The sequence below is a fragment of the Carcharhinus amblyrhynchos genome, chromosome 5 (assembly GCF_965287045.1).
Source record: "Carcharhinus amblyrhynchos chromosome 5, sCarAmb.v2.hapA, whole genome shotgun sequence".
NCBI lineage: Eukaryota > Metazoa > Chordata > Chondrichthyes > Carcharhiniformes > Carcharhinidae > Carcharhinus > Carcharhinus amblyrhynchos.
This window is the reverse complement of record NC_137328.1, coordinates 127,580,644-127,652,732: the sequence shown is the minus strand read 5'-3', so window position 1 is coordinate 127,652,732 and position 72,089 is coordinate 127,580,644. Positions and strand designations below refer to the sequence as shown.

At 46.2% G+C, this 72,089-nt stretch overlaps 1 protein-coding gene across 1 annotated transcript; it reads left to right on the top strand.

Moving 5' to 3' along the window:
• The first annotated feature begins 15,782 nt into the window (after window positions 1–15,782).
• Window positions 15,783–67,059, top strand: LOC145343525 (UDP-glucuronosyltransferase 3A2-like). The gene is made up of 8 exons (XM_080189776.1): window positions 15,783–15,881; window positions 16,513–16,625; window positions 24,342–24,443; window positions 28,200–28,320; window positions 41,528–42,062; window positions 45,602–45,833; window positions 52,700–52,919; window positions 66,109–67,059. The coding sequence occupies exons 2-8, from the start codon at window positions 16,532–16,534 to the stop codon at window positions 66,383–66,385; spliced, it is 1,581 nt and encodes a 526-aa protein (XP_080045902.1). The 5' UTR covers window positions 15,783–15,881; window positions 16,513–16,531; the 3' UTR covers window positions 66,386–67,059.
• The last annotated feature ends 5,030 nt before the right edge of the window (window positions 67,060–72,089 follow it).

The window sequence follows — 72,089 nt, the reverse complement described above, 5'->3', positions numbered from 1 at the left end:
CCCAGTGTCTCTCTCTCTCTCTATCCCAGTCTCTCTCTCTCTCTCTCTATCCCAGTCTCTCTCTCTCTCTCTCTATCCCAGTCTCTCTCTCTCTCTCTATCCCAGTCTCTCTCTCTCTCTCTCTATCCCAGTCTCTCTCTCTCTCTCTCTATCCCAGTGTCTCTCTCTCTCTCTCTATCCCAGTGTCTCTCTCTCTCTCTCTATCCCAGTCTCTCTCTCTCTCTCTCTCTATCCCAGTCTCTCTCTCTCTATTTCCACACTCACCTTCTCCTCTCTCTCTCCAGCTGCTCTGCGCCTATTTGTCAGAGGGAGACGTCCCTCACCCTGTCCTGGCCGCTGATTGGTTGATCTGGTGCCGTGGCCCCGCCCTGTGTTGTGTGACGCTGTTGTCCTGGCAACGGCCCTGCAGCTGCTGCCGCTTCCTCATTAACTCATTAACTCCCGGGTAACCAACAGCCCCGCCCCCCGGCCCGCGCCAGGGCCACAGCGAGCAACACTTCACCCTCACTCACTCACTCACACTCTCAAACCCTCACCCTCACTCCCTCACTCCTTCACTCCCTCGCACCCTCACTCCCTCACACACTCCATCACTCCACTTCCTCACACCCTCACTCCCCACTCCCTCACCCCCACTCCCTCACCCCCACTCCCTCACCCTCATCCCCACTCCCTCACCCCCTCTCTCACCCTCACCCCCTCACTCCCTCACACCCTCACTCCCTCACACCCTCATTCCTCACACCCTCACTCCCTCACACCCTCATTCCTCACACCCTCACTCCCCACTCCCTCACTCCCCCGCTCCCTCACTCCCCCACTCCCTCACTTCCCCACTCCCTCACCCCCACTCCCTCACCCTCACCCCCACTCCCTCACACCCTCAACCCCCTCACTCCGTCACACTCTGTCCCCGTCACACTCTCACTCCCTCACTCTCATGCCCTCACTCTCATCCCTCGCACCCTCACTGTCATCCCTCACACCCTTGCTCCCTCACTCCCTCAGAGCCTCAGACCCTCACCCTCGCTCCCTCAGACCATTGCTCCCTCGGACCCTCACTCCTTCACCCCTTCACCCTCTCACTCCCTCACCCTCTCACTCCCTCACCCTCTCACTCCCTCACCCTCTCACTCCCTCACCCCCTCACCCTCACTCCCTCTCCCTCACACCCTTTCTCCCTCCCACCCTCAACCCCCTCACTCCCTCCCACCCACACTCTCACTCCGTCACACTCTCACTCCGTCACACTCTCACTCCGTCACACTCTCACTCCATCACACTCTCACTCCGTCACACTTTCACTCTGTCACACTCTCACTCCGTCACACCCTCACTCCCTCACTCTCATCCCTCACACCCTCGGTCCCTCACTCCCTCAGAGCCTCATTCCCTCAGACCCTCACCCTCGCTCCCTCAGACCCTTGCTCCCTCGGACCCTCACTCCTTCACCTCTTCACCCATTCACTCCCTCACACTCTCACTCCCTCACTCCCTCAGACCCTCACTCCCTCAGACCCTCACTCCTTCAGACCTTTCCCTCCCACCCCACTCCCTTCCCTCAGCCCCTTCTCTCTATTGCCCTCACTACCTGAGCTCCTCCCTCCCTCCCCTTCACTCCTTCAGCCTCTCCCCTCCCTTCCCATCACCCATTCCTCTTCCGCCTCACTCCCAATGCCCAATCCCCTTCCCCTCCTTTCCCGTCCACCTTTTCTCTTTCCCCACCCCCTCTCCCCACATCCCTCTCTGAGCCTTCTCTCCACCTCCTCCCCTTTCTCCTCTCACCACACACCTCATTCCTCCTCAATCTCTGCCTCAACTCTCTGCCAATCCACCTTCTCCACCCACTTCAACTGCACCCCCTCCCTCCCCCTCCCCATCTTCCCACCTCCCTCCCCCTCCCCTCTCCTCCCTTCCCCCCTCCTCCCTTCCCCCCCTCCTCCCTTCCCCCTCTCCTCCCTTCCCCCCCTCCTCCCTTCCCCTCCTCCTCCCTTCCCCCCTCCTCCCTTCCCCTCTCCTCCCTTCCCCCCCTCCTCCCTTCCCCCTCTCCTCCCTTCCCCCTCTCCTCCCTTCCCCCCTCCTCCCTTCCCCCTCTCCTCCCTTCCCCCCCTCCTCCCTTCCCCCCCTCCTCCCTTCCCCCTCTCCTCCCTTCCCCCCTCTCCTCCCTTCCCCCCCTCCTCCCTTCCCCTCTCCTCCCTTCCCCCCTCCTCCCTTCCCCCTCTCCTCCCTTCCCCCCCTCCTCCCTTCCCCCTCTCCTCCCTTCCCCCTCTCCTCCCTTCCCCCCTCCTCCCTTCCCCCTCTCCTCCCTTCCCCCTCTCCTCCCTTCCCCCCTCCTCCCTTCCCCCTCTCCTCCCTTCCCCCCTCCTCCCTTCCCCCTCTCCTCCCTTCCCCCTCTCCTCCCTTCCCCCCCTCCTCCCTTCCCCCTCTCCTCCCTTCCCCCTCTCCTCCCTTCCCCCTCTCCTCCCTTCCCCCTCTCCTCCCTTCCCCCTCTCCTCCCTTCCCCCTCTCCTTCCTTTGCAGCTTCACTCATGTCTCACTTTTCAGACAGATTTTCACATCCTGATCTGAACAGCCAACATTTACAATTCCCCTTGACCTTGTGCCATTTCACAGCTGTGCTCACACCCATTCTCAGCAGATAGTCTACTTGCTTCTTCTTTGTACAGTCCTGTTCTCACATTCAGAGGTGATGGTCCCCAGGGATCCCCACCTTTGATGACCATCAAACAATGTGTACTCAGATGGTCCACATGGCAGGATGTCCAAGAGGCTACATTGCTCAGGATTGATTTGCCGTGACAGCCTGAACCTCCTTGGGCACTGATGCTCACACATGTCAAAGACATTGATATGCTGACTGGAGAACAAGTGCTGGCTGAGGAGGGGAGGTGGTGAGCACTTGGGTGGTTTGAGTCCTTTAGGTTGGAACTCTGTGTTCTTCCCCTCTGCCTTGTGAAGCAACATGTGTCCAAAGAGAGGGCAGCGAGGTTATTGCTGTTCCTAGTGCTGGTTCTGTAGCTGCTTCTCTTGTCCCATTCTGGGATATAACGTCTCATGGTTGAGACGTAAAAGATAAAAAATGTATATTCATCAGTTGAACTATTTTATAAAGTCATTTTTATTCTTTTTCTATTTAAAATGGAGAATTGCTGAGCTAACGACATGTTTCCAGCCAATCTTGCAGCAGTTTCAAGGTAACAATAGCCAATGGGATGGGCAGTTTGGTCCAGTTAACTTCGCACAAAGGAAAACCTTTCCTGGTCGTAATCTCCTGTAATGGTGCCCCTGGCTAAAGTATTAGAAATTCTGGCACAATGGTCTCAACAAGGGACAGCCTGTTTGCCAACTCAAGAACAGTGTCTCCAAAAACAAAAGGACTCCAATTAAGATTCCATTGATCCTGTGTCCAACATTGAGAAGTTATGTCACATGGCATCCCTCAAGCTGCTCTGTGATCTTGTTTGTTGGAACGGAATTCCTATAGTTGCTGTCTGATTTCTCAACATGAGCACAATTCCAGGGAACAGCCTGTACTGTCTACCATCAAGCCGGTGGCAGTAAAAAGAACTTGGACTCTCATCAAACCTGCCAACTGTTGAAACCTTGGAACTCATGCCTCCTGACTGATTCTTCCTGTGTGCCAACTCCTGTCGTGCAAGCCTCACTCTGGAGGCATTCTGCAATCAGCCAACTTCCCCTGGGAAGAAACGTTCCAGTTGACTTCTAAATCTGGACTCTGGACATGTGTAAAACACATACTTGAATTTATATTGTGGTTGTACACTGTGTTCTCTTCTTCCTAATCCCCCATTTATTCTGAGTGTAAAAAAGGGTCCATTTCGCAAAACCCCTCTTGCAAGTACATGTGAATGTGTAAAAATAAACCAACCCTTTTATTTCCAATTAATCTTGAATTTGCTGTGCAAATTATTAATAGGTTTTGCAGTCAGCTTTTATGTTTTCTGCAAACCTACTCTCATACTCTATTTTCCATTTTCAAATTAAACCATTTGTTCTCCTCTGCTGGAGTTTTAATTTCCCCAAGTCCTCAGGTTTGCTGCTTTCAGTGGCCAATTTATAAGCCTCCTCTCTGTCTTTAACGCTATCCCTGATATTTCTTGTTAGTCACAGATGAGCCACTTTCCCTATTTTACTCTAATGCCAGACAGGGATGTGCAGTTGTTGAAGTTCATCCATGTGTTCTTTAAATGTCTGCCATTGACTATCCGCTGTCAATCCCTAAAGTGTCCTTTGCCAGTTTATCCTAGTGAATGCATATCTCATACCATCAAAGGTTAGCTTTCCTCAAGTTCAAGGCCCTAGTCTCAGACTTAACTGTCCCACTCTCCATCCTAATGAAGCATATTCTGGTCATTCTTCCCCAAAAGATCTCGCACCGCAAGGTTGCTAATGAATCCTCTCTCATTACACAATACCCAGTTTAGGATGGCCTGCTCTCTAGTTGAGTACTTGACATAATGGTCGAGAAAACCATCCCTTACACGTTCCAAGAAATCCTCCTCCATCGCATTGTTACCCGTTTGTTGAGTCCAATCAATATGCAGATTGATGTCACCAATAGTAACTGCTGTACCCTTGCTGCACACATCTCAAATTTCCTGTTTGATAGTATCCCCAAACTCACTAAAATTGTTTAGTGGCCTGTACACAACTCCCACTCGCGTTTTTGTCCTTCGTTGTTCCACAGCTCCACTCATACAGACTCCACATTGTACAGGCGTATGTCCTTCCTAACTATTGCATTAATCTTCTCTTTAACCAGCAGTGCTACCCCACCTCCTTTCCTTGCCATCTATCGTTCCTGAATATTGAATACCCCTGGATGTTGAGTTCCCATCCCTGGTCACCCTGGAGTCAGGTCTTCGTGATCCCAATTACATCATATCCATTAATTACTATCTGTGCAATTAATTCATCCACCTTGTTACAAATGCTCCTCACATTGTTTTTACCAATTATTGCCCTCTTGGAATTATGAGGCACAGTGGCCCTTTTTGATTTTTGTCTTTGGTTTCTCTGCCTTCCACTTTTCCCTTTACTGTCTTTTGTTTCTGTCTCCACTTTACTTCCTTCTGAGTTCCTGCATCAGTTCCCATCCCCCTGCCACATTAGTTTAAACCCTCCCCAACAGCATCAGCAAACACTCCTCACAGAACTATCAGGAGCATAGACACACAGAGAGATCCCGGAGTACAGGTCCACAGATCCTTAAAAGTGGCAGCACAAGTGGAAAAGGCGGTGAAGAAAGCATATGGCATATTTGCCTTCATCAGCCAGGGCATCGAGTCCAAAAGTTGTCAATTTATGTTACGGTTATATAAAACATTGGCTTGGCCACATTTGGTAGACCATGTCCAGTTCTGGTTGCCACATTACCAGAAGGACGTGGAGGCTTTGGAGAGAGTGCAGAAAAGGTTTACCAGGATGTTGCCTGCTATGGAGGGCATTAGCTATGAAAAGAGATTGACTAAACTTGGATTGTTCTCCCTGGAAAGACAGAGGCTGAGGAGCGACCTGATGGAAGTTTATAAAATTATGAGGGGTATGGATAGGGTGAACAGCTGGAAGCTTTCTCCCAGGTCAGAAATGATAATAACAAGTGGGCACAAGTTCAAGATAAGAGGTGAAATGTTCAGTGGAGATGTGCGGGTTGTTTTTACACAGAGGGTGGTGGGGGCTTGGAATGCACTGCCAAGTGAGGTGGTTGAGGCAGATGTGTTAGTGACATTTAAGAATTATCTGGATGGACACGTGAATAGGTGGAGAAAAGAGGGATACAGGTTTATATAGGACAACGTTATCGGCGTAGGCTTGGAGGGCCAAAGGGCCTGTTCCTACACTACTTTTCTTTGTTCTTTTGTAGGACGTTGGTTCTAGTCCTGCCATGCTCCCACCTCCCCCTCAACCGGTTCCAATGTCCCAGGAATTTGAATCCCTCCCTCTTGCACCATCTCTTACTTGAGAGATGGTGGAATATCCTAACATTCCCACCCTGACTAGCTCATGGCACTGGGAGCAATCCTGAGATTAGTATCTTTGAGGCCCTACTTTTTATTTTAACTCCTGACTTCCTAATTCATCTTTTACCTATCTCGTTGATGCCTATACGCACCACAACAGTGGCTGTTTACCCTCTCCTTCCATAATGTCCTACTGTCGCTCCTAGATATCTTTGACCCTTGCATCGGGGAGGCAACATACCATTCTGGAGTCGCCTCTTCATCTGCAGAAATGCCTATCTATTCACCTTACAATTTAAAGACGGAGCTCAAAGATGGAGAGCAGGTGAAGTTAGCTAGCGAGAAGCTAGATATCTGAAATAACCTGAAAGTTTGTGTTACCTTAGTACAGCCTGTGAAACAGTAGTGTTCTGTTGGCGTGACTGAGTACCTCAGAGATTGTGTGGACGCTTGAATGCATATAACAATCCTGAACAGAGGAATACCAAGGGATTGAAATCCTGGAAGTGGATCCTTGGTTAAGGCAGCTGACTGAAAACGTCGTTTGAGGGGAGATCCTTAGGCATTTCTGCAAAAGTAGAGTTCGGAAACAATTGGAATTCAAGTGAGACAAGTTTGTTTACAGTGTGATAGCATCTGGTGGAGTTAATGAGAATCCACAGATGTTGTATTTGATGGCGCCTGTCACTTGGTTCCAGAATGAGGTGGGTCTAACTACAGTTGGTCTGTTGGTTTATGTGGATTGTGTACTTACTGAGAACATTAGAGTATAACATATTGTAACTTGTATTATCTTTAAAAATATGTGCACAGTTGTAAAGATAAAGGTGAGGAAAGAGCATTACATTATAGTCAATCTTTCCATGTTCACTTAATATCTATTCTTTGTTATAATTTAGTTGGCTGTCCTGTAACTCTGTGCATCCACATTTCTGAACAAAAAGTAAAAGTTACAATCTATCGAGGCAGGATTCCATCCAGGATCCTTACTGTCCAGGATCAGAACAGCAACCGATCAACATTTCCTTCTCATTTGGTATAAATTGTTTCCTTTATTGTTGGTTTATCTTGTGTAGCTTGTCCTGATGAATACAGGGTTAAAAAAAACTTATAGAACATAGAACATTACAGTGCAGTACAGGCCCTTTGGCCCTCGATGGTTTCACAGGTCGGTGCAACAATCTAAAGCTCATCTAACCTACACAATTCCAATATCATCCATATGTTTATGCAACAATCTAACTTCAATAGCATACATCTTTTTCAGCAATATTGAAGTGCCGAAAGAATAATTAACTGTTTAAAAACATTATTCCCATATAAAGGCCTCAGATAGGCCACAGGGTAGGGCATTTTAGTTCAGTCGGGCAGTATGGTCAGTGCAGGCTTGGAGTGTCCAAAGGCCTGCTCCTGTGCTGTAATTTTCTTTGTTCTTTGATCTTTGTTCAATGCAGTGGAAAATCCAGCAATGGATTAAAGCATAACGGCAAGGAGGATCCATTATCCTCCTGCTCAAAACATCCAAACTAACCCGACAGCCACATTAACCATAACCTTAAACATACTCCTAACATAAGAACATAAGAACATAAGAAATAGGAGCAGGAGTAGGCCATCTGGCCCTTCGAGCCTGCCCCGCCATTCAATAAGATCATGGCTGATCTGTCGTGGCTCAGTTTCACATTCCCGCCCTCTCCCCATAACCCTTAATCCCCTCTCTTATCAAAAACCCATCAACCCGCTTCTTAAAAATATTTAGCGAGGCAGCCTCCACCACTTCAACGGGCAGAGAATTCCAGAGATTCACCACCCTTTGAGTGAAGAAGTTCCTCCTCAACTCCGTTCTAAACCGCCTCCCCTTTATCTTGAGGCTGTGCCCCCTAGTCCTACTGTCTTTTTTGAGCGGGAAGAGTCTCTCCACCTCTATCCTATCCATCCCATTCATCATCTTATACATCTCAATGAGATCTCCCCTCATTCTTCTAAACTCTAACGAGTACAAGCCCAGTTTATTCAGCCTCTCCTCATAGCTCAACCCCCTCAACTCCGGTATCAGCCTAGTAAACCTCCTCTGCACTCCCTCCAAGTCCAAAATATCTTTGCGCAGGTGCTGCGCCCAAAACTGCCCACAGTACTCCAGCTGCGGCCTCACCAATGCCCTATACAGCTGCAGCAAGACCTCCCTACTTTTATATTCAATCCCCCTCGCTATGAAGGCCAGCATCCCATTCGCCTTCCTGACCACCTGCTAAACCTGCAAGCTGGGTTTTTGCGACTCATGCACAAGGACCCCGAGGTCCCTCTGCACTGTCGCCTGCTGCAGTTTTTTGCCACATAAGTAATAGTCCTTCCTACCATTCTTCCTACCAAAGTGGACCACCTCGCACTTGCCAACATTAAATTCCATTTGCCATTTCCTGGCCCATTCGCCCAGCCTATCTAGATCCTTCTGCAGACTCTCCACACCCTCCCCTGTATGAACATAATTCCTTAAATTAGCTCAATATTACCCCAATTCTAATCCCAATCTCTTATTCTAAATTTGACCTCAATGCTAATTCCAAGTTTTACCTAATTATAATCCTTAATTGAACTGTAACCCTACACCAATCCTTGTATTCTATAGAAATAGAAACAATAGAAATCATATAGCATAGGAGGAGGCCATTTGGCCCATCTGGTCCATGCCAGCCTGAGGATATCCAGGTGCCCTTTCTAACCCCACCTTCCTGCACCCAGCCTGTAGCCCTGCAGCTTACAGCACTTAAGCTGCAGATCCAGCTACTTTTTAAAAGAGTTTAGGATTTCTGCCTCCACCACCAATTCAGGCAGTCAATTCCATATGCCCACTACTCTTTCTGTAAGAAGGTTCTTTCGCATGTCCCTTCTTATCCTGGATCTCTGTCCCCTGGTTTTTCAACTCTCTGCTAAGGGAAGCAGGTTCCTCCTGTCAACTCTCCCCCTACCCCATAATAATACAATCATAGCCCTAAACGTAACCTGTACCCTAACCCTAACCCATAGCCCTGTACTAACCCAGTTCAAACTCTAAATCCAACCCTAAACCTAATCCCTCTACTAATTGTGGATGTACCTACACCACGGGGACAGTAACAGTTCAAGAAGGCAGCTCATCACCACCTTCTCAAGGGCAATTTTAAATAGTTGTTTGTTAATACAAACAACAGGTATGTAGACTCCTGTGAGAATTTGATTAGGTAGATTGACAGGGACAGAGTAATATGATTAATGGGAAGAGATAAGCTTGCAGAAAAGTCCAGTTTCATCTTAGTCTTAAAATCTAAGCAGTTTTTACCCGGACACGCTAGAACAAACAGGTTTTTCTGTCTATCTGTTGTCTGTCTCTCTCTCACTCTTGAAAGGTTTTCTGAATGCTCTGGGACTGTTAACCTAAGTCAAAAACAAGTATGCCTGTGTTTTGCTAACTAATTATGAAGAGGGGTTTAATTCGACAAGGGGAATTTTGTTTGATTGGAACTTATAGTTTATAGGCTAGCAGTTAAGAATTGTATCTCATCATGTTCTCTGCCCGTTGAAGTGGTGGAGGCTGCCTCGCTAAATATTTTTAAGAAGCGGGTTGATGGGTTTTTGATAAGAGAGGGGATTAAGGGTTATGGGGAGAGGGCGGGAAAGTGGAACTGAGCCACGACAGATCAGCCATGATCTTATTGAATGGCGGGGCAGGCTCGAAGGGCCAGATGGCCTACTCCTGCTCCTATTTCTTATGTTCTTATGTTCTTATGTTTAAGTTGTTCAATCGTTAAATATTAAGCTAATTCATTTGTTATAGTTAAAATGTGTTATTAAATAAATTTATTTTGATAAAAGCTCCTTGGTTGTCAATAGAATCGCGTCTGGAGTGAAGTATCTTATCCTCACATTTATGACAAAGTAGAAAATTATTGGGGTCTAGTCTGGTTTCATAATATACCTTGCTGTTTCTGATCTGGGACCCCAATGGAGGTGACAGATGCACTCTTCACAAGGGCTCACAACTATATCCATTTCGATCAGAACCATGGTAATGCCATTGAATGTTAAGGGGAGATGGGCAGATCCTCTCTTGTTGGAGATGGTCATTGCCTGGCACTTGTGTAGCATAAATGTTATTTTCTACTTATCAGCCCAAGCCTGAATATTGTTGAGATCTTGTTGCATTTGAACATGGACTACTTCAGTATCTGAGGAGTTGCAAATGGTGCTGAACATTATACAATCATCAGCAAACAGCTCCATTTCTTATTTTATGATGGATGGAAGGTCATTGATGAAGAAGCTGAAGATGGTTAGGCCTAGGACACACAACTGAGTGCCTTAGGAAAAGAGATGTCTGATGTCCAATCTCCACAACCATCTTCCCTTGTGCCAGATATGACTCCAGCAAGTGGAGAGTTTTCTCCCTGATTCCCATTGACACCAGTTTTGCTAAGCTTTCTTGATTCCATACTTGGTCAAAGACGGCCTTGATGTTGATCTCATCTCATCCCTGGAGTTCAGCTGTTTTGCCTGTGTTTGAATCAAGGCAATAATGAAGTCAACTGAATGACCCTGCATACTTTGTGGTTGATGTAGTAGGATAGCAAGAACCCACTGTATCTCAGAGTTGTGTAATCTCTTTCCATTGAAATAGCGCAAAATGGAAAGGCTCATATTTTCCCATTTATACTTCATTTGTCTAAGTTTTGTCAGTCTCATGACTTATCTATACCCCTTATATTCTCTTCACAAATTACTCTCATATCAATCTTTGTGTCTTCTGTAAATTTAACAGCGTACCATCTTCGGAAAAAAAGTAAAAACCTTTTTAAAAGTCCCTGCACAACTTATAGTCACCATCCAAATCATTCACCATCCTGACCTGGAAATAGAAACATAGTAAATAGGTGAAGGAGTAGACCACTCAGCCCTTCAAACTTGCACCGCCATTCAATATGATCAAGGCTGATCATGCACTTTCAGTATCCCACTCCCACTTTCTCTCTATACTCCTTGATCCCTTCAGCCACAAGGGCCATGTCCAGCTCCCTCTTGAACATATCTAATGAACTGGCCCCAACAGCTTTCTGTGGGAGAGAATTCCACAGGTTCAATCCTCTGAGTGAAGAGGTTCTTCTCATCTTAGTCCTGAATGGCTTACCCCTTATTCTTAGACTTAACTGTCGCTGGGTCAAAATCCTGGAACTCCCTCCCTAACAGCACTTACAAACAAACAAACAAACATTCTGACAGAAGGAGACCATTCAACCCATCAAGTCTACACAGATTCTCTGACAGTAAACTTTATTAAAAGTTTAATTATTTATTAGTATTTATTAGGCTTACGTTCACACTGAAATGAAGTTACTGTGAAAATCCTCTCGTCGCCACACTACACTCCAGTGCCTATTCAGGCACACTGAGGGAGAATTTAGCATGACCAATTCATCTAACCTGCACACCCTTGAACTGTGGAGAAACCGGAGGCCGCAGCTGGAGTACTGTGTGCAGTTTTGGGCGCCGCACCTGCGCAAGGATATTTTGGCCCTGGAGGGAGTGCAGAGGAGGTTTACTAGGCTGATACCGGAGTTGAGGGGATTGAGCTATGAGGAGAGGCTGAATAAACTAGGCTTGTACTCGTTAGAGTTTAGAAGAATGAGGGGAGATCTCATTGAGACGTATAAGATGATGAATGGGATGGATAGGATAGAGGTGGAGAGACTCTTCCCGCTCAAAAAAGACAGTAGGACTAGAGGGCACAGCCTCAAGATAAAGGGGGGACGGTTTAGAACGGAGTTGAGGAGGAACTTCTTCACTCAAAGGGTGGTGAATCTCTGGAATTCTCTGCCCGTTGAAGTGGTGGAGGCTGCCTCGCTAAATATTTTTAAGAAGCGGGTTGATGGGTTCTTGATAAGAGAGGGGATTAAGGGTTATGGGGAGAGGGCGGGAAAGTGGAACTGAGCTACAACAGATCAGCCATGATCTTATTGAATGGCGGGGCAGGCTCGAAGGGCTAGATGGCCTACTCCTGCTCCTATTTATTTCTTATGTTCTTAAACCCATGAGACAGAGCATCTTACCCAGGCTCACCCTCACCCTATCCACATAACGTCACGTATTTGATTTGATTTGATTTATTATTGTCACATGTATTAACATACAGTGAAAAGTATTGTTTCTTGTGCACTATACAGACAAAACATACCGTTCATAGAGAAAGAAACAAGAGAATGCATAATATAGTGTTACAGTGATAGCTAGGGTGTAGAGAAAGATCAATTTAATGCAAGGTAGGTCCATTGAAAAGTCTGACAGCAGCAGGGAAGAAGATGTTCTTCAGCTGATTGGTATATGAGCTCAGACTTTTGTAACTTTTTCCCGAAGAAGGTGGAAGAGAGAATGCCCGGGGTGCGTGAGGTCCTTAATAATGCTAGTTGCTTTGCCGAGGTAGCAGGAAGTATAGACAGAGTCAATATATGGGAGGCTGGTTTGTGTGATGGATTGGGCTACATTCATGACCTTTTGTAGTTCCTTGTGGTCTTGGGCAGAGCAGGAGTCTTACCAAGCTGTGATACAACCAGAAAGGATGCTTTCTATGGTGCATCTGTAAAAATTGCTGAGAGTCATAGCTGACGTGCCAAATTGCCTTAGTCTTTTGAGAAAATAGAAGCGTTGGTGGGGCTTTCTTAACTATAGTGTCGGCATTGGCGGGGGGGGTGTGGGACCAGGACAGGTTGTTGGTGATCTAGACACCTAAAATCTTGAAGCTCTTGACACTTTCTACTTCATCCCCATTAATATAGACAGGGGCATGTTTTTCTTTACGCTTCCTGAAGTTGATGACAAACTCTTTTGTTTTGTTGACATTGAGGGAGAGATTATTGTTGCCGCACCAGTTCACTAATAAGAACTTAAGAACATAAGAAATAGGAGCAGGAGTAGGCCATCTAGCCCTTCGAGCCTGCCCCGCCATTCAATAAGATCATGGCTGATCTGTCGCTGCTCAGTTCCACTTTCCCGCTTTCTCCCCATAACCCTTAATCCCCTCTCTTATCAAAAACCTATCAACCCGCTTCTTGAAAATATTTAGCGAGGCAGCCTCCACCACTTCAACGGGCAGAGAATTCCAGAGATTCACCACCCTTTGAGTGAAGAACTCCGTTCTAAACCGCCCCCCCCTTTATCTTGAGGCTGTGCCCCCTAGTCCTACTGTCCTTTCTGAGCGGGAAGAGTCTCTCCACCTCTATCCTATCCATCCCATTCATCATCTTATACGTCTCAATGAGATCTCCCCTCATTCTTCTAAACTCTAACGAGTACAAGCCCAGTTTATTCAGCCTCTCCTCATAGCTCAACCCCCTCAACTCCGGTATCAGCCTAGTAAACCTCCTCTGCACTTCCTCCAAGGCCAAAATATCTTTGCGCAGGTGCGGCGCCCAAAAATGCACACAGTACTCCAGTTGTGGCCTCACCAATGCCCTATACAGCTGCAGCAAGACCTCCCTACTTTTATATTCAATTCCCCTCGCTATGAAGGCCAGCATCCCATTCGCCTTCCTGACCACCTGTTGCACCTGCAAGCTGGGTTTTTGCGACTCATGCACAAGGACACCGAGGTCCCTCTGCATCGTCGCCTGCTGCAGTTTTTCTCCACGTAAGTAATAGTCCTTCCTACCATTCTTCCTACCAAAGTGGACCACCTCACACTTGCCAACATTAAATTCCATTTGCCATTTCCTGGCCCATTCGCCCAGCCTATCTAGATCCTTCTGCAGACTCTCCACACCCTCCGCACAATTTGCCGTTCCCCCAATCTTGGTGTCATCAGCAAATTTCGACACTCTACACTCGGTTCCCTCCTCCAGATCATCTATATAAATGGTAAAAAGCTGAGGCCCCAGCACCGACCCCTGGGGCACTCCACTAGTCACCATCCGCCAATCCGAATAGCACCCGTTGACCCCCACTCTCTGCCTCCTATTTGACAACCAATCCTCTATCCACGCTAACACCCTACCCCCAACTCCATGTCCCTCGACCTTCTGCAATAACCTCTTGTGAGGCACTTTGTCAAACGCCTTCTGAAAATCTAGAAAGACCACATCCACTGGCTCTCCTCTATCCACCGCCCTAGACACATCCTCATAGAACTCCAGTAAATTTGTCAGACACGACTTCCCTTTCATGAAACCGTGCTGCGTCTGCTCTATCAAGCAATTCCCTTCAAGATGCCTCGCAATTTCATCCTTAATGACAGATTCTAACATTTTACCTACCACAGACGTTAAACTAACCGGCCTATAATTCCCCGCCTTTTGCCTCGCACCCTTCTTAAACAACGGCGTAACATTAGCCGTTTTCCAATCATCCGGCACTTCCCCGGAATCCAGCGACGTTTGGAAAATAACCACCAAGGCATCCACTATCACCTCCGCCATTTCTTTCAGAACCCTCGGATGCATTCCATCCGGTCCTGGGGACTTGTCCACAATCAGCCCCTCCAGTCTGTCGAGCACCGCTTTTCTAGTAACAGTAATGTCATTAAGACCCTCCATTCCTACCACCTTTCCATCTCTAACACCCGGCAAATTATTCACGTCCTCCTCCGTGAAGACAGAAACAAAAAAGTTATTCAAGACCTCCGCCATATCCCCATCCCCTACCACTAGGTCCCCTTTCTCATCCTCTAAAGGACCAACGTTCACCCTAGCCAGCCTCTTCCTTTTTATATATTTATAAAAACTCTTGCTATCCTTTTTTATATTAAGCGCTAGCCCAGCTTCATAGTTTCTCCTACCCTTCCTTATCAACTTCTTTGTCAATCTTTGTTGACATTTAAACCTCTCCCAATCCTCTTCTCGCCCACTACTCTTAGCTACTCTAAATTCCTCCGCTTTTAGTTTCTAGATTCACTATCACTAGATTCTCTATCTCATTCCTGTACTCTGTCTCGTCATTGTTTGATCCGATCCACTATGGTGGTGTCGTCAGCAAACTTGAAAATCAAATTGGAAGTGAACTTGACTGCACAGTAATGGGTGTACAATGAGTATAGTAGGGGGCTGAGAACACAGTCTTGTGGGGTACTAGTGTTGAGGATTATCATGAAGGAGGTGTTGCAGCCTATCTTAATCTTATTCTGCTAATCCTCCTAATTTTCACATCATTGGACATTGAGGGGCAATTTAGCACAGCCAGTCCACCTAACCAGCGCAGCTTTGGACTAAGGGAGGAACCTGGAACACCTGAAGGAAACCCACCCAGACACAGGGAGAATGTGCAAATTTCACACAGTCAGTCACCTGAGGCTGGAGTTAAACCCAGGACCGTGGCGCTGTGATGCAGTGGTGCTAACCACTGTGCCACTCTGAAAACCCTAGCAACCAGCACAAATTTGATGGAACTCCTAAGCTCTGTGTCAGGGAACTGAGCCACGGTCTCCCCTATAACCACTACACTAAGGAGGAACCCTGTGTGGGTGCTTGCACCACATGGACTGTACCCGTCAAGGCAGCTCACCACCACCTTCTCAGGGGCAATTAGGTATGGGCAGTTAACGCTGGCCCGGCCAGTGATATCCACACCCCAGGAAAGCATTTGATAAAGTGTTGGCCAAAATCTTGAGTCTGCCAATTTGGTAGCAGCATTTGTTGTGGTGATTTGTGCGTTGCAGAGTGTTATAAGTTGAATGTGTCCATTTACAGGATCTGGCTGTCAATGTGAGGTTTGTTTGTGTGTGAAAGTGAAAGAATCCAGGATAATCCCGCCTCCTGTAAGGGGGGAGCCCCAACTCTGTGAACGCAAAGCCCAGTTTCCTTGGGTGTGGGTGAGAAACTGGTTGATTCGCTATGACTTGTGACCGTTAGGACAGTGCACACTCCGCTCTCTGTCCCTCTAGTTCAGGTTTGTGTGTTTCAGTCTCACGTCGTTTCTCCTGTTTGGCGGATCGCTGTACCGGGCCTGCTTTACCGATCACAAAGGCAGCGATTTATTTCGGCTGAGGGTGCGAAAGTTGCAGCAATATCCCGGGAGAAATCCCAGCAAACTGAGCCCAGGAGTGACTGCGGAGTGAGAGCTGGTGTCAGAGTTACGATGCAGATTGAGTAAATGTCCCAGTTACGGGGGGGAGAAGGAGGAGGGGGGGGGGGGGTTGGGGATAGGCTTGATGAAGCAGCAGGGGTCCAGGGAACAAGAATACCGCCTGCAGAGTGGATTAAATATAACAATAAATGGATTAGTGTATTAGCAGCCAGCAGCTCTGCAGGCACTCATTAACACTGTTTGTTTAAACAACGTATTAATTAGATTCTGAAAGGGGAAATAAGAGTTATTCGGAATTGTGATTGTTAAGGGGGGAGTGGGTACTGTTGTTGCTGGCATCCTTTTGGCTCCAATTTTGTCTTGGTTTCTGCTTCCTGACTTAAAGTTTCTAGACTGAAGTCAACGACTTCTTTCTCAATCTTTTACATCTTGATTTGGCAGCAAAATACTTCTGAGCCTTGTGAAATTGATGCGTTCTGTCGATTTCCCGCAGCTGCCCTAACCTCTGGATCATGCGGGGAAAAGGCAGACTCCTCCAGCTGGCTTTCGTATTTGCATTTCTGAAATCGACAGAATCGGCCAAGATCCTGGTCGTTGTCCTGATCGGTAAGTGCTGGGATACAGCATTGCCCAGAGTGGTGGCAACTTTAACACGCCATTCCCAATCCAATAGGACTGATTTATGCTATGATAGTTCCAGTTCTTCTGCTTAATTAGGAAGTCGTAGCTTCTATTTGCTGAGGGTGGAGTCTGCCTCGCTAAATATATTTAAGACGCGGGTAGATAGGTTTTTGGTAGGCAAGGGGATTAAAGGTTATGAGGAGAAAGCGGGAAAGTGGAACTGATCCACTTCAGATCAGCCATGATCTTATTGAATGGGGGGGGGGGCAGGCTCGAAGGGCTAGATGGCCTACTCCTGTTCCCATTTTTTATGTTCTTATTATGTTCTTATGAAAGACAGTAAGAAGTCTGACAACACCAGGTTTAAGTCCAACCAATTTATTTGATAGTAAACTCACAAGCTTTCCCGGTTTGCCCCTTTGTCAGGAATGGAGAGTTCTGGCCTCAGACAGAGCATATGAAGCACAGACAGTTTACAGGTTACTGATTAGAATGCGAATCCTTACACCTAACCTGCTATTCAAGTCTTAAAGATGCCAACAATGTGAGTGGAAGGAGCACTGATCACAGGTTAAAGAGATGTGTACTGTCTCCAGACAGTACAGTCAGTGAGGTTTTGCAAACCCAGGCAAGTGACGGGGGTTACAGATAGTGCGACATGAACCCAAGATCCCTGTTGAGACCGTCCTCATGTGTGCGGAACTTGGCTATCAGTCTCTGCTCAGCGACTCTGCGCTGTCGTGTGTCGTGAAGGCCGCCTTGGAGAATGCTTACCCGAAGGTCAGAGGCTGAATGCCTGTGACCACTGAAGTGTTCGCCAACAGGAAGGGAACAGTCTTGCCTGGTGATTGTTGAGCGATGTTCATTCATCCGTTGTCATAGTGTCTGCATGGTCTCCCCAGTGTACCATGCCTCGGGATATCCTTTCCTGCAGCGTATTAGGTAGACAACATTGGCCGAGTTGCAAGAGTATGTACCGTGTACCTGGTGGATGGTATTCTCACATGTGATGATGTCTCCGTGTCGATGATCCGGCATGTCTTACAGAGGTTGCTGTGACAGGGTTGTGTGGTATTGTGGTCACTGTTCTCCTGAAGGCTGGGTAGTTTGCTGCAGACAATGGTCTGTTTGAGGTTGTGCGGTTGTTTGAAGGCAAGAAGTGGGGGTGTGGGGATGGCCCTGGTGAGATGTTCATCTTCATCAATGATATGTTGAAGACTCCGGAGAAGCTGTTGTAGCTTCTCCGCTCCAGGGAAGTACTGGATGATGAAGGGTACTCTGTCCACCGTGTCCCGTGTTTGTCTTCTGAGGAGGTCGGTGTGGTTTTTCGCTGTGGCGCATCGGAACTGTCGATTGATGATTCGAGCGCCATATCCTGTTCTTATGAGGGCATCTTTCAGCGTCTGGAGGTGCCTGTTGCGATCCTCCTCATCTGAGCAAATCCTGTGTATACAGAGTGCTTGTCCATAGGGGATGGCTTCTTTAATGGGTTTAGGGTGGAAGCTGGAGAAGTGGAGCATTGTGAGATTGTCTGTGGGCTTGTGGTACAGTGAGGTGCTGAGGTGACCGTCCTTGATGGAGATGCACATGTCCAAGAATGCAACCGATTCCGGAGAATAGTCCATGGTGAGTCTGATGGTGGGGTGGAACTTGTTGATGTCATCATATAGTTGTTTCAGTGATTGTTCACCATGAGGCCAAAGGAAGAAAATGTCATCGATGTATCTAGTGTATAGCATCGGTTGAAGATTCTGTGCAGCGAAGAAGTCTTGTTCGAACCTGTGCATGAAGAAGTTGGCATATTGAGGTGCAAATTTGGTCCCCATGGCTGTTCCGTGTGTCTGGATGAAAAATTGGTTGTTGAAGGTGAAGACATTGTAGTCCAGAATGAAGCGGATGAGTTGTAAAATTGCATCTGGAAACTGGCAGTTGTCGGCGTTGTGTGCTGAGGCAGTCGCAGCAATGCCATCGTTGTGGGGGATGTTAGTGTAGAGCGCCAAGATATCCATTGTGACGAGGAGTGTCCCTGGTTCAACTGCTCCATGTGTGCTGAGTTTCCATAGGATGCCCTCATAAGAACAGAATGTGGCGCCCTGACAGGCTCAACAGGGATCTTGGGTTCATGTCACACTATCTGTAACCCCCATGACTTGCCTGGGTTTGCAAAACCTCACTTACTGTACTGTCTGGAGACAATACACATCTCTTTAAACTGTGCCTACTGCTCTTTCTACTCACATTGTCTGCATCTTTAGGACATGACCAGCAGGTTAGTTGTAAAGACTCACATTCTAGTCAGTAATCTGTAAACTGTCTGTGCTGTTATATGCTCTGTCTGAGGCCAGAACTCTCCATTCCTGACGAAGGGACAAACCCCGAAAGCTTGTGAGTTTACTATCAAATAAATTGGTTGGACTTTAACCTGGTGTTGTGAGCCTTCATACTGTGTTTATCCCAGTCCAACGCCGGCATCTCCACATCATGACTGTTATTGGAAAGACCCATTTTTCGTTCATTGTGCTAATGTCTGCTCTTTGATAAAGCTTGCTGCATTTCAGACAGGTTTGATAAAGTGTCATTTGAAGGTCAGTGTTCAAGATAAGGGATGGTTGGGGTTTGGGTAAATGTGTTATCATGGATTAAAGGTTGATTAGTACATGGAAAATCGAGAGTTGGAATAAATGTGTAGAGTGGATGGAATCGGGTGTTGGTGTTCAGTGGGTAGAGGGCACAGCAAGTTTTCAAAGCCATGTCCGCCTTTTGGCTGAGATGAAACATCGGATCAAGCCCAAGAAGGGGAGCAATGCCTCATCCTGTCCTCATGGGTCTTGTTTATCTCTCTTGTGGGGATCAATGAATTGGATTTAATTTGAATTTGATTTCTGAAGCAAGCAAGGAATGGATTACCCAATCCACTCTGAGCAGTGCTTTGAAAGTTTAAGGGTAGAGTTAAAAAATAATTTAAAATAGGGTGTTCTTATGCAAGAAAAGCATCGTGTTGTTGGAGTTGGTATTACAGAAGAGTATTGGAATGATGTGATTGCACTGAAGAGGGTGCAGAGAAAATTATTGGGATGCTGCCTGGGCTGGAGCATTTCAGCAATGAGGAGAGACTGGTTAGGCTGGGGTTGTTTTGCTTAGTCATGATGTGGAGATGCCGGGGTTGGACTGGGGTAAACACAGTAGGAAGTCTTACAGCACCAGGTTAAAGTCCAACAGGTTTATTTGGTAGTAAACGCCACTAGCTTCGGGGTTTGCTCCTTCGTCAGGTAAGTGAGTGTTGTTTTCCTTACAGCAGAGAATGCTGAGGGGGGACCTGTTTGAGGTGTACAAGATTATGAGGGACCTAGATAAGAAGAAACTTTTCTCCTTGGCTAAGGGGTCAACACAGTGAGAAGTCTCACAACACCAGGTTAAAGTCCAACAGGTTTATTTTGCAGCACAAGCCACTACTTTTGGAGCGCTGCCCCTTCATCAAGTGAGTGGGAGTTGTGTTCACAAGCAAGGCATATAAAGACACAAACTCAATTTACAAAATAATAGTTGGAATGCGAGTCTTTACAGGTAATCAAGTCTTACAGGTACAGACAATGTGAGTGGAGATAACATTAAGCACAGGTTAAAGAGATGTGTATTGGCTCCAGACAGGACAGTTAGTGAGATTTTGCAAGCCCAGGCAAGTCACGGGGGTTACAGAGAGTGTGACATGAACCCAAGATCCCTGTTGAGACCGTCCTCGTGTGTGGAACTTGGCTATCAGTCTCTGCTCAGCGACTTTGCACTGTCGTGAGTTGTGATGGCTGCCTTGGAGAATGCTTATCTGAAGAGCAGAGGCCGAATACTCGTGAATGCTGAAGTGTTCGCCAACAGGAAGAGAACCGATTGCTGAGCGATGTTCGTTCATCTGTTGTTGTAGCATCTGCATGGTCTCCCCAATGTACCATGCCTCAGGACATCCTTTCCTGCAGTGTATCAGGTAGACAACGTTGGCCGAGTTGCAAGTGGTAGATGGTGATCTCACATGAGATGATGGCATCCGTATTGATGATCTGGCATGACTTGCAGAGGTTGCTGTGGCAGGGTTGTGTGGTGCCGTGCTCACCTCCCCTGTGGCCAGAGAAGAATTGAAAATTTGGGTCAGAGCCCCTGCAATCCCCTCCCTTGTCTCCCACAGCCTGGGACACAATTCACCTGGAATCACCTCTGCCACTGAAGCTGGCTGAAAGTAATGTTTTGCCCTGGTTTTTCAGTCTTGGTGCACAGTTAGGGAGTGGCCCAATGAATAATTGATTTTTGCTGAAGGTGCATATCTGGATTTACAGCCTGAGATTTTTAATGTATTTGTTAACATTGGGAAATGTGGCAAATGGACTTTTTTCAGAATGAGGAGTGGCGCGACATGAGAGGAAAGGCGATGACAGTGGTGACTGGCCTGACCAAGGTAGGGAGAGCTGTGAAAGGAGGGAGTTGGGGAAAGAAGAGGGGGGAGGCGGACGTGCTCACAATAACTAGGGGGCTATGTGGAAAGAGGGCTGTGAAGTGGTAGGGAAGGCCAAGGACTCACAATGGCAGGCAGAGAGACAAGGAGATGGATGAAGAAGACGAAGAATGAAAGGCAGAGGGAAAACCAAGGGGAGAGGAGCTGGACTCCGACAAGATTGTTTGAATCTCTTAAAAAAACAAAGAGCTCTAATGGATCACACACTGGAGTGTCCTGAGTGGAGGCCTCCAGGGTGTCTATTTGACACGCATCCTTCCTGTGGGTGCCAGAAGCCCCACCCTGACACCTGCAGGAAATGGGGTACCTGGAGGGAGGTCAAGGTGCCTCACTTCTGTGTCACCTACATCCTGATGGTGCCCCTAGAATGAGTGACCATAGAGTGATTGCCAAGCACAAATCCAGCAAGGTCACCATGGTGGTTATTAACAAGGTAACCATGATGACCTTGCAGTGCTCACATAGAATCATACAGTACAGGAGGCCGTTCGGCCCAACAAGTCTGGACTGTCCATGTCCCACCCAGGCCCTAGTCCCGTAACTTCATACTCTTACCCTGCTAAACTCCTGTCACTAGGGTTAATTGAGCATGGCCAATCAACCCAACTCATGTATCTTTGAACTGTGGGAGGAAACCAAAGCACCCGGAGGAAACCCACACAGACATGGGGAGAATGTGCAGATTCCACACAGACAGTGACCCAAGCCATGAATCAAATCTGGGACCCGGGCGCTGTGAGGTAGCAATGCTAACCCCTATGTCACCATGCCGCCAGTAATGTTGCATGTCAGAGCCACAACATTACAGAAGGTGGAAAGACTCTTCTATTGTGTGTTCTACTCTTGTTGAAGGTCTGCTGATGTTCCACTGCCTGGTTTTACATCTCCACCAGTGAGTTGGCAGCTGCTTCCAAACTCACTGAGACTGGGACTGAGCAGGTGCTGGTCTTCAGCAGGTCTCTGAGTACCAGAACCCTGGGCTGCCCCTTCCTCCCACTGTTTCAGGGATGTGTCAGTGAGTTGTCTCCAGAAATTAACCCTGAATCTAATCTAGAGCTACACCACACTGAGGCGTGTGTCTCTGTGCTACAGAGGGTGTGGGTGAATGCTATGATTATTCTTTCTGAGTCCTATCACCCTTAGACATACTCCAGGAGCTTGGGGAGCTGCCAGGCTGTGGTCTGCTGGTACCTGAAAATAATTTTGAGCAGTCGGCACTCTGTGAATTACAGGACTGGGTGAAGTGTTGGAGCTGAGTTCCATACCAGGCTGTTGCAAGGGGCCAAGCTCTGTGCTGCTACTGACCTCCTGGGCAATGGCCTCTCAGGCTGGTGAGGTGAAGTCAGTGTACTTCTTTGAGTCTTCCTTGGGACAGAGGGCACATCAGTGAGCCAGGACTCCCCAGTAAGGGCCCCAATGCTGCCTCTTCTCAAGAATTCTAGCCTTTTCCCTTTGGTTTCTGAATATTGTGTACAATCTGTTGAAGACAGGTGGGTTAGAGAGGCTGTTACAAATGTGCTGGAATAGTGTCCAGAATCATCTGCCAGGAAATTTGGAGGGAAATATTCCTGTGCATTATTAACAAGGTTCCAAGTGCTGAATCTGGCGCAGGATCCCAGCATTCTGGTCAGTGGGAAAGGCACCCCAAGAGCCATATCAAAATGGGAGATTTCAGTCAGGCAGGCAACAACCTCCAGGAAGAGCGAGGTAATTTAAATATCATTGAGTTAACAAAGCATGATGGAGATTTGCATTTTGCTGAGTGTCTTCTTCACTTGTCAGGGATGTGTAAGACCGATTCTTCATGGACAAGAGTGGAAATTGGAGTGGAGGCTATAAGCAGGATGTTATTGAATGTCAGGACAGCTCAATGGGTCAGCTGACCTCCTACTCCTATTTCTCAGGTCTTTAAGCAGCTTGCTGGGAATGTGGAAATGCTGCAAAGCTACACATCACAGCCAATCAGCAGCAGACAGCACATCGCCCAGTTGGTTGGCAAGAAAGAAGCTCAAACCTCTTTCAGCCTCTGAAGTGTTCCAACACTCCTTGCAGCAACTTAATAAGAGACAGCTGATGGCAAATCCTGATTTCAGCCAGAAATATCTGTGCAAGTTCACTTTCTGGGATTCCAGCAGTGATTATGCCACAGCAGGAATTCCAGCAGTGATTATGCCACAGCAGGAATTCCAGCAGTGATTATGCCACAGCAGGAATTCATACCCTGAGTTAGCACCAACTGCTTCCTGTGGCGATGAGTTCCACAATTCCACCACCCCATTGATGAACAAGTATTTTCTAACCTGACCGCAATGGCTTGGCTCTGATTCTAATCTCATGTCTCTTTGTCATAAACACTCACCAGAAAAAAAACATACAAAAATGCACAACCCCTTAATCTCCTCTATTCCCAGGAATTCAATTCTTATTTATGTAATAATAATCTCATAATCAAACTTTTTGAGCTATTCTGACAAATCTATATTATATCCCTTCCAAGATCAAGATCAGGCATAATGATACTGTCACTGGGCTGGTAATTCAGAGGCCCCAGGCTGATGTTTTGGGGACATGGGTTCAAATCCTACCACACTAGCTGGTGAAATTCAACTTCAGTGAAAATCTGGAATTAAAAGCAATGACAGCTATTATCGATTGTTGTAAAAACCCATCTGAATCACAAAATATCCTTTTGGGGAAGGAAATCTGCCGTCATTATCTGGTCTGGTCTACACATGACTCTGGACCCATTGCATTGTGGTTGAGTATTAACTCCCCTCTGAAATGGTCAGGCAAGACACTCAGTTCAAGGGCAATAAGGATGGGTAATAAATGCTGGGCCAACCAGCAATGCTCATGTCCTGTCAAAAAATGAAGACATTTTTTCTGGTGCTGAGAACTCTATGTTCTGTTGGTTAATTAGAGATGGACAGTGAATACTGGCCTAACCAGCAAAACCCACATTCCTTTGTGCAGCTTTTGTAAAACCTCCTTCCCTTTACGTTCCAATCCTGGAGGAGGTGTCCAGATAAAGGAGCGAGAAGGGGAGGAGTGTGAAAGTATGAGGTGGAGAAAGCAAATGTGCGATTTGGAGGTTTGCAGTCATCAGATTTTTGCACAGATGGAGAAGCAGTGCCTGTAGAGATCTGAGCACGCAGCTAACAGACTTTCAGAATGATTGAATTATTCCTTCACTCTGTCCACAGGAGGAAGCCATTATCTGCTCTTTGATGAAATTTCTCACGTACTTTATGAGGGTGGACATGATGTGAACATGTTGGTGCAGACTGGTAACCCCAGAATCAAGGGTAGGTCTACTCTCTCACTCATCTTTCTCTATATGTTACAAAGCTTCTGGTACTTTGCCAATCATCCGTTAGTATTGGTCTAGACCCGGATTCGAATCCCATTTGGCAAACAGTGAAATTTGATTCCAATAAAATCTGAAATTAAAAGTCTAATGATGACCAGGAAACCATTATCGATTGTCGGAAAACCCCAGCTGGTTCACTAATGTCCTTTAGGGAAAGAAATCTGCCGTCCTTACCTGGTCTGGCCTACATGTGACTCCAGAGCCATAGCAATGTGAAATGTCCTTTTGAAAAGCTTTGGAAACTCTGTTCAAGGTCAGTTAGAGATGGGCAATGAATGGTGACCCAGCCAGCGACGCCATGTCCCATCCTGTTTGAAGCAAGCCTCTGCTCTTTCCTTTGGTCTCATCCTCTGCCCCTTTTTTGATAGTTTGGGACCTCTCAAGGCTTGGCTATCCCACTTTCTATCTTCATTCATCAATTGCTTACTGTTCACGCACTCTGTTCTTTGCCAATGATTCGACTTATAGCGATTCAGATTGGATATACTGGGCTGATTTTTGTATGTGACACAAGTGTGGTGCAGGTGGAATCCTGTCTATTTCCTGTTTGACCATGTTTGGGGTTCTTGTCCAGAGATCGGCATGGTAGCACAGTGGTTAGCGCTGCTGCCTCACAGTGCCAAGGACCCGGGTTCAATTTCCGGCTTGGGTCATTTTCTGTGTGGAGTCTGCACGTTCTCCCCACGCCTGTGTGAGTTTCCTCCAATGCTCCAGTTTCCTTCCACAGTCCAAAAGATGTGCTGGTTACGGTGCATTAGCCTAAATTCTCCCTCAGTGTACCCAAACAGGTGCCAGAGTGTGGCAACTAGGGGATTTTCACAATAACTTCATTGCAGTGTTAATGTAAGCCTACTTGTGGCACTAATACATAAACTTTAAAAAACTAGTTGGAAGCTTTGTTAGGATTAATGTACTATATTTTGTTGAATGTCAAAATGCCAGCATGTTCAGGAAGGTTTTTGGGAAATGTATCTTAGGATGGACCAGTGGTGGGGCAGTCCATTATAGGGTTAAATGTCAAAGTTTTGACTTCTTTTTGTAGCAAGGTGCAGAGGGCTTTCTCGTTCTGCTAAAAGATGATGGACTTCTGGTGGTCTCACCAATTATTCCGACGACGGTTCCTGCCATGGTTAGGACTGGAAAATCCCAGCCATTGAATATTTTCATCAAACAAGGAAGCTTTTCAGTCTGTGCCAGCTGTAGATAGTTATCTGATGTAATCGCATTGCCCAGCTCTCGATTGCAGCTTTATAGGTTTCAGCAAGTCAAATGTTTATCTACCATTTATTTTTACATGCAGTGTGTGTTTTTATCTTTACAATCCTTTCAGACAGTGAACTGTAGACCATCTCTACAATCTGGGTGCAAAATTTCCCCTCTCCTTGGTTACTGAGTTCTTTTAAGTAAGGAAATTCCGAGTCACTCTACCTAGCTATTCAATTTGTTTCAATTAAATCGTCTCTTGGCCTCCTACGTTTCAAGGAAAACAACCTCAGTCTGTCCAATCTTTCTCATTGCAAAACTTCTCCATACATCACTTCTCAACCTCTCTCGAGTGATCGCATCCTTCCTGTGAGTCAGTGACCGGAGCCATACGCAGTATTCTAGCTGTAATCAAGCTAGTATTATATTCGGTTTGAACATAATCCTACTTCTCTTTATTCACCAAGGGATAGAACGTATCACATGAATCTTCTTAACTACCTTACTTGTTTATGTTGCTGCCCCCAGGGATTTGTGCACATGCTCAAAGGTGCCTCTCACAAAGCAATTCTCAATATCTGACTATTTCTTGTTTGTTCCTTTGTCTTGTTTATCCCTCCCCAAGTACATTACCTCACACTTCTCCTCACTGAATTCAATTTGCTACTTTTCCACACACTTGTCTGGTCTACTGATATCTTCCTGCAGTTTACAGCTTTCTTCTTCACGATCGGCTGCACAGTCAGTTTTTCCATCATCTGCAAACTTCTTATTCATGCCTCCTACATTTGAGTTAAAATAATTGATATATTACAAACAGCATGTGTGGAATTTGACTGGAAATGGCCTTCCAGTCACACAAAATTGGTCCACCTCAAAAGTGACCAAAGAGGTGGATGGGGGTAAGGCAGTTGATGTGGTATATATGGACTTTAGTAAGGCGTTTGATAAGGTTCACCATGGAAGGCTTCTGCAGAAAATGCAGATGTATGGGATTGAGGGTGATCTAGGAAATTGGATTAGGAATTGGCTGGCGGATAGGAGACAGAGGGTGGTGGTTGATGGTAAGTATTCGACATGGAGTTCAGTTACGAGTGGTGTGCCTCAGGGATCTGTTTTGGGGCCACTGCTGTTTGTAATTTTTATTAATGATCTGGATGAGGGTATAGAAGGATGGATCAGTAAATTTGCTGATGACACCAAAGTCGGAGGTGTGGTAGATAGTGAGGAAGGGTGTCATAGTTTGCAGGGAGACTTAGACAGGTTGCAGAGCTGGGGCGAGAGGTGGCGGATGGAGTTTAATGCGGAAAAGTGTGAGGTAATTCACTTTGGCAGGAATAATGGATGTGCAGAGTATAGGGCTAACAGTAGGACTCTGAATAGTGTGGATGAACAGAGGAATCTAGGTGTATGTGTACATAGATCCCTGAAAGTTGGGAATCAAGTAGATAAGGTTGTTTGGAAGGCATACAGTGTCTTGGCGTTTATTGGTAGGGGGATTGAATTTAGGAGCCGCAGCGTCACGTTGCAACTGTACAAAACTCTGGTGCGTCCGCACTTGGAGTATTGCGTACAGTTCTGGTCCCCACATTATAGGAAGGATGTGGAGGCTTTGGAGAGGGTGCAGAGGAGGTTTACCAGGATGTTGCCTGGTATGGAGGGGAGGTCCTATGAGGAGAGACTGAGGGATTTGAGGTTGTTTTCGTTAGAAAGAAGGCGGCTAAGAGGGGACCTTATTGAAACATATAAGATGATTAGAGGTTTAGATAGGGTGGACAGTGATAGCCCTTTTCCTTGGATGGAGAAAGCTAGCACAAGGGGGCATAGCTTTAAATTAAGGGGTGGTAGTTATAGGATGGATGTCAGAGGTAGGTTCTTTACCCAGAGGGTGGTGAGGGATTGGAATGCCCTGCCTGCTGCAGTTGTGGATGCGCCTAGTTTGGGGGCGTTTAAGAGATCCGTGGATAGGTTTATGGATGGAAAGGGTTTGGTTTAGGTTAGAGGGTCATTGTTTTTTAACTGGTTGGCGCAACATCGTGGGCCGAAGGGCCTGTTCTGCACTGTAATGTTCTATGTTCTAAAATCTCATTTACCATAACCTTTCACTTCCTGCCTCTCGGCCAAATTAAATTCACCAGGTCACTTCCCTGAGATCCCAAGGCCCTTTCCGGGTGAGTTTACTTTCTCTTTGCTGCTCTCTACTCACTACTCTTTTTTCCAGGGGTGATTCTCTGCCAGATGTGTGTTATGGGGAAAGGGTTAGATGTGGCGGGGTGCCCTGTGCTCTCCTGCGGTATCCATTCCATCACACCTGTGCACAGAGGTGAAATGACCTGGGGCTGATAGACATTGTGCTGGGAAATGCTCCACTCACCCAAGTTAGGTGATGGACCAAGATCGGCAGGGGAGTCCTGACACTCAGGATCACCTGTACCTGTTGTCAGATTTCAGCTTTTAAGGGCGCTCTGCATTTTTCTGACCGTAACAGGTATAAACTACACTGGGAGAAACAACAGTTACCGAATTACATCGTGGTCTGCAGGTGATGAATACCTGTCCAACTACAACAAATGGTTCCTGGAGCAGCAGAAATTATTCTTTCAGGGGAAGTATGACTGTTAATTATAATATGTACAGGGGCTGTTGTTCCCATTATATCTCCAGTCTCCTCATAGAACTGTCCCATTCCTGTTACCATTCTAGTATTTTTCTGCACCCTCTTTACTGCCATAAGATCCCTCCTGAAATATGACCCACAAAACTGGGTACCAGGCTCTGGCTGTGTTCTGTATAACCGTCTCTCCGTTGTACTCTAATCATCTTTTCCTGCATTATGAATAGATGTATTCAGAAGTACAACCATTCTTGTTCATAAAAATAAAATGCTGCATGTGTGGAGAGAGAAAGAGTTTGAACATTTCAGGGTGACACAGTGCTGCCTCACTAGGGACCCGGGTGCAATTCCCACCTTTGCTCACTGTCTGTGTGGAGTTTGCACATTCTCCCCGTGTCTGTGTGGGTTTCCTCCGGGTGCTCTGGTTTCCTCCCACAGTCCAAAGATGTGCAGGCTAGATGGATTGGCCGTGCTAAATGTGCAGGGTTATGGGGATAGGGAGGAAGTGAGGGTGGGATGATCCTTTGGAGAGTCAGTACAGATTTGATGGGCCAGAGGGTCTCTTCGTGTTCTGTAGGGATTCTATGGTTCAGATCGTGATCTTGCATCAGAAATGATTGATAGTTGATATGAAATGAGAGAGAAGTGGACGGGTCTAAATAATGTCTGGCAGAACTAAAAGGAAACTATTTAAAGAAGGTAAGGCGACTAAAGAGGTACGTAAGAACATAAGAACATAAGAAATAGGAGCAGGAGTAGGCCATCCAGCCCTTCGAGCCTGCCCCGCCATTCAATAAGATCATGGCTGATCTGAAGTGGCTCAGTTCCACTTTCCCGCTTTGTCCCCATAACCCTTAATCCCCAAGAAGGTAGATGAGGACAGTGGAATCGACATTGTCTACATGGACTTTAGCAGGCCTTTAACAAGGTACCGCATGATAGGTTGTTGCATAAAGTTAAATCTCATGGGATTCACGGTGAGGTATCTAAATGGATACAGTGGCGAAAAACTGCAGCAGGCGACGGTGCAGAGGGACCTCGGGGTCCTTGTGCATGAGTCGCAAAAACCCAGCCTGCAGGTGCAGCAGGTGGTCAGGAAGGCGAATGGGATGCTGGCCTTCATAGCGAGGGGGATTGAATATAAAAGTAGGGAGGTCTTGCTGCAGCTGTATAGGGCATTGGTGAGGCCGCAGCTGGAGTACTGTGTGCAGTTTTGGGCGCCGCACCTGCGCAAGGATATTTTGGCCTTGGAGGGAGTGCAGAGGAGGTTTACTAGGCTGATACCGGAGTTGAGGGGGTTGAGCTATGAGGAGAGGCTGAATAAACTAGGCTTGTACTCGTTAGAGTTTAGAAGAATGAGGGGAGATCTCATTGAGACGTATAAGATGATGAATGGGATGGATAGGATAGAGGTGGAAAGACTCTTCCCGCTCAAAAAAGACAGTAGGACTAGGGGGCACAGCCTCAAGATAAAGGGGGGGCGGTTCAGAACGGAGTTGAGGAGGAACTTCTTCACTCAAAGGGTGGTGAATCTCTGGAATTCTCTGCCCGTTGAAGTGGTGGAGGCTGCCTCGCTAAATATTTTTAAGAAGCGGGTTGATGGGTTTTTGATAAGAGAGGGGATTAAGGGTTATGGGGAGAGGGCGGGAAAGTGGAACTGAGCCACGACAGATCAGCCATGATCTTATTGAATGGCGGGGCAGGCTCGAAGGGCCAGATGGCCTACTCCTGCTCCTATTTCTTATGTTCTTATGTTCTTATGTTCTAAAATTTGCTGGATGACAGAAGACAGAGGGTGGTTGCAGAGGGTTGTTTTTCAAACTGGAGGCCAGTGACTAGAGGTGTGCCTCAGGGATCAGTTCTGGGTCCATTGTTATTTGTCATTTATATTAATGATTTGGATGAGAATATAGGAGGCATGGTTAGTAAGTTTGCAGATGACACCAGGATTGGGGGCATAGTGGACAGTGAGTTGGGACATCTTGTTGAAGTTGTCCAAGCCATTAGCAGGGCCACACTTGGAATACTGTGTACAATTCTGTCACCCTATTATAGAAAGAATATTATTAAAGAATGCGGAAAAGATTTACTAGGGTGCTACTGGGACTAGATGGATTGAGTTATAAAGAGAGGTTTGATAGATTGGGACTTTTCTCTCTGGAGCATAGGAGGCTGAGAGGTGATCTTACAGAGGTCTACAAAATAATGAGGGGCTTTGAACAACGAGCAAAGATCAGTCCAGCACTGGGAGAGACCCTGCGCCGATCATGATGCCTGCCTAAACTAAAACCTATAAGTAAATCCATCTAGAATGTGCAAACTCCACAAAGACAGACATACGGAGTCTGTATCCTTCCATTCCCATCCTATTCATGTATTAGTCTAATTGTCCCTTAAATGCTGCTATCGTACCTGCTCCCACCACCTCCCCGGTCAGCGCGTTCCAGACATTCACCACTCTCTGTGTAAAAAAACTTGTCTCGCACATCTCCTCTATGACAACGTTCCGATGAGACGAGGGGGCTTTGGTGGGTCGAGGGAACCGTGGTGCACAAAGGATGTGTTGAACCTAGTCAGGAAGAAAAGGAAGGTGTACAAGAGGTTCAGGGAATTAGGAGATGTTAAAGATCTTGAGGAGTATAAGGACTGTAGGAGGGAACTTAAAAGGGAAATTAGGAGAGCCAGAAGGAGTCATGAGAAGTCCTTGGCGGGTAAGATTAAGGAGAATCCCAAGGCCTTCTATAAATATGTGAAAGGTAAAAGGATAAGAAGAGAAGGGATAGGACTTATAAAAGGTGAGGGGGGAAAGGTTTGTGTGGAACCAGAAGAAATGGCGGAGGTGCTTAACGAGTACTTCGCCTCAGTATTCACAGTGGAAGCCGATCTGGGAGATTTTGTTATGGATTTGCAGCAGATGGAAAGGATTGAGTACGTGAATATTAAGGAGGAGGATGTGTTGGAACTTTTGAATTCTATCAAGGTAGATAAGTCGCCTGGACCAGATGGGATGTACCCCAGGATACTGTGGGAGGCGAGGGAAGAGATTGCAGAGCCCCTGGCGATGATCTTTGCGTCGTCAATGGAGACGGGAGAGGTTCCAGAGGATTGGAGGATTGCGGATGTAGTTCCTATTTTCAAGAAAGGGAACAGAGATAGCCCGGGAAATTACCGACCGGTGAGTCTGACCTCAGTGGTTGGTAAGCTGATGGAGAGGCTTCTGAGGGACAAGATTTACGAACATTTGGAGAGGTTTGACATGATCAGGAATAGTCAGCATGGATTTGTCAAGGGCAGGTCGTGCCTTACAAGCCTAGTTGAGTTCTTCGATAATGTGACTGAACACATTGACGAAGGAAGTGCCGTGGACGTAGGGTACATGGACTTCAGCAAGGCGTTTGATAAGGTCCCCCATGCAAGACTTCTTGAGAAGGTGAGAGGGCATGGGATCCAAGGGCCTTTGGCCTTGTGGATCCAGAACTGGCTTGCCTGCAGAAGGCAGAGAGTGGTTGTGGATGGGGCTTTTTCTGAATGGAGGTCAGTCACCAGCGGAGTGCCTCAAGGATCTGTTCTGGGACCCTTGTTGTTTGTCATTTTCATAAATGACCTGGATGAGGAAGTGGAGGGATGGGTAAGTAAGTTCGCTGATGACATGAAGGTCGGTGGTGTTGTGGATGATCTGGAAGGATGGCAAAAGTTGCAGCAGGACATAGATAGGATGCAGGACTGGGCGGAGAAGTGGCAGATGGACTTCAACGCGGATAAATGTGTAGTCGTCCATTTTGGCAGAACCAACGGGATGAACGAGTACACTATCAAGGGCAGAAGTCTGAGTAGTGTTGAGGAGCAGAAGGATCTTGGGGTCCGGGTCCACAGGACTCTTAAATCGGCCTCGCAGGTGGAGGAGGTGGTCATGAAGGCGTATGGTGTACTGGCCTTCATTAATCGAGGGATTGAGTTTAGGAGTTGGGAGGTAATGCTGGAACTTTATAAGACCCTTGTCAGGCCTCATTTAGAGTATTGTGCGCAGTTCTGGTCGCCTCACTATAGGAAAGATGTAGAAGCTATTGAAAGGGTACAGAGGAGATTTACAAGGATGTTGCCTGGACTGGGAGGCATGCCTTATGAAGTTAGGTTGAGGGAGCTGGGACTCTTTTCCCTGGAGAGACGAAGGTTGAGAGGCGACCTGATAGAAGTTTACAAAATATTGAGAGGAATAGATAGGGTGGACTCTCAGAGGCTATTTCCCCGGGTTGAAATGGTCACTACGAGAGGACACAGATTTAAGGTGCGGGGAGGGAGGTTCAGAAGTGATGTTAGGGGTAAGTTTTTCACTCAGAGGGTGGTGAGTGAATGGAATCGGCTGCCGTCAGTGGTGGTGGAGGCGAACTCGCTGGGGTCTTTTAAAAGACTCCTGGATGAGTATATGGGGTTTAATGAGATTGAGGGTTATAGATAGGTCTGTAGGTTGGTAGGTGATGATGTGATCGGCGCAACTTGTGGGCCGAAGGGCCTGTTTGTGCTGTAGTGTTCTATGTTCTATGTTCTATGTTCTATTTCCCCACCACCTTAAACTTATTTTCCCCAGTACTTGAGACTTTTCTACCCTAGGAAAAAGCTTCTGACTATCCACTCTGTTCATGCCATTCATAATCTTGTAAACCTCTCTGAAGTCACCCCTCAATCTCCATCATTCCAGTGAGAATAAACCAAGTTTATCCAATCTCTCCTCATAGCCATTATCCTCCAGACCCGGCAATATCCCAGTAAATCTTTTCTGTTCTCTCTCCAAAGTATCCACATTCTTCAGGTAGTGTGGCGACCAGAATTGTACACAATATTCTAAATGAGGCCTAACTAAGGTTCTATACAGCTGCAGCATGACCTGCCAACTTTTATACTCAATGTCCCGACCAATGAAGGCTAGCATGCCGTATGCCTTCTTGACTATTTTATCCATCTGTGTTGCCACTTTCAGTGATCGGTGGACATGTACGCCCAGATCTCTCCGCCTGTCAATACTCCTAAGGGTTCTACCATTTACTGTATAATTCCTACATGCATTGGACATTCCAAAATGCATTACATCACACTTGTTCAGATTAAACTCCATTTGCCATTTCTCCTCCTAAGTCTCCAACTGGTCTATATCTTGCTGTATCCTCTGACAATCCTCTTCACTATCCACAACTCCACCAATTTTTGTATCGTCTGCAAACTTACTAATCAGACCAGCTACATTTTCCTCCAAATCATTTATATAAACTACAAACAACAAAGATCCCAGAACTGATCTCTGTGGAACACTGCGAGTCACAGCCTTCCATTCAGAAAAGCATCCCCGTACTGCTACCCTCTGTTTCCTATGCCCATGATGTGGAGATGCCGGCATTGGACTGGGGTAAACACAGTAAGAAGTCTCACAACACCAGGTTAAAGTCCAACAGGTTTATTTGGTAGCAAAAACCACTAGCTTATGGGGCGCTCTCCTTCATCAGGTAAGTGGGAATTCTGTTCACAAACAGGGCATATAAACAAACTCAATTTACAAAATAATGGTTGGAATGTGAGTCTTTACAGGTAATCAAGTCTCAAAGGTACAGACAATGTGAGTGGAGAGAGTGTGAAGCACAGGTTAAAGAGATGTGTATTGTCTCCAGCCAGGACAGTTAGTGAGATTTTGCAAGCCCAGGCAAGTCATGGGGGTTACAGATAGTGTGACATGAACCCAAGATCCCAGTTGAGGCCATCCTCATGTGTGCAGAACTTAGGTATCAGTCTCTGCTCAGCGACTCTGCGCTATCGTGTGTCCTGAAGGCCGCCTTGGAGAACGTTTACCCGAAGATCAGAGGCCGAATGCCCATAACAGCTGAAGTGTTTCCCAACACAAAGAGAACACTTCTGCCTGGTGATTGTCGAGCAGTGTTCGTTCATCCGCTATCGTAGCGTCTGCATGGTCTCCCCAATGTACCATGCCTCGGGACATCCTTTCCTGCAGCATATAAGGTAGACGACATTGGCCGAGTTGTAAGAGTATGTACCGTGTACCTGGTGGATGGTGTTCTCACGTGAGATGATGGCATCCGTGTTGATGATCTGGCATGTCTTGCAGAGGTTGCTGTGACAGGGTTGTGTGGTGTCTGGTCACTGTTCTCCTGAACGCTGGGTAGTTTGCTGCAGACAATGGTCTGTTTGAGGTTGTGCGGTTGTTTGAAGGCAATAAGTGGGGGTGTGGGGATGGCCTTGGCGAGATGTTCATCTTCATCAGTGACATGTTGAAGTCTCCGGAGAAGATGTCATAGCTTCTCTGCTCCGGAGAAGTACTGGACGATGAAGGGTACTCTATCCGCCGTGTCCCGTGTTTGTTTTCAGTGTGGTTTTACGCTGTGGCGTGTTGGAATTGTCAATCGATGAGTCTAGTGCCATATCCTGTTCATATGAGAGCATCTTCCAGTGTCTGGAGATGTTCTGTTGTGATCCTGTGTATACGGAGGGCTTGTCCATTGGGGATGGCTTCATAAACATGTTTAGGATGGAAGCTGGAGAAGTGGAGCATCGTGAGGTTATTCGTGGGCTTGCGGGACAGTGAGGTGCTGAGGTGACCATCCTTGATGGAGATGTATGTGTCCAAGAATGCAGCCGATTCCGGACAGTAGTCCATGGTGAGTCTGATGGTGGGATGGAACTTGTTGATGTCATCATATAGTTGTTTCAATGATTGTTGACCATGAGTCCAAAGGAGGAAAATGTCATCGATGTATCTAATGTATAGCATCAGTTGAAAGTCCTCTAAGGTGAAGAGGTCTTGTTGGAACCTGTGCATGAAGATGTTGGCATACTGAAGTGTGAATTTGGTGCCCATGGCTGTTCCGTGTGTCTGGATGAAGAACTGGTTGTTGAAGGTGAAAACATTGTGGTCCAGGATGAAGTGGATGAGTTGTAAAATTGCATCTGAAGACTGGCATTTATTGGTGTCGAGCTCTGAGGCAGTTGCAGCAATCCATCATCGTGGGGGATGTTGGTGTAGAGCGCCAAGATATCCACTGCGACGAGGACTGTCCCTGGTTCAACTGCTCCATGTATGCTGAGTCTCTAGGAAGTCCGTAGTGTTACGATAAAGGCTGGGGGTTCTTTGTACAATGGATTTCAGGATGCCCACGACGTAGCCGGAGAGGTTCTCACACAGGGTTCCATTGCCCGATACAATGGGACGGCTGAGTGTGTTCCCTTGTGTATCTTTGGGAGGCAGTAGAGATCTCCAATGCGGGGACTGAGTGGGATGAGAGCACGGAGGGTGCTCTGAAGGTCCAGATCAAAGGTCTTGATCGGTCTGTTGAGTCGATGAGTGTGTTCTTTGGTCGGATCTGCAGGTGACTGTAGTGTTCCTCGTTGTTCAGTTGTCGGTACGCTTCTTTGCAGTAATCCGTTCTGTTCAGTATGACGATGGCCCCTCCTTTGTCTGTTGGTTTGATGACAATGTTGCAGTTGGTCTTGAGAGTGTGGATGGCGTTACGTTGTGATTGGGTGATGTTCGGGTCTTTCTTATGAGTGTGGTTAATGAATCTGGTGTTGATTCATCTCCTGATGGCTTGGGCATACATGTCAATTCGAGGGCAGCGGCCTTCCAGAGGATAAACACGGGACACGGTGGACAGAGCACCCTTCGTCATCCAGTACTTCCCCGGAGTGGAGAAGCTACGGCACTTTCTCCGGAGCCTTCAACATGTCATTGATGAAGATGAACATCTCACTAGGGCCATCCCCACACCCCCACTTCTTGCCTTCAAACAACCTCACAACCTCAAACAGACCATTGTCCACAGCAAACTACCCAGTCTTCAGGAGAACAGTGACCACAACACCACACAACCCTGCCACAGCAACCTCTGTAAGACATGCCAGATCATCAACACAGATGCCATCATCTCACGTGAGAACACCATCCACCAGGTACACGGGCATACTCTTGCAACTCGGCCAATGTTGTCTAACTGATACGCTGCAGGAAAGGATATCCCGAGGCATGGTACATTGGGGAGACCGTGCAGACGCTACGACAGCGGATGAATGAACACCGCTCGACAATCACCAGGCAAGAGTGTTCTCTTCCTGTTGGGAAACACTTCAGTGGTCACGGGCATTTGGCCTCTGATCTTTGGGTAAGTGTTCTCCAAGGCGACACACAACAGCGCAGAGTCGCTGAGCAGAGACTGATAGCCAAGTTCTGCACACATGAGGATGGCCTCATCTGGGATCTTGGGTTCATGTCACACTATCTATAACTCCCATGACTTGCCTGAGCTTGCAACATCTCATTACGTGTCTTGTCTGGAGACAATACACATCCCTTTAATCTGAGTTTAATGCTCTGTCTCTACCCACATTATCTGTACCTTTGAGACTTGATTACCTGTAAAGACTTGCATTTCAATCACTATTTTGTAAATTGAGATTGTGTCTTTATATGCCCTGTTTGCGAATAGAATTCCCACTCACCTGACGAAGGAGCCGCAAGTGCTTCGAAAGTTAGTGGCTTTTGCTGCCAAATAAACCTGTTGAATTTTAACCTGGTGTTGTGAGACTTCTTACTGTGTTCTGTGGCCAAGGCAGTTCTGTACCCATCTTGCTAGCTCTCCTCTCATCCCATGTGACGTCACCTTTCATACCAGTCTACCACGAGGTACCTTGTCAAAGATTTATTGAAGTCCATGTATACAACATCCACTGCCTTTCCCTCATCTATCATTTCGTCACTACTTCGAAAAATTCAATCAAGTTAGTGAGGCATGACTTCCCCTTCACAAAACCATGCTGCCACTAATAATTCCATTTGTTTCCAAATGCGAGTAAATCTGTCCCTAAGAATCTTTTCCAATAATTTCCCTACCACTCATATAAAGCTCACTGGCCTGTAATTACCTGGATTATCCTTGCTGCCCTTCTTAAACAATGGAACAACATTGGCTATCCTCCAGTCTCTGGAAGATAGATAAGCTGGATACCTTTCCCAAAGGTAGGGGAGTCTGAAACTACAGGATTTGGGTTTAAGGTGAGAGGGGAGAAATACAAAAGGGTCTAGGTAGGCAATTTTTCCACACAGAGGGTGGTGAGTGTCTGGAACAAGCTGCCAGAGGCAGTAATAGAGGCAAGTATGATTCTGTCTTTTAAAAAGCGTTTGGACAATCACGTGGGTAAGATGGATATAGAGGATATGGGTCAAATGCGGACAATTGGGATTAGCTTAGTGGTTAAAAACTGTGCAGCATGGATAAGTTAGACGGAAGGGCCTGTTTCCATGCTGTAAACCTCTATGACTTTAAATTGTCACAGTTGCCAGGCCGAGGGAAACTGGGGAGAAATTTGCTGCTTTTCTTTGGAAAAAGCACTGCAAGATCTTTTACAGAAGTGGGAGAGTGAGAGCAGGAATGGAATGAGGTGGAGGGTGAATGCATGGCTGAGGGACTGGAGGAGGGGGGCAGGGATTCCAGTTCCTGGATCATTGGGACCTCTTTAGGGGCAGGTGTGACCTGTACAGTAAAGACGGGTGGCACTTGAATCCCAGGGGGACCAATATCTTGGCGGGAAGGTTGGCTAGGGACACTGGGGGGACTTTAAACTAGAACAGTTGGGGGGAGGGAATAGAGATGAGGAGACCTGAGAGTGAGGAGGTTAGCTCCCAGGTAGAGAAGGACTGTAGACAGTGTGATAGGGAGGTTAGACGGGTAATGGAGAAGGGAAGTGCCCAGGCCAAGGGTCTGAGGTGTGTCTACTTTAACGCCAGGAGTGTAGTGAACAAAGTAGATGAGCTTAGGGCATGGATTGCTGCTTGGGAATGTGATGTGGTGGCCATTACGGAGACTTGGATGTCTCAGGGACAGGACTGGGTACTTCAGGGGCCAGGATTTAGATGTTTCAGGAAGGACAGGGAGGGGGTCAAAAGAGGTGGTGGAGTGGCACTGTTGATCAGGGACAGTGTCATGGCTGCAGAGAAGGAGGATGCCGTGGAGGGACTATCTACAGAGTCTCTGTGGGTGGAAGTTAGGAACAGCAAAGGGTCAAAAACTTTGCTGGGTGTTTTCTATAGGCCACCCAATAGTGACAGGGAAGTTGAGGTGCGGATAGGGAAACAGATCCTAGAGAGATGTAGTAATAACAGAGTTGTCGTGATGGGAGACTTTAATTTCCCAAACATCAACTGGAATATCCCTAGGGTAAGGGTTTGGATGGGGAGGAGTTTGTTAGGTGTGTTCAGGAGGGTTTCCTGACACAGTACGTGGATAAGCCTACGAGAGGAGAGGCTGTACTTGACCTGGTGCTGGCGAATGAACCAGGACAGGTGATGGATCTCTCGGTGGGAGAGCATCTTGGGGATGGTGATCATAATTCTATCTCCTTCACGATAGCATTGGAAAGAGATAGGATCAGGCAGGCTAGGAAGGTGTTTGTCTGGAGTAAGGGGAAATATGATGATATCAGGCAGACAATTGGACGAGTAAACTGGAAGGAGGCGTTCTTGGGGAAAAGTACTGAAGGAAGGTGGCGGATATTCAAGGAATGTTTGTCTGGAGCTCTGCACGGCAATGTTCCGATGAGACAAGGAGGTTATGGTACATCGTGGGAGCCGTGGTGCACGAAGGTTGTGGTGAACCTGGTCAGGTATAAAAGGTTCAGAGAGCTAAGAGATGTTAAGGATCTAGAGGAGTATAAGGATTGTAGAAAGGAGCTTAAAAGGGAAATTAGGAGAGCCAGAAGAGGTCATGAGAAGGCCTTGGCGGGTAAGATTAAGGAGAATCCCAAGGCGTTCTGCAAATATGTGAAGAGTAAAAGGATGAGAAGAGAAGGGATAGGACCTATAAAAGGTGAAGGGGGAAAAGTCTGAGTGGAACCAGAAGAAATGGCAGAGGTGCTTAATGAGTACTTTGCCTCGGTATTCACGGTGGAAAGTGATCTGGGAGGTTGTACTACAGGTTTGTGGCAGACTGAAAAGATTGAGCATGTGGATGTTAAGGAAGAGGATGTGTTGGAACTTTTAAATTCTATCAAGATAGATAAGTCGCCGGGACCGGATGGGATGTACCCCAGGTTATTGTGGGAGGTGAGGGAAGTGATTGCAGAGCCCCTGGCGATGATCTTTGCGTCGTCGATGGAGACGGAAGAGGTTCCAGAGGATTGGAGGATTGCGGATGTGGTTCCTATTTTCAAGAAAGGGAACAGGGATAGCCTGGGAAATTACTGACCGGTGAGTCTGACCTCAGTGGTTGGTAAGTTGATGGAGAGGATTCTGAGGGACAAGATTTATGAGCATTTAGAGAAGTTTAAAATGATCAGGAATAGTCAGCACGGCTTTGTCAAGGGCAGGTCGTGCCTTACGAGCCTAGTTGAGTTCTTTGAAAATGTGACTGCACACATTGACGAAGGAAGAGCGGTGGACGTGGCGTATATGGACTTCAGCAAGGCGTTTGATAAGGTCCCCCATGCAAGACTTCTTGAGAAGGTGAGACAGCATGGTATCCAAGGGGCTTTGGCCTTGTGGATCCAGAACTGGCTTGCCTGCAGAAGGCAGAGAGTGGTTGTGGATGGGTCTTTTTCTGCATGGAGGTTGGTCACCAGTGGAGTGCCCCAGGGATCTGTTCTAGGACCCTTGCTGTTTGTCATTTTCATAAATGACCTGGATGAGGAAGTGGAGGGATGGGTTAGTAAGTTCGCCGATGATACGAAGGTTGGTGGTGCTGTGGATGGTCTGGAGGGATGTCAGAAGTTGCAGCGTGACATAGATAGGATGCAAGACTGGGCGGAGAAGTGGCAGATGGACTTCAACGCAGATAAATGTGCAGTGGTCCATTTTGGCAGGACCAACGGGATGCAGGAGTACAATATCAAGGGTAGGAGTCTTAGCTGTGTTGAGGAGCAGAAGGATCTTGGGGCCCGGGTCCATAGGACTCTCAAATCAGTCTCGCAGGTGGAGGATGTGGTCAAGAAGGTGTATGGTGTACTGACCTTCATTAATTGAGGGATTGAGTTTAGGAGTCGGGAGGTAATGCTGCAACTTTATAAGACCCTTGTCAGATCCCTTGGAGTACTGTGCGCAGTTCTGGTCGCCTCACTACAAGAAGGATGTGGAAGCTATTGAGAGGGTGCAGAGGAGATTTACAAGGATGTTGCCTGGATTGGGAGGCATGCCTTATGAAGATAGGTTGAGGGAGCTGGGTCTCTTCTCCCTGGAGAGACGAAGGTTGAGAGGCGACCTGATAGAGGTTTATAACATGTTGAGAGGAATAGATAGGGTGGATTCTCGGAGGCTATTTCCCAGGGCTGAAATGGTCCCTACGAGAGGACACAGGTTTAAGGTGCTGGGGAGCAAGCACAGAGGAGATGTTAGGGGTACGTTTTTCACTCAGAGGGTGGTGAGTGAGTGGAATCGGTTGCCGTCAGTGGTGGTACAGGCGAACTCGCTGGGGTCTTTTAAAAGACTTCTGGATGAGTACGTGGGATTTAATGGGATTGGAAGTCACAGATAGTTCTATGGCTTGGTCAGTATAGATGTGATTGGCGCAACTTGTGGGCCGAAGGGCCTGTTTGTGCTGTAGTGTTCTATGTTCTATGTTAAGTGACAGGATGAATCTGCAGCAGTGCGGCATTCCTTCACTACAGCACTGGACTGGAGGTGTAACAGAATCACAGAATTGTTACAGTAGAGAAGGAGGGCATTCAGCTCACCAAACGAACACCATCATTTGCCATTCCCCTGTCTTTTCCCGTACCTGATAAGTGGCAAATAACATGGAGTGGCATGGCGGCACAGTGGTTAGCACTGTTGCCTCACAGCGCCAAGGACCTGGGTTTGATTCCTAACTCAGGTCACTATCTGTGTGGAGTTTGCACATTTTCCCTGTGTCTGCATGGGTTTCCTCTGGGTGCTCCGGTTTCCTCCCACAGTTTGAAAGACTCGCTGGTTAGGTGCATTGACCTGAACAGAAGCTGGACTTAGGGAATTTCACAATAACTTCATTGCAGTTTTAATGTAAGCCTTACTTGTGACTAATAAATAAACTTTATTTTAACTTTAATATTCATTTTAAATGCTAAGACATGACCACCTCCAACAAGAGAGAATCTAACCACCTTCTTCTCTGGCCTCCTCCACCCTTAGTTTTATTTTGTGAATGTTACCAAGTTTTTGTAACTGATTTCTTTTTTTTTTACAGAGAAACTTTTCATGGGTTTTTGGATTTTATGGGCCATTTAGCATTGCAGTGTGAGTGGATGATGAGTGACAATGACCTGATGAATTCTTTGAAAGCCGAACAGTTTGATATTGCACTGGTAGATGCATTCAACCCTTGCTCACTGCTGGTAGCAGAGAAGCTCCATCTACATTTTGTGGCTGTCCATTCGGGAAATTTTTGGAGTTGGTACTTGGCTGGACTACCAAGCCCACTGTCCTACGTTCCTGTAGCACACTCCCTGCTGACAGATCAGATGGGATTTTGGGGTAGACTGATGAATTCCATAATCTTTCTATTCTCATCTTTATCGGAAAGGATGATCTTGGCAAAGTTTGATAAAGCCATCAAGACTTGCTTCCCAGTTGGATCTGAGCCCAGTCTCTCTGAGCTGTACCTAAAGGCTGAGCTGTCAATCTATAATACAGACTTTACCTTAGAGTTTCCCAGGCCGCTGCTACCTAATGTTGTGTATGTTGGAGGGTTACTTGCAAAACCAGCTAAACCAGTTTCCCAGGTATGTCTTTGTAATATCCATTGTCTCAGTGCATTTTCTCTCTTTCCAATCCCTCTCTCTGTCTGTCTTTTGGTTTTTCTCTACCTTCTCCTGTATAGAAACATAGAAAATAGAAGCAAGAGGAGGCCATTCGGCCCTTCACGCTGCTCCATCATTCATTTTGATCATGGCCAATCATTGAATTCAATGTCCTGATCTCCCCTCCCCCAACAATATCCCTTCATCCCTTTAGCCCCAAGAGCTATATCTAATTTCTTCTTGCAATGAGGCGTTTTGGCCTCAATTACATTCTGTGGTAGTAAATTCCATACATTCACCACTCTCTGGGTGAAGAAATTTCTCCTCATCCCAATTCTAAAAGCTTTACCTCTTATCCTCAAACTGTGACTCCGAGAAGGAAAGTGTAACTGGATTGATTAGTAAGTTTGCGGATAGCGATGAGGACCGTCAGAGGATACAGCAGGATACAGATCAGTTGGAGACCTGGGCAGAGAGATGGCAGATGGAGTTTAATCCGGACAAATGTGAGGTAATGCATTTTGGAAGGTCTAATACAGATAGGAAATATACAGTAAATGACAAAACCTTTAAGAGCATTGACAGGCAAAAGGATCTGGCTGTACAGGTATCCAAATCATTGAAAGTGGCAATGTAGGTGGAGAAGGTAGTCAAGAAGGCATACGGCATGCTTGCCTTCATCGGCCGGGGTATTGAGTTTAAAAATTGACAAGTTAGGCCACACTTGGAATATAGTGGTCAATTCTGGTCGCCACACTACCAGAAGGATGTGGAGGCTTTGGAGAGGGTACAGAAAAGATTTACCAGGATGTTGCCTGGTATGGAGGGCATTAGCTATGAGGAGAGGTTGGAGAAATTTAGTTTGTTCTCACTGGACTGACAGAGGTTGAAGGTGACCTGATAAAGTCTACAAGATTATGAGGGGCATGGACAGAGTAGATAGTCAGAAGCTTTTTCCCAGGGTGGAAAAGTCAATTTAAGGTGCGAGGAGCAAGATTTACTAGGGGGCACAGCCTCAAGATAAAGGGGAGGCGGTTTAGAACGGAGTTGAGGAGGAACTTCTTCACTCAAAGGGTGGTGAATCTCTGGAATTCTCTGCCCGTTGAAGTGGTGGAGGCTGCCTCGCTAAATATTTTTAAGAAGCGGGTTGATGGGTTCTTGATAAGAGAGGGGATTAAGGGTTATGGGGAGAGGGCGGGAAAGTGGAACTGAGCCACGACAGATCAGCCATGATCTTATTGAATGGCGGGGCAGGCTCGAAGGGCTGGATGGCCTACTCCTGCTCCTATTTCTTATGTTCTTATGTTCTTATTTAAGTGATATATGAGGCAAGTTTTTGACACAGAGGATGGTGGGTTCCTGGAACTCACTGCTGGGAGAGGTACTGGAAGCAAATATGATAGTGAGTTTTAAGGGGCATCTTGACAAAGACATAAATAGGATGGAATAGAGGGATATGGTCCCCTGAAGGGTAATGGGTTTTAGTTCAGTCGGGCAGCATGGTCAGTGCAGTCTTGGAGGGCCGAAGGGCCTGTTCGTGTGCTGTAATTTTCTTTGATTTTTGTTCTAGTTCTGGACTACCCTTTCTGCATCTACCCTGTCTCACCCTGTTAGAATTTTGTAAGTTTCTATGAGACCCCCTCTCACTCTTCTAAACTCCAGTGAATATAATCCTAACTGATTTAGTCTCTCCTCATATGACAGACCTGTGCAGGAATCAGTCTGATAAGCCTTCACTGTAGTCCCTCTATAGCAATGACACCAAAACTACACACTATACTCCAGGTGTTAAACCAAAAGAGAAAATTCTGGAAAAGATCAGCAGGTTTGGCAGCATCTGTGAGGAGAGGAAAGAGTTGACATTTAAAGTCCAGATGACCTTTTGCCAATGCTTTTGGCTTCAGATTCCAGCATCCACAGTAATACACACCAGGTGTGGCCTCACCAGTGCCTTGCGCAATTGCAGCAACACATCCCTATCCCTATATTTAAATCCTCTCGCTATGAAGACCAACATACCATTTGTCTGCTGTACCTGCACACTTACTTTCAGCATCTGATGCATGAGGACTCCAAGGTCTCGCTGACTATCCACCTCTCTCACTTTACACCCATTCAAGTAATAATCTGTCTTCCTATTATTGTTACCAAAGTGGATAACCTCACATTTATCCACATTATACTGCATCTGCCATGCAGATACCCACACACTCAGCCTGTCCAAATCACACTGATGCATCTCTGTATCCCCCTCACAGCTCACCCTCCCACCCAACTCTGTATCATCTGCAGATTTGGAGATAATACATTCAGTTCCCTCTTCCAAATTATTAATATATAATGTGAACAGTTGGGGTTCCAGCACAGATCCCTGAGGAACCCCAGAAGATACTGCCAATCACAAAAAGCATTTATACCAGCTCTTTGTTTTTTATCCATCTCAAGACATTACCTGCAATCATAAGAACATAAGAAATAGGAGCAGAAGTCGGCCATCTAGCCCTTCGAGCCTGCCCCGCCATTCAATAAGATCATGGCTGATCTGAAGTGGATCAGTTCCACTTTCCCGCTTTCTCCCCATAACCCTTAATTCCCTTGTCTGTCAAAAACCTATCTACCCGTGACTTAAATATATTCAGCGAGGTAGACTCCACCACTTCAACGGGCAGAGAATTCCAGAGATTCACCACCCTTTGAGTGAAGAAGTTCCTCCTCAACTCTGTTCTAAACTGCGCCCCCCCCCCCCCTTATCTTGAGGCTGTGCCCTCTAGTCTTGCTGTCCTTTCTGAGCGGGAAGAATCTCTCTACCTCTACCCTATCCATCCCTTTCATTATCTTATACGTCTCTATAAGATCCCCCCTCATCCTTCTAAACTCCAACAAGTACAGACCCAGTCTATTTAGTCTCTCTTCATAGTCCAACCCCCTCATTTCCGGTATCAGCCTAGTGAACCTCCTCTGCACTCCCTCCAAGGCCAAAATATCCTTGTGCAAGTGCGGTGACCAAAACTGCACACAGTACTCCAGCTGCGGCCTCACCAGTACCCTGTACAGTTGCAGCAAGACCTCCCTGCTTTTATATTCTATCCCCCTCGCTATAAAGGCCAGCATCCCATTTGCCTTCTTGATCACCTGCTGCACCTGCAGACCACATGTTTTAACTTCACATAGTAATCTGTTATGTGAGACCTTGTCGAAAGCCTTCTGAAAATCTAATTAAACCACACCCATTATTCTCCTTGGTCAACTCTATTGGATACATCCTCAAAAAATTCCAATAGATTCGTTAAGCATGATTTCCCCTTTGTAATTCCATGCTGACTTTGCCTGATTATACCACTGCCTTCCAAATGCTGAGTTATGAAATCCTTGATAACGGACTCTAGTATGGCTCTATGTTTTCTCTCTCTTCTCTCCAATTCTTCTTCATATTAATCTCTATCTCCAGTCCCTGGGTCTCAGTTGAGCCTCTCTTTGCCCTGTGATACGTGATAATGTTGATCTGTCCTTGTTCTTCTTAGGAACTGGAAGAATTCATCTTGGCAGCTGGAGAGAATGGCTTTGTGGTGGTGACCCTTGGTTCCATGCTCTCCTCTGTGACTGTGCCCATGGTGCTAAAGGAAATGAACCGTGCCTTCTCACAGCTCCCGCAGGTGGTTATCTGGCGGCACTTGCACAGTCAATGGCCGAGTGATGTCCAGCCTGCCCCTAACATCAAGCTAGTGGACTGGCTTCCTCAGAATGACCTACTCGGTGAGATATTTTGCCTACAGACCATTTTGATAGCTTTTTCCTTAGTTTTAGCTCAGGTTTGTGCAGCTTTTCATGTGCTGGGGGGAGGGGTGGGTGCGGGCAGACATTTTTATTTTTTAACCACTCAAGAGACTTATGGGCAAATCTCAGAAAGTTGAAGATTGGCAAAACATTCAGCATGAATTTCAGAAAGAGTTGAGGTCTTAAGAAATGAAACAACTTGCTGAGCAAAAATCAAGTGATCAAAGCCATACAAAAATACAAGTATATAGGAACAGAAATTTAGAAGCATAGAAAATAGGAGCAGAAGGAGGCCATTCGGCCCTTTGAGCCTGTTCCGCCATTCATTATGATCATGGCTGATTATCCAATTCATTAACCTGATCCCATCTTCCCTCCATATTCTTGGATTCCCTTCATCCCAGTGCAATATTTAGCTCCTTGAAAGCATAAGAACATAAGAACATAAGAAATAGGAGCAGGAGTAGGCCAACTAGCCCTTCGAGCCTGCCCCGCCATTCAATAAGATTATGGCTGATCTGTCGTGGCTCAGTTCCACTTTCCCGCCCTCTCCCCATAACCCTTAATCCCCTGTCTTATCAAAAACCCATCAACCCGCGTCTTAAAAATATTTAGCGAGGCAGCCTCCACCACTTCAACGGGCAGAGAATTCCAGAGATTCACCACCCTTTGAGTGAAGAAGTTCCTCCTCAACTCCGTTCTAAACCCCCCCCCTTTATCTTGAGGCTGTGCCCCCTAGTCGTGCTGTCCTTTCTGAGCGGGAAGAGTCTCTCCACCTCTATCCTATCCATCCCATTCATCATCTTATACGTCTCAATGAGATCTCCCCTCATTCTTCTAAACTCTAACGAGTACAAGCCTAGTTTATTCAGCCTCTCCTCATGGGTCAACCCCCTCAACTCCAGTATCAGCCTAGTAAACCTCCTCTGCACTCCCTCCAAGGCCAAAATATCCTTGCATAAGTACGGCGCCCAAAACTGCACACAGTACTCCAGCTGCGGCCTCACCAGTGCCCTATACAGCCACAGCAAGACCTCCCTACTTTTATATTCAATCCCCCTCGCTATGAAGGCCAGCATCCCATTCACCTTCCTGACCACCTGCTGCACCTGCAAGCTGGGTTTTTGCGACTCATGCACAAGGACCCCGAGGTCCCTCTGCACCGTCGCCTGCTGCAGTTTTTCGCCACGTAAGTAATAATCCTTCCTACCATTATTCCTACCAAAGTGGACCACCTCGCACTTGCCAACATTAAATTCCATTTGCCATTTCCTGGCCCATTCGCCTAGCCTATCTAGATCCTTCTGTAGACTCTTCACAGCCTCCGCACAATTTGCCGTTCCACCAATCTTGGTGTCATCAGCAAATTTCGACACCATACACTCGGTTCCCTCCTTCAGATCATCTATATAAATGGTAAATAGCTGAGGCCCCAGCGCCGACCCCTGGGGCACTCCACTAGTCACCGTCCGCCAATCGGAATAGCACCCATTGACCCCCACTCTCTGCCTCCTATTTGACAAACAATCCTCTATCCACGCTAACACCCTACCCCCAACTCCATGTCCCCTGACCTTCTGCAATAACCTCTTGTGAGGTACCTTGTCAAACGCCTTCTGAAAATCAAGAAAGACCACATCCACCGGCTCTCCTCTATCCACCGCCCTAGACACATCCTCATAGAACTCCAGTAAATTTGTCAGACACGACTTCCCTTTAACGAAACCGTGCTGCGTCTGCTCTATCAAGCAATTCCTCTCAAGATGCCTCACTATTTCCTCCTTGATGACGGATTCTAACATTTTACCTACAACAGACGTTAAACTAACCGGCCTACAATTCCCTGCCTTTTGCCTGGCACCCTTCTTAAACAACGGCGTAACATTAGCCACTTTCCAATCTTCCGGCACTTCCCCGGAATCCAGCGACGTCTGGAAAATAACCACCAAGGCATCCACTATCACCTCCGCCATTTCTTTCAGAACCCTTGGATGCATTCCATCCGGTCCTGGGGACTTGTCCACAATCAGTCCCTCCAGTCTGTCGAGCACCACCTCTCTAATAACAGTAATGTCATTGAGACCCTCCAGTCCTACCACCTTTCCATCTCTAACACCCGGCAAATTATTCACGTCCTCCTCCGTGAAGACAGAAACAAAAAAGTTATTCAGGACCTCAGCCATTTCCCCATCCCCTACCACTAAGTCCCCCTTCTCATCCTCTAAGGGTCCAATGTTCACCCTAGCCAGCCTCTTCCTTTTTATATATTTATAAAAACTCTTGCTATCCTTTTTTATATTAAGCGCTAGCCCAGCTTCATAGTTTCTCCTACCCTTCTTTATCAACTTCTTTGTCAATCTTTGTTGACATTTAAACCTCTCCCAATCCTCTTCTCGCCCACTACTCTTACCTACTCTAAACGCCTCCGCTTTTAATATAACACTTTCCTTCACCTCCTTCGTTATCCACGGCTTATTACCTCTCCTCCTACTGTCCTTTTTGACCATCGGAATAAATTTCCGCTGAGCACCAAGAAAGATCTCCTTAAAGATCCTCCACTGCTCCTCAGCAGACCTACCTTCCAACGCGCTCCCCCAGTCCACATTCGCCAATTCCTCTCTCATCCTACCGTACTCCCCTCTGTTCAAACAAAGGACGCGTGTCCGGAAACCCACTTTCTCCTCCTCCATCTGCATCAGAAACTCCACCATACAATGATCACTCTCCCCAAGAGGATCCTTCACCGCAAGTTCCCTAATTCTACCCGCCTCATTACATAGCACCAGATCCAAGATAGCTCGCTCCCTCGTCGGCTCCAACACACACTGTTCCAGGAAACTATCCTGGCAGCATTCCAAGAACTCCTCCTCGAGCCCACCGCGTCTAACATGGGTCGACCAATCTATATGTAGATTGAAATCCCCCATAACTACGGCCGTCCCACTCCTGCACGCCGCACTTATTTGCGCGTTAACAGCCCGCCCCACCTCCAGATCATTTCTGAGGTAAAGAATTCCACAGGCTGCTCACTCTCTGAATGAAGACATTTCTCCATATCTCAGTCTTAAATGGTCTAACTCGTATCCTCATTCTGTGACCCCTGCTTCTGGACTCCCCCACCATCAACAACATCTTTCTTACATCTACCCTGTTTAGTCCTATAATTTTTTTTATGAGATCCCCCCTCATTCTTCTAAACTCCACCGAATATAAGTCGAACTGATTGAATCTCTCCTCATACATCAGTCCTGCCATTCCAGGAATAAGTGTGGTAAACCTTCTCTGTGTTCCCTCCAGAGCAAGACCATCCTTAATCAGAAAAGGACACCAAAACCGCACAGAATATTCCAGGTGTGGCCTCACCAAGGCCCTGTGTAATTGCAGCAAGACATCCCTGCACCTGTACTCGAATCCTCTCGCAATGAAGGCCAGCATACCACTTGCTGCCTTCTGCCTGGTGCACCTGCATGCTTACCTTCAGCGACTGGCCTACAAGGACATCCAGGTCTCAGTGCACACTCCCTTCTCCAAATCTCTAGCCATTCAGATAACAATCTGCCTTCCTGTTAATTCCAGATGGTAAGATTTGAACCAGAGCATTACCTTGGGTCTCCTTCTGGTGAAACATTTCAGAGGACATTTAAAAGCTGTGGGTCTGATGTCTCATTGAAAATAAGACCAAGAGCAGGCCTGGGGCTCCTAGAGCCTGTTCTGCCATTCAAGCAGGTTGATGCTCTGTGGACACAGGTTCAAATCCCACCATGGCAGCTGATGGAATTTAAGTTCAGTTGATAAATCTAGAATATAAAGATTGTCTCAGTGATGGCAACCATGAAATTATCATCTGTTTTGGTAAGCACCCATCTAGTTCACTGATGTCCTTCAGAGAAGGAACTCTGCCATTTTTACCTTGCCTGGATTATAAGTGACTCCAGAGCCACAGCAATGTGGTTACCTCTTAGCTGCCCCTCTGAAATGGCCCAATATGACACTCAGTTCAGGGGCAGGTAAGGATGGGTGACAAATACTGACCTTATGAAAGAATAATGAGTATCACCATCACCTCCTCATGACTATGGGGGCTGTGGCTTTGGGTGAAGGTACTACCTTCCTGAAACTCTCCCCTTTCCTTTGGTCCTCAGCACTGCCATCCGCGAAATGCAGCTTTTCAGCCTGTTCATCTTCTTGCCAGAAGTGCTGCTGCACTGAACGCTCAGACACAGTTCTGGCAATGATTTGTGCAAGGCTCCAGGAGTTTCTAATTGGAAAATTAAAATGACTTAGCATCAGAGTTGTCAATGTGAAGTGATTTATTTTAGTAGGAAGCATGGAGAGCTAAAGGGTAAAATTCTAAATGGAGCAGAGGGTGTGCATAAATCAGTGGAGGTGAACATAGAACATTACAGCGCAGAACAGGCCCTTCGGCCCACGATGTTGCGCCGACCAATTAAGAAAAAAGCAATGACCCTCTAACCTAAACCATTCCCTTTCCATCCATAAACCTATCCACGGATCTCTTAAACGCCCCCAAACTAGGCGCATTTACAACTGCAGCAGGCAGGGCATTCCATACCCTCACCACCCTCTGGGTAAAGAACCTACCCCTGACATCCGTCCTATAACTACCACCCCTTAATTTAGAGCTATGTCCCCTCGTGCTAGCTTTCTCCATCCGAGGAAAAAGGCTATCACTGTCCACCCTATCTAAACCTCTAATCATCTTATATGTTTCAATAAGGTCCCCTCGTAGCCGCCTTCTTTCTAACGAAAACAACCCCAAATCCCTCAGTCTCTCCTCATAGGACCTTCCCTCCATACCAGGCAACATCCTGGTAAACCTCCTCTGCACCCTATCCAATGCCTCCACATCCTTCCTGTAATGTGGGGACCAGAACTGTACACAATACTCCAAGTGTGGCTGTACCGGTGTTTTGTACAGTTGCAACATGACGTTGCGGCTCCTAAATTCAATCCCCCTACCAATAAACGCCAAGACACCGTATGCCTTCCTAACAACCTTTTCGACTTGATTTCCAACTTTCAGGGATCTATGCACATATACACCTAGATCCCTCTGTTCGTCAACACTATTCAGAGTCCTACCGTTAGCCCTATACTCTACACATCTGTTATTCCTGCCAAAGTGAATTACCTCACACTTTTCCGCATTAAACTCCATCCGCCACCTCTCGGCCCAGCTCTGCAAGTCTCTCTGTAAACTATGATACCCCTCTTCACTATCTACCACTCCTCCGACTTTGGTGAAAGGACAAGATGAGAGAGTGAGTAATAAAGCCCAGAATATTGTGTGCTTTTTTAATAGGGACACAGTGTACAGGAGCAAGGAAATTGTGTTAGACCTATATAAAACACACTGATTCAACCTTGACTGGAGAATTGTGTATAGTTCTGGGCTCCACTCATTAGGACTGATGTGAAGACATTAGAGAGAGACAGAGAGAGAAAGAGAAAGAGAGAGTGCAGAAAATATTCAGGAGAATGGTTTTGGGGATGAGGAGCTTTGGTGATGACGATAGATTGGAGAGGCTGGGACTGTTGCCCTTTGAGAAAAGGCCAAGGGGAGATTTTATTGAGGTGTTCAAAATCATGAGGGGTCTTGATAGACGAGATAGAAAGAAACTGCTCCCATTGGTGAAAGGATTGAGAAGGAGAAGGAACTGATTTAAAGTAACGAGGAAAAAACACAAAAGTAAAACGAGACACAAAAGTGAAACAGGATCTTGATCAATTGGGCCAGTGGTATGACGAATGGTAGATGAAGTTTAGTTTAGATAAATGCGAGGTGATACATTTTGGTAGATTAAACCAGGGCAAGACTTACTCAGTTAATGGTAGGGCGCTGGAACAAAGAGATCTAGGGGTACGTGTTCATAGCTCCTTGAAAGTGGAATTACAGGTGGACAGGGTGGTGAAGAAGGCATTCGGCATGCTTGGTTTCATTGGTCAGAACATTGAATACACGAGTTGGGATATCTTGTTATACAAGACATTGGCAAGGCCACATTTGGAATACTGTGTATAGTTCTGGTCACTCTATTATAATATTATTAAACTAGAAAGAGTGCAGAAAACATTTACTAAGATGCTACCGGGACTTGATGGTTTCAGTTATAAGGAGAGGCTGGATAGACTGGGACTTTTTTCTCTAGAGAGTAGGAGGCTGAGGGGTGATCCTATAGAGGTCTATAAAATAATGAGGGACATAGATCAGCTAGATAGTCAATATCTTTTCCCAAAGGTAGGGGAGTCTAAAACTAGAGGGCATAGGTTTAAAGTGAGAGGAGAGAGATACAAAAATGTCCAGGGGGGCAATTTTTTCACACAGAGGGTGGTGAGTGTCTGGAACAAGGTGCCAGAGGTAGTAGTAGAGGCGGGTACAATTTTGTCTTTTAAAAAGTATTTGGATAGTTACATGGGTACGATGGGTATAGAGGGATATGCCAAATTCGGGAATTGGGATTACTTTAGGGGTTTAAAAAAAAGGGTGGCGTGGACAAGTTGGGCCGAAGGGCCTGTTTCCATGCTGTAAACCTCTATGAGGACAAAACTTTCCATGCAGCGAGTGGTCAGGATTTGGGGGGGTGGTGGGGTGAGGAAGATTCATTCAAAGTATTCAGAAGAGAATTAGACTGTTATCTGAAAAGGAAGAATGTGCAGGGTTCTGGAGAGAAGGCAGGAGAGTGGCATTAGGTGAGTTGCTCATTGGAGAGCTATTGCAGACACAAAGGACCAAATGGCCTCCCACTAAACTGTAACAATTCTGTGAAAAGCTTGAGTGTGACCTGTCCAAATAATGTACTTTGTTAACCCTATATGTGCCATAGGACACCCAAAGGCTCGTCTCTTTGTGACCCATGGTGGCCTGAACAGCCTGATGGAAGCAGTGCACCATGGAGTACCAGTTATTGGAATCCCACTATTTGGAGATCAATTTGATAACATGGTGAGAGTGGAAGCAAAGGGCCTTGGTTTGACCATCCGAGTCAACCAGCTGCAAGCCCAGGAGCTAAGGAACGCCATGGCAACAGTTATAGGAGACAAACGGTATGTGTAACTTTGTAAGAGTATTTCTATGGGTATTTGTGTGCAGAACATGTGAGAGAGTGTGGACAGAGTTTTAAACTGAATCGAAGAAGCTATGGGGCTGAGTATTGATTGTTGTTTGCAGTTACAATTAACAAATTCTATAGTGTAGAAGGAGGCCTTTTGGCCCATTAAGCCTGCACCGACAGCAATCCCACTGAGGCCTGATCCCTGCAACCATGCGTACTTACCATGCTAATCCTCCTGACATGAAGGGGCAATTTACCATAGCCAATTAACCTAACCTGCACACCTTTGGACTGTGGAAGGAAACCGGAGCACTGGAGGAAACCCACGCAGACACGGGGAGAAAGTGCAAACTCCACACAGACAGTGACCTAAGGCCGGTATTGAACTGGGTTCCTGGTGCTGTAAGGCAGCAGTGCTAACCACTGTGCTATCCTAATCTGGCACTGGCCAGTTAATGTGGGATCATCTAATCTTGCTGCATCTGATAAAGAATAATAGAATCCCTACAGTGCAGAAGGAGGCCATTTGGCCCATGAGGTCTGCACCAAGTTTCTCTGATGGCTCCGAGTATATCTGACTGAGCATCTCACCCAATTAGCACCCTAATTCGGCTGTTACTGAGAGATGATCTATGTGATCGGCTGTACATATTCTAAGTGAGCATTAAAAAAGGGGCCTTTCAAGTGAGGCCAATCCTGCCCCAGAATTCTTTGGATTGCAGTTCTCACACTGCCATCTATATAGTGCTCCAGCACTAACCCTGTCAATTATGTGGACTCAAGGAGAGTGCACCTTGAACCAGGAGGAGGCAGAATGCATCTGGGGTGTTTCCCAGGTTATCCAGGCAGAAACCTTCAACTCATTTAAAATGTACCTAGATCCCTACTGGAACTGGTGCTGGAAGGTGGGATTACAATGGGTGGATGATATCTTTCAGCCAGTACAGATGGGATGGGCTGAATGGTCTCTTTCTATGCTGTAACTTTTCTCTGATTTCAGTGGTTTTGGGCTGCCAGAAAATTACTCTCTCACTGTCAGATTACCAAGCTCCATCAGCCCCCGAAAATTCTCCTGGCAGATTCATAATCCGAAGTTCACAACACCAGGTTAAAGTCCAACAGGTTTATTTGGCAGCACGAGCCACAAGCTTTTGGAGCACTGCCCCTTCATCAGGTGAGTAGGAGTTGTTTTCAAAAACAGGGTATATACACACAAACTTAATTTACAAGATAATGTTTTGAATGTGAGTCTTCTTACAAGAAATCAACTCTTAAAGGTACAGACAATGTGAGTGGAGAGAGAGTTAAGCACAGGTTAAAGAGATGTGTATTGTCTCCAGCCAGGACAGTTAGCGAGATTTCACCAACCCAGGCAAGTCGTGGGGGTTCAGATAGTGTGACATGAATCCAAGATCTGGGTTGAGGCCGTCCTCATGTGTGCGGAACTTGACTATCAGTTTCTGCTCAGTGACTCTGCGTTGTGTGTTGTGAAGGCTGCCTTGGAGAATGTTTACCCAAAGATCAAAGGCTGAATGCCCATGACTGCTGAAGTGTTCCCCAACAGGAAGAGAACTCAATACTCAATGCTGACAACTGCCGATCTCCAGATGCAATTTTACAACTCATCCACTTCATCCTGGACTACAACGTCTTCACCTTCAACTACCAGTTCTTCATCCAGACAAAGAGAACTGCCATGGGCACCAAATTTGCAGATCAATATGCCAACATCTTCATGCACAGGTTCGAACAAAACCTCTTCACTGCACAGGACCTTCAACGGATGCTGTATGCTAAATACACCAATGACATTTTCTTCCTTTGGACTCATGGTGAACAGTCACTGAAACAACTACATGATGACATCAACAAGTTCCATCCCACCATCAGACTCACCATGCACTACTGTCTGGAACTGGTTGCATTCTTGGACACACACATCTCCATGATGGAGGGTCACTTCAGCCCTTCACGGTACTGCAAGCCCTTGGATAACCTCACGATGCTACACTTCTCCAGCTTCCACCCTAAACACGTTAAAGAAGCCATCCCCTAAGGACAAACTCTCCGTATACACAGGATCTGCTCAGATGAAGAGGATTGCAACAGACACCTTCAGATACTGGAAGATGCCCTCATAAGAACAGGATATGGCACTCGACCCATCGATCGACAGTTCCGACACATCACAGCAAAAAACTGCGCCAATTTCCTTAGAAGACAAACACGGGACATGGCAGACAAAGTACCCTTCGTCGTCCAGTACTTCCCTGGAGTGGAGAAGCTACAACATCTCTGGAGCCTTCAACACATCATTGATGAAGACGAACATCTTGCCAGGGCCATCCCCACACCCCCACTTCTTGCCTTCGAACAACCGTACAACCTCAAACAGACCATTGTCCGCAGCAAACTACCCCGTCTTCAGAACAGTGATCATGACACCACACAACCCTGCCACAGCAACCTCCGCAAGGCATGCGGATCATCGACACAGATGCCATCATCTCACGTGAGAACACCATCCACCAGGTACACGGTATGTACTCTTGCGACCTGGCCAACATTGTCTACCTGATACACTGCAAGAAAGGATGTCCCGAGGCATGGTACATTGGGGAGACCATGCAGACGCTACGACAATGGATGAATGAACACCACTGGACAATCACCAGGCAGAAATGTTCTCTTCCTGTTGGTGAACACTTCAGCAGTCATGGGCATTCAGCCTCTGACCTTCGGATAAGCATTCTCCAAGGCGGCCTTCACGACACACAATGTAGAATCGCTGAGCAGAGACTGATAGCCAAGTTGGGCACACATGAGGACGCCCTCAACCAGGATCTTGGGTTCATGTCATACTATCTGTAACCCCCACGACTTGCCTGGGTTTGTAAAATCTCATTAACTGTCCTGGCTGGAGACAATACACATCTCTTTAACCTGCGCTTAACGCTCTCTCCACTCACATTGTCTGTACCTTTAAGGCTTGATTACCTGTAAAGACTCACATTCCAACCATTATTTTGTAAATTGAGTTCGTGTCTTTATATGTCCTGTTTGTGAACATGACTCACACTCACCTGATGAAGGGGTAGTGCTCTGAAAGTTTGTGGCTTGTGCTACCAAATAAACCTGTTGGACTTTAACTTGGTGTTGTGAGACTTCTTACTCTGCCTATCCCAGTCCAACGCTGGCATCTCCACATCAGATTGACAATCACCAGCTCCTTCTCCGTATCCCTCCAGAATTCACTCAGAAGTAGGGCTCTTGCCATTCAGAGTTATATCTAGTGGAAAAACCTATCACACAGCAGAGTCCCAAACAAATGAGTTAGAAGACTGAATACGTAGGCACATTGCTGAAGAAGGCAACAATAATGGGGGATTTTAGCTACTCCTGAACCCTCTGGGACAGAGAATTCCAATGATCCACAAACCTTTGGCTGAAGAAATTTTTTCTCATGTTAGTCCTGAATGATTGGTCCATTGACTGCCCCCCCCGCCCCCATCTGTGTTTTAGATTCCTTGACCTGTGTCCACAGGCCCTTTCAAGATTTTGTTCATTTCCATGAAATTGCCTCTTATTTACCTGAAGGCCAGAGAATTTCAGCCCAAACAAATTTGAAATGATGAGGATGATTCTCCCAAAAGTGTTGAATTGGTGGGAAAATTGTTATAAATTATGACTGTTAGTTCAGCTGCTGACTCGAATTTTTGCACTTTGTGCACTGAAGAGGTCCCAGTCGGGAATCTCATTAAAAACACAGGGAGGAAGGGCCTATTCGTGCTAGAGTCTGACAGTTGTGGAGGTCTGCGCGTGTGCAGTGGCCCTGATCTGTCAGTCTCCCCATTTGCTGGCCAGCCCGAGACCCTCGCAGTGCTGCACCCCCTACGGCCTGATCGCAGCCCCCATAGCAATTCCCAGGCCAGCTCTTACCTCCCCTCGTCCAAGAGCATCCCAATGTCCAACCCATCCACCCCCCAGCAGTGGCGATCCCCCACCCACTTCACCCCAGAAGACCCCACCCCCAGCCTGCCCAGAGTCTGACTCTCCTCTGCTGGGGGCAGCCTCCTCCGCAGTAGACCATCACCCCCCTGACCCGCCCAGCCTGCTCCAATCGCTGCCCTGCCTCCATCCCAGAGTGATCCCAATGCAGAGTGATAGCGGGAGCCCCTACCAATTACCTGTAGGCCCTGCCCCCTTGGCACTGCCCAGTGTCTGCTGGGCAGTGTGAAGACGCCCTTGGGCAAGGGCACTTTGCCTCTTGGGCAGTGCCGGGGGCACAGGCTGGCACTGCCAAGCTACCTGTGCCCAGCAGGCACCACATCCCTGCTGCCTGACCCTCTGGGGAGGCCCCGATTGTCCCCTCCCTTCATTCCAGCATGGTCTCCCACTAGTTCCCCGAATGTGGGGAGCCAGTCTGAACCCCACCAGAATGAAGTACTGCTAGCGGAGTGGGAGATTCAATCGGGATCGTAAGTTCCCAATAATCACATGCAAATCATATTAAAAAATTCAAATCGGCGCAACTTGTGCTGTAGTTTTTCTGTGATTTTCTATGAAGTGACTTGCTTGTCTTCCCGTTGGTTTCCAGCGTGGTCTGGTCTCCAACTGTTCTCCGGCTCTGGGAGATGTCCGACTGGACTCGCCAGAGAAATTGCTGGTCACAATGGGAGAATTGCGGCCGTTAATTCTACTTCTCTTTCCACAGATACTGCTGGAGCTGCATTTTCTGTTTATATTTAATATAGGTTGTAAATAGCTGAGGCCCCATCACTGATCCCTGCAGGACTCCACTACTTCCTCCATGCCAGCTTAGAATCATACAATCCCTCCAGTGCAGAAGGAGGCTATTTGGCCCATTGAGTCTACACTGACAACAATCCCTCCCAGGCCCTATCCCCACATATTTATTCTGTTAATCCTCCTGACACTAAGGATCATTTTAGAATGGCCAGTCAACCTAACCCACACATCTTGTGGAAGGAAACCGGAGCACCCAGAGGAAACTCACGCAGGTGCAGGGAGAATGTGCAAACTCCACATAGACAGTCACCTGAGGAAGGATTTGAACCCAGGTCCCTGGCGCTGAGGCAGCGGTGCACTATTGTTGTTTAGTTCCCCTGTTTATACCCACTCTTTGTTTTCCATCTGCTAACCAATATTTATCAATGCTAATAAGAACAAAGAACAGTACAGCACAGGAAACAGGCCCTTCGGCCCTCCAAGCCTGTGCAGCTCATTAGTCCAACTAGACCATCCGTTTGTATCCCTCCATTCCCAGTCTGTTCATGTGACGATCCAGATAAGTCTTAAACAATCCCAGCGTGTCCGCCTCCACCACCCTGCTGGGCAGTGCATTCCAGGCCCACACCACCCTCTGTGTAAAATACTTCCCTCTGATATCAGAGTTATACCTCGCCCCCCCCCCCCCCCCCACCTTGAACCTGTGACCCCTCGTGTTTGTCACCTCTGACCTGGGAAAAAGCTTCCCACTGTTCACCCTATCCATACCTCTCATAATTTTATTCACCACTATTAGGTCTTCCCTCATTCTCCATCTTTCCAGGGAGAACAACCCCAGTTTACCCAATCTCTCCTCATAGCTAAGACCCTCCATACCAGGCAACATCCTGGTAAACCTTCTCTTCACTCTCTCCAAAGCCTCCACGTCCTTCTGGTAATGCAGCAACCAGAACTGGACGCAGTACTCCAAATGTGGCCTAACCAATGTTCTATGCAGCTGTAATATCAGACGCCAATTTTTATACTCTATATCCCGTCCTATTAAGGCAAGCATACCATATGCCTTCTTCACCACCTTCTCCACCTGTGCTGCCACCTTCAAGGATCTGTGGACTTGCACACCCAGGTCCCCCTGTGTGTCTATACTTTTGATGGTTCTGCCATTTATTGTATAGCTCCCCCCTACAATTGTGTATTGTTAAAATCTTTAACCGATGCATAATGCTATCTCCACTCACATTGTCTGCACCTTTAAGACTTGAATAGCAGATTAGCTGTAAAGACTCATGTTCTAATCAGTATTCTGTAAACTGTGTGTGCCTTTTATATGCCCTTCTCTGAGGACTAAAACCTGGTGTTGTCAGACTTTTTACTGTGTTTACACCAGTCCAACGCCGGCATACCCACATCAGAATTTTCCACACACCTGACGAGGAAACAGCGTTTCTGAAAGCTTGTGGGTTTATTATCAAATAAACTGGTTGGACTGGTGTTGTGAGACTTCTTACTGAGTCACAGGTGGACTGAGTGGTGAAGAAGGCATTCAGCATGCTTGGTTTCATCAGTCAGAACATTGAATGCAGGAGTTGGGATGTTTTGTTGAAGTTGTGCAAGACATTGGTAAGGCCACACTTGGAATAAATACTGTGTACAGTTCTGGTCACCCTATTATAGAAAGGATATTATTAAACTAGAAAGAATGCCAAATTGGGTGAAGGCTCATTACAACAATATTAGGCAAGAACTGAAGAATGTAGACTGGGGGCAGATGCATTTTGGTAGATTGAACAAGGGCAGGATTTACTCAGTTAATGGTAGGGCACTGGGGAGAGTTACAGAACAAAGAGATCTGGTATATGTTCATAGCTCCTTGAAAGTGGAGTCACAGGTGGACAGAGTGGTGAAGAAGGCATTCAGCATGCTTGGTTTCATCAGTCAGAACATTGAATACAGGAGTTGGAATGTCTTGTTGAAGTTGTACAAGACATTGGTAGGGCCACACTTGGAATACTGTGTACAATTTTGGTCACCCTATTATAGAAAGGATATTATTAAACTAGAAAGAGTGCTAAATTGGGGGAAGGTTAATTACAACAATATTAGGCAGAAACTGAAGAATGTAGATTGGGGGCAGATGTTTGAGGGCAAATCAACATCTGGCATGCGGAAGGCTTTCAAGTCTAAGTTGATAGGGATTCAGGACCGGCACATTCCTGTAAGGGTGAAGGATAATTATGGCAAGTTTGGGGAACCTTGGATAACGAGAGATATTGTGAGCCGAGTCAAAGAGAAAAAGGAAGCATTTGTCAAAGCTAGGGGGCTGGGAACACACGAAGCAAGTGTGGAATACAAGGGAAAAAGCACTCCCTTGAATACATTTCAAGAATTCCATCCCCCAAGCCCTTTACACTATGACTATCCGAATTAAGATGTGGAGATGCTGGCGTTGGACTGGATGGGAACAGTAGGAAGTCTCACAACACTAGGCCAAAGTTCAACAAGTCCATCTGACAGTGCGAGCCTTCAGAATGCCGCTCCCCTAGGTGACTCACCCGATGAATGAGCAGCACTCCAAAAGCCTGCATTCCAAACAAACCTATTGGACTCCAACCTGGTGTTGTGAGACTTCGCACTATCTCAATTAATGTTGGGGAAGTTGAAATCCCCTAGTATAATTACCTGATTATTCTTACACAGCTCAGTGAATTATCTACACACCTGCTCCTATATTGCTGACCTTTTGGGACTCTATAATACACTCGCAGTATTGTGGCTTTTCCCTTTATATTCCCAAGTTCTGGGACTCTATGACTCTACCCACAAGGCTTCACTTGAAGATCTTTCCAAGATATAATTTCTCCTTATTGTAGTAATCGACTCCTTAGAAGTGCAACAGCACCTCCCTTTTCTCACCCTCATCTGTCTCGCCTAAAGTTCGTATCTCTGAAATGTTGAGTTGCCAGACTTGCACTTCCTTTAACCATGTCTCTGTGGTGGCAACAATATCACACTTCCAGGTGTCAATCCATGCTCTTAATTCATTAGTCTTACCTATTACACTCCTGGCATTAAAGACATCCAACCTAGACTGTGAAACCTTGTACAGTTTGACATAGGAAATGGGAAGGTATTAGAGCCTTTGACAGATTTAAAAACTGACAAACTCCCTCTCCTGGATGTATTACATCCCAGGCTGCTCTGAGAGGCAAGGCAGGAAATTTGCTCCGACACAAATATTTAATTCTTCTCTGGCCACAGGGGGAAATACCGAAGGATAGCTAATATGGTTCCAACTTTCAAGAGTGGTAGAGGTGAACCAGGGAATTACAGACTGCTGAATCTCATGTCAATGATGGGGAAACTACTGGGGGAAATTCTGAAGGAAAGAACTAGTCTTCACTTGGAAATGATGAGTGGAAAATGATGAGTGGAAAAGCAAATTGCGTGGAGGGTGTGGAAAGTCTGCAGAGGGATCTGGATAGGCTGATCGAGTGGGCAAGGATCTGGCAGATGGAGTACAATGTTAGCAAGTGTGAGGTTATCCACTTTGGCAGGAATAATAGTAGGAGGGATTACTATTTAAAGGGCGAAAAGCTGCAGCATGCGACCTTGTGCATGAGTCGCAAAAACCCAGCCTGCAGGTGCAGCAGGTGATCAAGAAGGCGAATGGGATGCTGGCCTTCATAGCGAGGGGGATAGAATATAAAAGCAGGGAGGTCTTGCTGCAACTGTACAGGGCACTGGTGAGGCCGCAGCTGGAGTACTGTGTGCAGATTTGGTCGCCGCACTTGCACAAGGATATATTGACCTTGGAGGGAGTGCAGAGGAGGTTCACTAGGCTGATACCGGAGATGAGGGGGTTGGACTATGAAGAGAGATTAAATAGACTGGGTCTGTACTCGTTGGAGTTTGGAAGGATGAGGGGGGATCTTATAAAGACGTATAAGATAATGAAGGGGATGGATAGGGTAAAGGTAGAGAGATTCTTCCCGCTTAGAAAGGAAAGCAGGACTAGAGGGCACAGCCTCAAGATAAGAGGGGGGTGCAGTTTAGAACGGAGTTGAGGAGGAACTTCTTCACTCAAAGGGTGGTGAATCTCTGGAATTCTCTGTCCGTTGAAGTGGTGGAGGCTACCTCGCTAAATATATATAAGTCACTGGTAGATAGGTTTTTGACAGACAAGGGAATTAAGGGTTATGGGGAGAAAGCGGGAAAGTGGAACTGATCCACTTCAGAGCAGCCATGATCTTATTGAATGGTGGGGCAGGCTCGAAGGGCTAGATGGCCTACTCCTGCTCCTATTTCTTATGTTCTTAAATGCCCAAGCACCAGGAATCAATGTGTGGGGAATTGTCGATACGAATCTGACTTAAAATATTGCCATTTAAGTAGTTTATCATTTCTAAATTTAGAAAAGGAAATTAGATCAGAGACGTAATAAAAACAAGCAAAAAATATTTTTATTTAGAGAAAAATAAGGCATGAGTAGGCTATTCAGCCTCTCTATCTTTCTCTGCCACTCAGTGCAATCATGGTTAATCTTTAGACTCAGCTCTGCACTCTTGCCTGCTCTCCATATCCCTTAGTGTCAAAATGCTGTTGACCTCTATCTTGAATTTGCTTTGAACATGCAAAACTCTCTAGAATCCTTTGAAAAAAAATTCTCCTCTTCTCAATCTTAAACCAATTACCCTGAAACTCTGCTGAAATATAGATATAGTGAATTGGCATTGCTCTCCACTATTCTTTAAATACATTATGTTTTAGATGATTGGATCTTACTGATGGTAAATAAAGAAGCATAGAAAATAACAGGCACAGGCCATTAACTCCCTTGAGCTTGCTCCGCTATTCATTCAGATCATCCAGCTCAATAGATAGTCCCAGCTTCCCCTCCCCAACATATCCTTTGATCATCTTCACCCCAAAAGCTATATCTAACTCCTTCTTGAAAATGTACAATGTGGCCTCAACTGTTCACCACTCTCCGGGTGAAGAAATTTCTCCTCATCTCTGTCCTAGAAGATTTACCCCTTAGACTATGACTCATGGTTCTGAACACCCCTACCATTGGGAACATTCTTTCTGCATCGACCTTGTTTTGTCCTGTTAGGATTTTTAGGTATGAGATTTCCCCTCATTCTTCTGAACTCCAGCGAATATAATCCAAACCAACTCAATTGCTGCTCATATATCAGCCCCACCATCCCAGGAATCAGTTTGATGTTGTAATTGTTGGTGTGGAGGAGAGCAGGGCAAGGTTTCCTGTGAACAGGAAAGGTATCTGAGAAATGTGATAATCTGCATTAGGGAGAGGGAATGATACCCAATTGGGGAATTGGGGAGGGGGGGAATGTCCGAGCCTGAACTGGGAGGAGGCTGATTGTAAACAGCAGAATCAACTGGACAGGTAGTGAAAAGAAAATCGGAACAGCTGTAGGCCATTCAGCCTGTCACGTCTACTCCACCATTCAATATGATCATGGCTATCATCTACTTCAGTGAGAGGGGAGAGATACAAAAGTGTCCAGAGGAGCAATTCTTTTCACACAGAGGGTAGTGATGTCTGGAATAAGTTGCCAGAGGTAGTAGTAGAGACAGCTTTAATTCTGGCTTTTAAAAAGCATTTAAACAGTTTCATGGTAAGACGGGTATAAAGAGATATGGGCCAAATGCGGGCAATTGGGACTAGTTTACGAGTTTTAAAAAAGGGCAGCATGGACAAGATGGGCCGAAGGAACTGTTTCCATGCTGTAATCCTCTATGATTCTATGAAAGTAGAAAGAAACTTAAGCAAGGAGTAAGAACAGTAAGGAGTAAGAAGAACTAGAGGGCACAGCCTCAAAATCAGAACTAGGGGGCACAGCCTCAAAATAAGGGGGGTGCGGTTTTAGAACCAAGTTGAACTTCTTCACTCAAAGGGTGGTGAATCCCTGGAATTCTCTGCCCATTGAAGTGGTGGAGGCTACCTTGTTGAATATACTTAAGTCACAGGTAGATAGGTTTTTGGTAGGCAAGGGGATTAAGGGTTATGGGGAGAAAGTGGGAAAGTGGAACTGATCCACTTCAGATCAGCCATGATATTATTGAATGGTGGGGCAGGCTTGAAGGGCTAGATGGCCTACTCCTGCTCCTATTTCTTATGTTCTTAAGAGCTAAAAGGAGTCAAGAAAATGCATTGGCCAGCAGGATTAAGGAAAATCCCGAGGCTTTTTAAACATATAAAGAGCAAGAGGGTAGCCAGGGAGAGGGTTGGCCCACAAGGAGCAGGGATGGAAACTATGTATGGAGCCAGAGGAAATGGGGCAGGTATTAAATAAATACTTTGCGTTAGTATTCACCAAAGTGAAGGACTTGGTGGATGATGAGTCTGTGAGAGGGTGTGAAGAGAACTCTCCACTCACCTGACGAAGGGGCAAACCCCGAAAGCTTATGGGTTTACTATCAAATAAACTGGTTGGACTTTAACCTGGAGTTGTGAGACTTCTTACTGTGTTTACCCCAGTACAAGAGAGGTCCCAGAGGATTGGAGAGTAACCAGTGTTGTTCCTTTGTTTAAAAAGGGTAGCAAGAATAATTCAGGTAATTAAGGCCGGTGAGCCTTACATCAGTGGTAGGGAAATTATTGGAGAGGATTCTTCGAGACAGGATTTATTCCCATTTGGAAATAAGTGGACGTATTAGTGAGAGGCAACATGGTTTTGTGAAGGGAGGTCGTGTCTTACAAACTTGATCGAGTTTTTTGAGGAAATGACGAAGATGATTGATGAGGGTAGGGCAGTGGATGTTGTCTACATGGACTTCAGTAAGATCTTTGAGAAGTTCCCTCATGGCAGACTGGTGCAGAAGGTTAAGTCGTATGGGATCAGAGGTGAGCTGGCAAGGTGGAGGGGCATCTGTTCAATGCCTGTGCCATTTCCTCAGTCCTCTGAAAATTCCTCTTGTTTCTGCTTTTAAAAGATCAATGTTTACTTGAGCTACTCACTTCCTTTTTTCTATGCTGATAAAAACTCTTGCATTCTATTTTGATATTTCTGTTTACCCATGTTCTGTTTTTTCTGTTTTTATCCACTTTATGGTTGCCCAGTGCTGGTTTCTCAAAGAATTTTGCTGCTGAATTTTTTTTTGCAGTATTGTCAGCCTCTTCTTTTAATCTAATACTCTATCCTCAACTTTCTGACTGAGGTGTGGATGGGTCCTTCTGCTGAGTTTTTGTTCTTCAATACAATGTATTTTAAATTGTTTCATGCAATATTTCCTTCTGTTTATTTACCTCCCTTTCCTTTGGTCTATTTTCCCAATTAATGATAATAAGCTCTCCCCTTATACCCATCTAACTGGCTTTGTTACATTTTAAGATTTTTGTTCGCAATTGGAAAATATCTTTTTCAAACTTAGCATGAAATACAGTAATATTACAGCCCTTATTAACCCCGCTTCATTTCACAATACTCAGGTAGTTTTATCCCTGGTCAGTTCAACAATATTTTATCCCAAGAAGCTGTTACAAAAACATTCTACTTATCTTCTAGACTATTTTCTCAATTTGATTCTTGCAGCCTACATGAAGATTAAGGTCCTCCAAGCTATTGTTTTTCCTTTTTTTAGTTAATTCATGGGATGAGTGTTGCTGGCTGGACCAGCATTTGTTGCCCTCAAAGGTGGTGGTGAGCTGCCTTCCTGAACCCCTGAAGTCCATATGATGTAGGTACATCCACAGTGCTGCTAATGGGAAGGGAATTCCAGGATTTTGGCAGTGAAGGAATGGTTATATATTTCCAAGTCATGATGGTGAATGGTTTGGAAGGGAATCAGCAGTATGAAGTATGGCTGAATCACTTTTTTTCTCTATGACATAGACGCAGTGGACCAAATGGCCTCTGATGCCCTAAATATACTGTTTCTACAGAATGTCTGCTCACAGTCGGTTTACTACTGTCTACCAGGAATCCTTCCATCTCTACCCAACCTAACTAATACTAAGCTTCGGTCGTACAGTATATAGTATGTAATGAGTCACTATGTTGTGATTCTATGATATATGGTTAAGCAACCCTCAAGTCAACTAGGAAGGACTACAAGTGTAACTTTGCCAGCATTGGCACACCACAAGGACCATTATGTACAGTTTGCTGCCAGTTGGGGAATGCCCCACAGGCCCTGATGTAGGCTGAGTGAAAATCTGTTTCTGGTATGCTTGCCATTCTGTTCTGATGAGTTCAAAAAGATGAAAAGCTTTGACAGGATGTATCTTTTTTCAGCAATACTCTAAAGAAGGGAAATGTCAGTGTTTTCTCAGTGTTTCACCCCTGAAGACTGAGGAAATCATTATCCAATGCTACTCACAGGCAGGTTTGGAGGAGCTCCACCAGAACAGCCTGTTACAGAATTCACAAAAGTTGAAGGAAGAATGATTTTTTTCTTTTGAACAGGTACAAGGCTTCAGCACTGGCTCTGAGCCGTATTCATCGCTCACACCCATTCCCTCCACGTGAACGTCTAGTGCGGTGGATAGAGCATATCGTGCATCTTGGGGGAGGAAATCACCTTCGACCATTCGGGTTGCAGCAGCCCTGGTACCAGCACTATCTCATTGATGTCATTGTGTTCCTGTTGGTGATTGTTTCTCTGATCATGTTTGTTGCAATCAAGATACTGAGGAGCACAATAGGCTGTCTGCGTAGGGGAGGGAAATCAAAAGTGGCCTGAAGTGACTTAATCACTGATGAATAACTCAAGTACATTTTCCAGATATGGACTTTTTAATTTCATTTTTATGTTGTTTTGTAATGCACCCATGCAAATGTAATTAACCTATAATGATGGGGTCTCTGAATGATGAAAAACTCACCCAGTAGCACACGATGAATTGTATCCTGTATCGCACTGTTACAAATTGATATCAATTGTAAATTGTCTGAGATATACATCATTTGACCCCATAAGTGAATTATTTTACAAAAATAATTTAGGTGCCTCTTTTAAAAAATAGTATGAGTGCTTATTAGCTTCTTAATGTCAGAATGTGCTTGATATAAATATAGCAAGAAGTCTCACAACACCAGGTTAAAGTCCAACAGGTTTATTTAGGAGCACTGCTCCTCATGTCGTCATTGGCTTCAGGTATAGTGCCGGAAGACTGGAGGATAGCAAATGTTGTCCCCTTGTTCAAGAAGGGGAGTGGAGACCATCCTGGGAATTATAGACCAATGAGCCTTACTTCTGTTGTGGGCAAAGTTTTGGAAAGAATTATAAGGGATAGGATTTATAATCATCTAGAGGGAAATAAATTGATTAGGGATAGTCAACACGGTTTTGTGAAGGGTAGGTCGTGCCTCACAAACCTTATTGAGTTTTTTGAAAAGGTGACCAAAGAGGTGGATAAGGGTAAGGCAGTTGACGTGGTGTATATGGATTTTAGCAAAGCGTTTGATAAGGTTCCCCATGGTAGGCTATTGCAGAAAATGTAGATGCATGGGATTGAGGGTGATTTAGCAGTTTGGATCAGGAATTGGCGACCTGATAGAAGACAGAGGATGGTAGTTGATGGGAAATATTCAACCGGGAGTTCAGTTACAAGTGGTGTACCTCAAGGATCTGTTTTGGGGCCACTGCTGTTTGTCATTTTTATAAATGACCTAGATGAGGGTGTAGAAGGATGGATTAGTAAATTTGCTGATGACACCAAAGTCGGAGGAGTTGTAGACAGTGAGGATGGATGTTATAGTTTGCAGAGGGACATAGATAAGCTGCAGAGCTGGGCTGAGAGGTGGCAAATGGAGTTTAATACGGAAAAGTGTGAGGTGATTCACTTTGGTAAGAATAACAGAAGTACAGAATATAGGGCTAATGGAAGGACTCTTAGTAGTGTTGACGAGCAGAGAAATCTCGGGGTACATGTGCATAGCTCCCTGAAAGTTGGCACCCAGGTTGATAAGGTTGTTAAGAAGGCGTACGGTGCGTTAGCTTTTATTGGTAGAGGGATTGCATTTCGGAGCTGTGAGGTCATGTTGCAACTGTACAAAACTCTGGTGCGGCTGCACTTGGAGTATTGTGTACAGTTCTGGTTGCCACATTATAAGAAAGATGTGGAGGCATTGGAAAGGGTGCAGAGGAGGTTTACCAGGATGTTGCCTGGTATGGTGGGAAGGTCTTAAGAGGGAAGGCTGAGGGACTTGAGGTTATTTTCATTGGAGAGAAGAAGGTTACGAGGTGACCTGATTGAGGCATACAAGATGATCAAAGGTTTGGATAGGGTGGACAGTGAGAGCCTTTTACCTCGGATAGTGATGGCTAACACAAGGGGACATAGCTTTAAATTAAGGGGTAGTAATTATAGGACGGATGTCAGAGGTAGGTTCTTTACTCAGAGGGTAGTAAGGTCGTGGAATGCCCTGCCTGCAGCAGTTGTGGACTCGCCAACTTTAAGGGCGTTCAAATGGTCTGTGGATAGGCATATGGATAACATTGGAATAGTTTAGGTTAGAGGGTCATCAGATTGGTTCCACTGGTCGGCGCAACATCGAGGGCCGAAGGGCCTGTACTGCGCTGTAATGTTCTATGTTCTCTGCTTTGCATTCACCTGATGAAGGAGCAGCACTCTGAAAGCTCGTGCTGCCAAATAAATCTGTTGGATGTTAACCTGGTGTTGTGAGACTACTTACTGTGCCCACACCGGTTCAACGCCGGTAACTCCACATCATGTTGTAAATATAGAGGTAGTTCAGAGAGGATATTATTACTGTCTAGTCAGTCTAATTTCTGAAAAAGCTGTTGCTGTCTGAGGTCGCCACCTTTGTTGTCTCAGAGCCCCAGAACTTTGGGGTAAAATTGAAATTCCAACTTTGGGACCAAATGTGTGTCATGAGACTGAGCCACTGGGCAGAGGGATTACAGAGACTATTTTCCCAGCGATGGACAGAGAGAAGTCAGATTGGCAGCTGATGCTGCAGGGATGAGAGAGAGATATGCATGAAGGGTGGGTGAAAAATTGCTTCAAAGTGATGAAGGGCCCAAGCAGTGGCTTTGGAGCTGTGAAGTCAAGTATTACCACTGGAGAACCACTCAGTGGAACATGAAATCCCTCGGGAGGAAAGCCCATTTTTGGGAATGATGCGGAGATGCCAGTATTAGATTGGGGTGCACAAGGTGAGAGGTCACACAATACCAGATTATAGTCCAACAGGTTCATTTGAAATCACACGTTTTCAGAGCGTTGACTTCACCTAACCTGGTGACGTGTGAACTCTCATTTTTGGGAAGTAGCTGGAAGGTCACCATGATGTACCTGGTAGCCTCCCCACGCAGCTGGGTTGGGGGGGAGGGGGAGAAGTTGTTAATATTGGTCACTAATAAACCAGTTACTGGATTAATTGCTTTCTTGCCCCCAGTTGACTGAGCCAATGCCATTCCTGTTTCTGGAAATATCTCACTGTGGTAGGGCAGCAAAAAGCTCCAGTCTCACTTGTGGCTGGGATTCTCCAGCATCACTGAAAGTGAATGGTGGTTTGGCTGGAATGCCAAATACTCCCTTCTCACTTGCAGCGGGGCGACCACAGCGGAGTCAGAGAATGCCACCCAATATTTTTCCCAGCCCTCCTGCTCTCCAGCACACCTCTAGGTTGTGAGTAAAATGTCACTCCAGCTGTTCAAAAAGGCATTAGCCGAGTTATAGTAAACTGTGCTGTAATTTTCTTTGTTCTTTGAAGGGTTGGGGGTTTTAGTTCAGTTAGGCAGCATGGTCGGTGCAGGTTTGGAGGGCTGAAGGGCCTTTCCTGTGCTGTAATTTTCTTTGTTCTTTGCTCTTTGCAAGGTTATATTGGAACTGTATAAAACATGGTTAGTGATACTGTGTACAGTTTCGTCACTGCAAGAGAAAAAGGAAGCATTTGTCAAAGCTAGGAGGCTGGGAACACACGAAGCAAGTGTGAAATACAAGGAAAGAAGAAAGAAACTTAAACAAGGAGTAAGGAGGGCTAAAAGGGGTCATGAAAAAGCATTGGCCAGCAGGATTAAGGAAAATCTCAAGGCTTTTATACATACATAAAGAGGGTAGCCAGGGAGAGGGTTGGCCCACTCAAGGACAAGGAAGGGAACCTATGTGTGGAGCCAGAGGAAATGTATTCACCAAAGAGAAGGACTTGATGGATGATGAGTTTGGGAAAGGGTGAATAGATAGTTTGAGTCATGTTGAGATCAAAAAGGAGGTACTGGGGTTCTTGAAAAATGTTAAGGTGGACAAGTCTCCAGGGCCTGATGAGATAAACCCAGAATACTGAGAGAGGTAAGGGAGGAAATTGCTGGGGCCTTGAGAGAAATCTTTATATCCTCACTGGCTACAGGGGAGGTCCCAGAGGTTTGGAGAATAGCTAATGTTGTTCCTTTGTTTCAGAAGGGTAGCAAGAATAATCCAGGTAATTACAGGCCAGTGAGCCTTACATCAGTGGTGAGGAAATTATTGGAGAGGATTCTTCGTGATAGGATTTATTCCCAGTCGGAAATAAGTGGACATATTAACGAGATGCAATATAGTCTTGTGAAGGGAGGTCGTGTCTCATGAACTTGATTGAGTTTTTCGAGGAAGTGATGAAGATGATTGATGAGGGTAGGGCAGTGGATGTTGTCTACATGGACTTCAGTAAGGCCTTTGACAAGGTCCCTCATGGCAGACTGGTGCAGAAGGTGAAGTCACATGGGATCAGAGGGTGAGCTGGCAAGGTGGATACAAAACTGGCCCAGTCATAGGAGACAGAGGGTAGCAGTGGAAGGGTGCGTTTCTGAATGGGGGGCTGTGACAAGTGGCCTTCATCGGGGATCAGTGCTGGGACCTTTGCTGTTTGTAATATATATAAATGATTTGGAGAAAAAGGTAACTGGTTTGATTAGTAAGTTTGCGGATGACACAAAGGTTGGTGGATTCGTGGATAGCGATGAGGACCATCAGAGGATACAGCAGGATATTGGTTGGAGACTTGGGCGGAGAGATGGCAGATGGAGTTTAATCTGGACAAATGTGAAGTAATATATTTTGGAAGGTCTAATACAGAGAGCAGAGAGTAAATGGCAGAACCCCACAGGTCACTGAAAGTGGCAATGCAGGCAGAGAATGTTGTCAAGAAGGCATACGGCATGTTTGTCTTTATTGGCCGGGGCATTGAGTGTAAAAATTGGCAAGTCATGTTGCAGCTTTATAGAACTTCAGTTAGGCTACACTTGGAATATAGTGTTCAATTCTGGTCGCCACACAACCAGAAGGATGTGGAGGCTTTGGAGAGGGTACAGAAAAGATTTGCCAGGATGTTGCCTGGTATTAAGAACATAAGAACTTGGAGCAGGAGTAGGCCATCTGGCCCCCTGGCAAGGTGGATACAAAACTGGCTCGGTTAAAGAAGACAGAGGATAGCAGTGGAAGGGTGCGTTTCTGAATGAATAAGATCAAGGCTGATCTTTTTGTGGACTCAGTTTCACTTACTCGCCCGCTCACCATAATCCTTAATGCCTTTACTGTTCAAAAATTTATCTATCCTCGCCTTAAAAATATTCAATGAAGTAGCCTCAATTGCTTCACTGGGCAGAAGTTCCACAGATTCACAACCCTTTGTGTGAAGAAGTTCCTCCTCACCTCAGTGCTATAGAGGGCATCAGCTATGAGGAGAGGTTGGAGAAGCTTGGTTTGTTCTCACTGGAATGACGGAGGTTGAGGGGCAACCTGATAGACGTCTACAAGATCATGAGAGGCGTGGACAGAATGGAGAGTCAGAAGCTTTTTCCCCAGGGTGGAAGAATTTAAGGGGCAAGGTTTAAAGGAGATGTACAGGCAGATTTTTTTTAAACAGAGGGTGATGGGTGCCTGGAACTCATTGCTGAGGGAGGTAGTGGAAGCAGATACAGTAGTCACTTTTAAGGGGCATGTTGACAAATACGTGAATAGGATAGGAATGGAGGAATATGGTCCCCAGAAGGGTAGAGGGTTTTAGTTAAGTCGAGCAGCATGGTCAGTGCAGACTTGGAGGGCCTGTGCTGTAAATTTTCTTTGTTCTTTCTTTGCATTACAGGGAGCACGGGATTGTACCAAGAATGTACATGGAATAGATTTATAGATGTTGTTAGGAACAAAGATTTTAAGTGATGAGGAAAGATTGGATAGACTGAGTTTTTTTTCTTTGAAGCAGAGTAGGTGAGGGAGATTTGACTGAGGTACATATGGAATGAAGGACTGAAATACTTTCTTCCTAAACACTCTTAGGTCCCTGAATGGAATTTTCTCGAACAAAGAAGCATACATTTAAATAGCAGGACGATTAGCAATTGAAGAGAATTGCTTCCCCCAGGTGGTGAGCATTTGGAACCCTATGCCTGAAAAGGAGTACAGGTAGAAATGCTTATCATATTGAAAAAGTACTCAGATATGCAT

Coding starts and splice junctions, on each gene's coding strand:
- LOC145343525 (XM_080189776.1), top strand. CDS start 16,532: ATGCGGGGAAAAGGCAGACTCCTCCAGCTGGCTTTCGTATTTGCATTT. Junction 24,444..28,199: donor TGGTAACCCCAGAATCAAGG/GTAGGTCTACTC, acceptor TGACCGTAACAG/GTATAAACTACACTGGGAGA. Junction 52,920..66,108: donor ACAGTTATAGGAGACAAACG/GTATGTGTAACT, acceptor TCTTTTGAACAG/GTACAAGGCTTCAGCACTGG.